The sequence below is a fragment of the Phacochoerus africanus genome, chromosome 3 (assembly GCF_016906955.1).
Source record: "Phacochoerus africanus isolate WHEZ1 chromosome 3, ROS_Pafr_v1, whole genome shotgun sequence".
Classification (NCBI taxonomy): Eukaryota; Metazoa; Chordata; class Mammalia; order Artiodactyla; family Suidae; genus Phacochoerus; species Phacochoerus africanus.
In genome coordinates, this window is record NC_062546.1 from 5,840,984 (window position 1) to 5,912,727 (window position 71,744).

The 71,744-nt window shown below is 49.6% G+C and overlaps 1 long non-coding RNA gene and 1 other non-coding gene across 2 annotated transcripts; one reads left to right on the forward strand and one right to left on the reverse strand.

Moving 5' to 3' along the window:
- The first annotated feature begins 37,888 nt into the window (after positions 1-37,888).
- Positions 37,889-40,478, forward strand: LOC125122029 (uncharacterized). The gene is made up of 4 exons (XR_007133681.1): positions 37,889-37,979; positions 38,363-38,426; positions 38,962-39,129; positions 39,990-40,478. It is a non-coding gene; the product is annotated as an uncharacterized LOC125122029 (long non-coding RNA).
- A 22,065-nt stretch (positions 40,479-62,543) lies between these two features.
- Positions 62,544-62,645, reverse strand: LOC125123781 (U6 spliceosomal RNA). Its single transcript, XR_007134159.1, has one exon. It is a non-coding gene; the product is annotated as a U6 spliceosomal RNA (small nuclear RNA).
- Positions 62,646-71,744: the final 9,099 nt, after the last annotated feature.

A 71,744-nucleotide genomic window follows, 5' to 3' on the forward strand; every position in this document is an offset into this window, starting at 1 on the left:
AAGGGTGAGAAATGCCGATTTTATCCCAGTGAAGGACTGAGGGAACCATTCCTCAGATTTGCTCTCTAAAATCCCAGCACTCCCCCATCTAGAGTCCTTCCTGAGTCTCTGTTTTCAGCTGGAGTTGAAGGCTACTAAAAGCCCTTTCAGTAAATTCTTTTTTTTTGCTAGTGGATGAGTTTCCTATGGCTGCGATGACAAATTATCATCAACTTTGTGACTTACACCCACCCACATGCATTATCTTACAGCTCTGGAGGTCTGAAGTCCAGAATCAGTCACTGGGCTAAAGCTAAATGACGGTAAGTCTGCGTTCCCGAAAGCAGAGGGGAGAACCTATTTCCTTGCCCAGTTCCTGTTTCTGGAAGCCGTCCTCATCCCTGGACTTGTGGGCTCCTCCCTGCACCCCTCCAACCTCTGCTTCCATCTTCACATCTCCTACAACTGACGTGAACCCCCCCACCCTGTGATTGCATCAGGCTCGCCTGGATGCCCCCCGACCCCTCTCCCCATCACAAGATCCTTCATCACATCTGTCAAGTCCCTTTTACCACCTAAGATACCACATTCACAAGTTCTGGAGATTAGGGGCTAACATCTTCAGGGACCATTATTCAGCCCACCGTGAAAGTCAATTTCTATTGCTTGCAACCAAAGAATTCTGGCTAATACAGCAGAAGTCACAAACCCAAGGTTTAAAGGTTTTTTTTGTCTTTTTGCCATTTCTTGGGCCACTCCCATGCATATGGAGGTTCCCAGGCTAGGGGTCGAATCGGAGCTGTAGCCGCCAGCCTATGCCAGAGCCACAGCAACGTGGGATCCGAGCCAGGTCTGCAACCTATACCACTGAGCCACAACGGGAACCCCAGCCAAGGTTTAAAAATATTGCATTTTGTTTTTAATGTGAGTTAGAAGGCTAGAACCCCACAGCTCACGGAAGCCCTGGGACACTCTTGCTTTTAGTTATTTAAATCACCTGCCTAACCCCTGGGGGCACTAGGTTTGCCATCCCTGTAGCAGATTTGTGCCTATGGGTCCCAAAGACCAGCTCCATCTCACTACTTGAATCCTTCGGGACTTGGCAGATGGATTCGGTGGGTGAGTGTCCCTCTTGGCAACTCTAGCCAAGAATGGAAGGATGTATCTAGATAGAAGCATGGCTGGATGGATGAATGGATGGATGGATGGACAGTGGGATGGGTGGATGAAAAAAGAAAGATTAACAGGGATTTACCAAGATGAGGCCCCAGAAATGGGAAAGGTATGGAAGAAAACACAAGTAGCATATGTTTATGTCATATCCAGAAATAAAAAGAGGTGGAAACTTTGCGGTTTGGGTTTGTGTTGGACATAAAATTTCTCTTGAAAATAAACCTCTGGTGGGTTTTATTTCTGCAGAACAAACAACAGGCTGCTGCTTACAACCTCATTACCGGGAGACTCCATGCCACCCACCCTCAGCCTCTCAGCCCATTTGGAAGATCCGGTCCAATGAACCAAGAACCCAGAAGGGAGACCAGGAGTGGGAGGAGACCCCGATGCTGGCAAACAGCTATAAAAAAATGTGAGGTTCCGGGAGAAAAAGTAATCATCCCGTAATTGACTGTTCACTAATGGAATCTATTAATTTATGGCCACAAAAGAATCAGCTAATTTGTGGTTAATGGTGTTTAAAAGATAAACAACATAGATTAACTCTACCCAGCACAATCCCAGTTCTCAGGGAACTGTGCCTTCCAGATGGAGGAGTGTGGGGGATGGTGGTCAGCTGTGGCGGGGGGGGGGGGGGGGGGGGAGGGGGGGGATCTGGGAGGGGAGCAGGAACGGGGGGGGGGGGGGGGCCAGGATCTGGGAGAGAGCAGTGAGTCCCAACCTCTGGGGTTTCCTTTCAAATGGTACGTCCTGCCTCCAGACCCAGCATCACCCCTGATCCCACCTGCTCAGCAGCCCCCAACCTGCCCCGTGCACTCCCACCCCCAGACCTTCACTCTCGCCATGCCTGTTTCCTGGGCAGCTTCTCTTCCCTCCCTGGGAAAGATGGCACCGATTATGAACCGCTGACTGAATGAAACTTCACTTGCATCGGATGCTGCTGTGTTTCACACGCATTATTGATCTCAAGGATTCCTCAAAACTCCCCAGCCGCAACCCCATCTTACAGGTGAGAAAACCAAGGGTGAGAAAGGTGAAGCCATTTGCCCCCAATTTTGTCGTGGCTGCATGGTGGGTTTAACATTTCAATCCAAGTCTCGTCCCAGAATCGAAGCTCCAGATCAGGAGTTCTCCTTGTGGAGCAGCTGGTTAAAAACCTGATACAGTGTCTGTGAGGATGTGGGTTTGGTCCCTGGCCCTGCTCAGTGGGGTAAAGATCCCGAGTTGCCACAAGCCGTGGTGTAGGCCAGCAGCTGCAGCTCTGATTTGACCCCTGGCCCAGGAACTTCCACATGCCGCAGGTGCAGCAGTTTAAAAAGAAAAAAAGAAAAAAAGCCTCTCACCAGCATTTCCCAAACCTGACTTATTCCCATCACAATATCTTTCTGTCATTTTTGCAAACCATTTAGGATCTTTCTTTAAATCAACTCCTCCCCCTCCTTTGTTCTTTTTAATTTTCGCTTCACCCGTGGTCATATTATCCAAGTCTGATACGTTAATAACAATATTCATTTGAAGACAAATTGGAGTAAATCTCTGACTACTAAAATACATATCACCTGGTTCCCACCTTATAATCTTGAAAACCACCAGTGGCACAAGAGCTATATAAATCCTGACCGAGCATCCTGACAAAACGCAATCCAGTGGGTATGTATGCAGTTTCTTTCTTTCTTTTTTCTTTCCTTTTTTTTTTTCTTTTGTCTTTTTAGGGCCGCACCTGTGGCATAAGAAGGTTCTCAGGCTAGGGGTCTAATAGAGCTGGAGCCACCAGCCTACACCATGGCCACAGCAACATGGGATCCGAGCCACATCTGCAACCTACACCACAGCTCACGGCAACGCTGGATCCTGAACCCACTGAACAAGGCCAGGGATCGAACCCACAACCTCACGGTTCCTAGTTGGATTCGTTTCCACTGCACCACAACGGAAGCTCCGATGTGTGCAGTTTCCACAGCCAGGATCCTTTGTGCATCAACGAGTTTCACCCTCTGCCAACCCTCACCCAATCCAACCCGCCCTCGGAAATGCACTCGAAGCCTCCCTCAATCGCTCTGGAGCCTCCAGCCCACAGACATTCTCCCCTTTGTGGACAGAAAATTCATGTCATTAGCAAACCACAAACAGACAGGATGAGAATAAGGATATAGGATTTGCTTCCTCAAGTAGATCATAAGATCCTGGCAGACTGGGGGAAAAAAATAAAAAGGATCTCCTTTATCTTGAAAGCTAAGCTCCGGCTGGGAAGCACACACAGTAGGTGTTGGCAGAGCCTGGGGGGCAGCCGATGGGGCCGCAGCAGGAGAGCAGGGAGACGCCCTGAGGCGGCTGGGCGTGGGCTGGCTGCTCCGAATTCATCCAGAAACACACCCAGCTCCTCCCCTTCTGGCAGGGGGAGCCCGGGACCCAGGCCCAGACGGTTGGTGCCAACAGCACCTAAGCCAGTGCGAGCGTTTCAGAAGTGGGGCTGTGCCCCTAGCTGGACCGAGGGAGTCAGGCCCAGGACTTGTGTTCTAATTGCTGGAGAAGGAGAAGAAAATCTGCCCTGCTGGACTTGACCCTCAGGACGCAGACCTGGAGTTGCCGGAGGCATCTTGCTCCCGCAGAGGGCCTGGGAATTAAAGCCCCTGCGGAAAAGGCAGACACAGGGAGAGAGCAGGGCGTGGTGACACTGAGAACCTGGATCAAGACGTGTGTGTAACATTGGATTTTTTTTTTTTCTTTATTTGGCTGCACCCGAGGCACATGGAAGTTTCTAGGCCAGGAATTGAACCCACACCACAGCAGCGACCCAAGCCACTGCAGTGACAACGCTGGGCCCTTACCAGCTGCACCACAAGGGAACTCCTACGGGTGGATTTTTGAGCCAATCAGTTTCCTTTGGGCATAAGCCTTTTTTGAGTTACGCTTTCTGTCACTTGCAACCAAAACACCCGGGAGGAGCCGTCGACTAAGAGCCAGCAAACCAGACACTGAATGTATCTTTGTGTGACCCTGATGAGTCATTTCATCTTGCATTACCATGACCCCGCCTTAAAGGATGCTCTCCGCCCCTCCTCCCCCGTCACTTCCTGCCCCAGTCCAGCCGCATCGCCCGACATTCACCCTGTGCTCCCGACCTCATCTGCTGGTCATCTGCCTCGCTCACGCTGTACGCCTAGTGCTCAGAACCGTCCTGGCGTGCAGGAGGTCTTTGGTGAGAACTTTCTGTGTGGTCTCCACCTATGAAATGGAAGGGAGGCACTGCGTTCTCCCTCAGGATCCTTCCAGCAGGGCTGTGCTTTGCTCCCACTGCTGCTTTCCGGACCTCTGGGAAAGTGGGGAGAGGGTCTCACTCACAGGCACCGGAGTGTCTCCCAGCAAACCCCCTCCTGGTCCTGCAACTCTCCTCCTTCACTCCTTCCTCTACCTGCACATCCTCATTAACCAGGAAGTCCCTCTTGACGTCTAACCCAAGCTTTCATGCTGCAACTCAAGTCCTTTCTCAGGCCTGGTATTCAGCAGACATTCCAGGCTACATAAAACCAGAAAAGGAGTTCCATTGTGGCTCAGCGGTAACGAACCCAATTAGTGTCCATGAGGATTTGGGTTTGATCCCTGGCTTCACTCAGTGAGTTAAGGATCCAGGGTTGCCGTGAGCTGTGGTGTAGGCTGGCACCTGCAGCTTCCATTCAGCCTCTAGCCTGGGAACTTCCATATGCTGAGGATACAGCCCTAAAAAAAAAAAAAAAAAAAAAAAAAGCAGAAGAGTTTAAAGTGAGAAGGAATGCCGTGAAAAACTAAAAACTCCACCTCAAAGATGCCCTCATGTTCTTCCCACCATGGGTTTCCGACTTTGCAGAAAATTCCTTTCCTGTCTACACCCTCCAACAAAGCTCTGCTGGAGATGTGGGTACAAAAGATGAGAATAAAATAAACAAACTATCTGTTTAATCATTCCTACTGTCAAAAAGGTGGCTGGGCCAAGACACCTATGCCCTGATTCATGCCAGCTGACATCCCTTCAGGAAGGAGGTGGGAGGTGAGGGAGCAAACCTCTCCAAACCCATTTTCCAGAGGAGCTCAGAGGAGGACGGAGGCTCTGCCTGAACGCCGCAGGACACAGCAGAGGCGACAGCACTGTCTTCTTCTCCGTTTCGAGGAAGGCACACACGCTGCCCAGGAGGCAGGTTTCATCCTCGACTCCTTCGTCCCTTGGGGGGAACCCTAGGCCTGCACTGAGCCTGGCCCATGGGCCCAGCTTGGTGCCGTCCCTGGCGGCTCCCTTCACCCCCCCACTCCCCCTACCACAGCCTCTGAGGGAGGATGTGCAGAAATTACCTGTCCCTTGGCTGGATCAGGGAGGTTTAATGATTCTGTGGCTGAAAATATTTTTCCTAGTTTGTTCTTTGCCTTTTCCTTGCGTTTGTGGTCTTTCTTGACATGCAGGAATTTGTCATGTTTATATGCTGGAATTTTTCCTCCTTCTTTTGTGGGGTCTGGCTTTCTAGGCCTAGAAAGGGGTTTGCTGGCATGGGGGAGGGGGTGATTTTTAGGGCCCTGTTTAAGGTCTTCCTGTGACCAGTTAGGGATGAAAGGAAAAATCCTGATCATTCCCTCTTTCTACAAACGAGAGACTGAGGCTCACAGTAAGTGAGCAGCACAGCCCGAGGTCAGCGGCCCTGACTCTCTGCCCAGCCCTCTTCCTACTCGTCAGTTAGGGATGGATTCCTAATAAAAGTGAAGAAAAGACAGAGGGGCTCTGGACGGCCCCGGCTGCCCTGCCAAGTGGTGGTCACGGCTCCTCCCAAGTCAAAGGCTGTTTCCTTCACCACCCCCACACCCACACCCACAATGCCACAAGTTCACCCGCACATCTGCCCAAATGGCCACTGCAGCCATAAGCCCTACACACCCTTCCCTCGGAAGGCCTTTCGAGGCTTCTGAGGGCAGACAACACAAAGGAAAAGACAAAATGATTCAGCATAAACATTCAAAATTCCAGGCCATCAAAGACCACCACTAATGAAATTTTAAAAACACGTAACAGCTAGGAAGAAGAGCTCCAACATACATGACAAAGCAGGAAGACTCTCAGGATACACAAAGCTCTCATGATGAATAAAAGGACTAAAGTGAAAGGAGAGACAAATCGCAAACGTAGAAATGCACAGGGGCCATACACTTCTGTGAAATGTTTAAATTCATTCGCCATCAAAGCAACTGAAGTGAAAACTATAATGAGATAACGCTTCTGTTCAGGGTAGCAGTACTAAAAAGGAATAGAGGAGTTCCCCTAGTGGCTCCACAGCAACGAACCTGACTAGTATCCACGAGGGTTCGGGTTCAATCCCTGGCCCCCCTCAGTGGGTTAAGGATCCGACATTGCCACTGGGCTGCAGTGTAGGTCGCAGACTCAGTTTGGACAGCAGCTGCAGCTCCAATTCAAGGCCTAGCCTGGGAACTTCCATCAGCTGCAGGCGTGACCCTAAAAAAATTAAAAAAAATAAAAAATAAAAGGGCAAGAAAAGAACAGCGACATAGAGTGACAGCGGAATGGCAGAAATGACAGGCTGAGACAAGTGGAGGGAAGGTGGCCCTGGCCATTTTGAGTTTTGTAATATACATTAAAATCTGTACGATGTGCATTCTTTTTTATTGTGGCATGATCTGGTTATAAGGGATTATTTAGAAACTATGGATAAGGAAGGAAATTTATCCCCATGCCATTTATGCGGGAACAATTTGGAAGCAGTCTACATATGTTCAGCATTACGGCACTGGTGAAATGTGCTCCGGTACAGATTTCCAGTGCAACATGATGGAGTCGTGGAGAAGAAGGCTGCGTCATAAAGGATGAGGACAGTGCGCTCAAGTCCGGATCAGGGTGCACAACACTCTGCCATCATTCCACGTCTGCAACACACACACACACACACACACACACGCTCATGAACACACGTGCACGGAAAACAGGCTGGAAAAAATACTCACGAACTTGTTAACAGTGGTTCTCTCTGAGAGGTATAGAATTATTTCTACTTCTTCCTTTCTTCCTTCCTTCCTTCCTTTTCTTTTTGCCCGTACCCATGGCATATTGGAAGTTTCTAGGCCAGGGATCCAACCAGAGCCATTGCAGAGGAAACGCCATGTAGTTATGCTGAAGCCACAAGGGAAGCCCAATATTTTTTTCTGTGTTTCGGTTGATATCTACCAGGACTGGCAAGGGTGGGGAAGGAGTGGGAGAGAAAAGACTCTAGTGCTCTTGGAAATGTTATTTATCAAAAATTTTCCAGGCTAGGACAACAGGACTGATCCAAAGTCTTACTATGAATAGAAGGCAGGGGAAAAAGTCTTATGAGGTGCGAACCATTTCACCACTAATTTTACTTCTAGGAATTTACCCCGAGGAAATAATCAGAGATGTGTGCAGAGATTTATGTACAAGGATGTCCACTGTAGAGTTACTTACAATAGCAGAAAGTTGGAATCGGCCTAAAAATCCAACAATGGGGAACTGTTTAAATAGGTGTTGGTTTGCTTTCATAGTGAAGGGCTGTGCAATCATTTAAACTGATATTGAGTGAGATGACAAAAGATTCCGATATAAAGCAAAACATAAAAAAGTTTAAAGTAACATAGGCTGTGTGATAGCAATATTATAAAATACTATACACAATAAAATTTGAATATGTATATATAAAAGAAGGCTGAGGAGTTCTCTTATGGCACAGCGGGTTAAGGATCTGGCATTGTCACTGCAGCGTCTGGAGTTGCTGCTGTGGCGCGGGTTCGATCTCTGGCCTGGGAATTTCCACTTGCTGCAGGTACAGCCACAAATAAATAAATAAAATAAACATAACAACTTTCTTTAAAAAAAAAAAAAAGAAGACCAAGGCTGAAAGAAAGCTGAAACATACCATGTTTGCAGTGATAATCACTGGGAGATGGGATTCTGGGTAAGTTGTACTTTGTATTTTCCTAAGCTTTGCCATTCCATGTACATGTTATCTCTCACAATCAGACTTTTTTTTTTTTTTTTTTAAAGAGAAAAAAATCCCAGGAACATCTACATGAAAAGAGACTTGTCATTTTTGTTTTTCAGTTCCAGTATCTAGGCCAGGCTGCTAGGTGCTGACAATCACGTATCTGGTCGGGGAATCAAAAGGCCAGGTTCACGATTAAAATACACCCCCTCTAGACGTTCTCAGCGCCAGCAGGAAGCAGTCCCCCTCTCGGAGCCCTGTCCAGCCCCGACCGCAAATCTTCCGAGGGCCGAGAAGAAAACTGACCTGTTTTTAATGTTCGGGGGGCAGAATCCAGTCAAGTCCGGCCGGCAGCCGCCACGGCTCACTTGCTCAATCATCTCTGTGTTGTGCAACGAGGCAGAATGAGCCGTGTTCTCAGAAAGCCCGTTGTCAGGGCAGGACAAACATCTCCAAATAAGTGTTCTGGGGCACAACCCTTTCTCCTGTGGGGACCATCCGCTCATTTGCTGAAGATAATTAAAGTCAAAGAAAACCTGCGACTGATTCCCTCTGGTCCGGAGGATCCTGGTTTGGGCAGCTAGATTTAAAGACCTAGGTGGGAGCTCCCTGGTGGCTCAGCAGGTTAAGGATCCAGTGTTAGAGTTCCCGCTGTGGCTCAGTAGAAACAAATCTGACTAGTATCCATGAGGACGTGGGTTCGATCTCTGGCCTTGCTCAGTGGATTAAGGATCTGGCGTTGCCATGAGCTGGTGTAGGGCACAGAGGCGGCTCAGATCTGGCGTTGCTGTGTCTGTGGTGTAGGCCAGCAGTTGCCGCTCCAATTCGTCTCCTAGCCTGTGAACCTCCATATGCCCTGTGGGTGCGGCACTTAAAAAAAAAAAAAAAGAAAAGGATCCGGTGTTGTCACTGCTATGGCTCAGGTTCAGTCCCAGCCCCAAGAACTTCTGCATGCTATGGGCACAGCCAAAAAATTTAATTAATTCAAAAAAATCTAAGTGAACCTCATGCTGACAGGGACTAAAAAAGGGGGCAGGCTGCAAATGGAGAAGCTACAAAACAAGGGATTAAGTGACTCACCCAAGATCACCGTCAGCCAGGTAGAGTGGGAGGAGACACGGCCAGAGGACCCAGAGGAGGGCGAGCCAGTGAATCGGGGACAGAGGGCAGCCAGGGAACCTTCTAGAAGGAAGGAGCTCTCCTTGGCACCTGCCTTAAATCCTGAACTTGGAGGGAGAATTCTGGGTCGCCATTGGTCCTTGGGGTCCTGGCTGGAGAGTCCTGGGGCTGCTGACTCTCCCTCCTCTCTGTCCCCCACAGCTGTCTACCAAGCACCCAGCCTGTGTCCACTCCCTGCTCAGTGTCGCATTGACGACAATGCACAAACCCAGCCAGAGGCAGGCAAACCCCTGCTCCAGGGGCATGTACCATCTAGCACAGGGAAGCCCCTTCAAAACATAAAGCAAGCCCTATATGTGATTTAAAATTTCATAGTAGCTACAATTAAAATCATTTTTAAATAGGTAAAATTAACTTTCATCATGTAGTTCGTTTAACCCAATATATCCAAAACATCATCCCATATGTGGTCAACATTTAAAAATTATTAATGGGATATTTTACATTCCTTTTGGCCTACTAAGTCTGAAATCTGGGATCTCCATGTGGTCCAGCCACATCGCATGTGCTCAGCAGCCCCTGTGTCTCCAGCAGGCTCTCTTGACCTCTGGACCAAATACTTCTCTGTTGTGGGGCCGCTGTGTATTATAGGGTCTTTAGCAGCCTCGCGAGATGCCAGTAGCATCCCAGCTTCCAGTCGTGACTACCACAAATGTCTCCAGACACTGTCCAATGTCCCCTGGAGGTGGGACACAAAACTGCCCCTGGTTGGGAACACTGGTCTGGTGGCCACCGACCACACAGGTCCAGTAGGAAAGACAAAGCCATGAGCGACTATGACACAAATGCTCGGACAGGGGACGTATCTCAGTGTGATGGAGGAGGGGGTCACTGACCAAGGATGGTCCAGGGAGGCTTTCCAGAGGGGCCGGGGCCCCACCAAGAACTTTCTCAAGTGCGACAGCCACACATGCCCCAGAACGCTGAGCAGACCCCTCTCTGCCTGAGCCTCCGTTTTCCTGCCTGTGACTAGGGACGCCAACATCCGACCCAACTACACACAGGGGCCCACACACGATTTTCGATGTGAATACAAATGCTGAAGAATAAAAGCATACCGTAGGAGTTCCCATCGTGGCTCCGTGGTTAAAGAACCTGACTAGCATCACCAAGGATACAGGTACGATCCCTGGCCTTGCTCGGTGGACTAAGGATCTGGGGGTGCCGTGAGCTGTGGTGTAGGTCGAGACTTGGCTCGTCGTATCCTGAGTTGCTGTGGCTGTGGCGTAGGCTGGTAGTTGCAGCTCAGATTCGACCTCTAGCCTGGGAACTCCCACATACTGCAGGTGCGGCCTAAAAAGAAAAAAACCCAAAAAAACAAAAAACACAACGAAAGAGATAAGTGCATGGAACGGTTTCAAGAGTGGGTAAAATGTACAAAGAAAAGAAAACAGGGAAGCACGAGAGGAAGTGTCAAAGGGTGGGCTGAGTCCTCCTGGAAGAGGTGACCCCTGACCTGCGAGAGGAGAAGGTGGGGGGCCCGCCTGGCACAGATCTGGGGAATGCTCCCCAGGAGGAAGCAGTGATGGGGAAAGCCCTGAGCTCCGCACAAGCCCGTATGTGTCAGCAGGGGAGTGGAAGGCCAGTGCGGCCACAGCAGGGGGCACAGGGTCGGCGAGGAGGACAGGCCATTGGATGACAGGCAGCCCAGCTCCAGTGACCGGACTCTTGTTTAAAATAACAGGGCAAGAGGAAGGCCCTGGCAGGTCCTTCTGCCCTCAGTGTCTCCCCTAGAGCAGGCAGAGCCTTTGGTTTCCAGACATGTGCGAGCCGGTGGGAGACAAGGCTGGCATTCCTGACCCTCCCTCCACGCCTCCCAGAACCTGAGTTGGCCGCCAGGCCGAGGTCACGCCCAGGTGACTGCACAGTGCCACACCCTCAAGGCCGACGGAATGAAGACCCAAAGAAAGAATCTGTGTCTCTGCAATCGGGCTCGAGAGCCCAGGATCCTCGGCCTCCCTGTTCAAAAGGGCAAATGCGTTGGAGTCAAAGCTGGCTTCAAACCCAGAGGCTCCTGCCCCCGGACCAGAAAATCAGGGCCCGGAAAAACCAGTGAGAGTTCTGACCTGGCATTTGGAAGCCCGAGTCCTAGACCCAGACCTGGCGGCCTCCAGGGCCTCCGGCAGAAAAGATAACAGCGGCTTTGGTTGACCCGAGGCAGCACTTGGCAGAGGGACAAGGGCGGCAGAGGCCCAGCATACACTGCTGTTCTGCTTCAGACAACGGCAAAGCTGAAGATAGGGGGCGGTGGGGGGTACCAGAAACAAAGACCTCACACCCGTCGGTGCTGACCGGGCCTCTGGGCGGGGCTGGCTGGATGCAGGCGCCTTGGTCTTGAAAGGAAGGGCCGAGGTGCAACTTTCCAGGGAAAGTGGGAAAGCGCAGGCTGATTGAGGCTGCAGGGCTGCAGGTGGGGTGCGGGGCTGGCTGCACCCCCGGAGCATAGCTCTCCAGGGCTCAGGGCCATCGTCTCCCTATCTGCAGCAGTGCGGGTGACGACACAGTGGCTTAACACATGCCAGGGGCGTCACGCTATCGTTCCCTTTAACCCCGATGGCGGCGCTACAAGGCAAGTCTTTGATTCCTTTTGCAGATGAGCAAATTCAAAAATTTAAGGCGAGTCCTTACACCTGGTTCCTGTGACGCCAGGCCTGTGCTCTTCAATTTCCTGACACTTACGAAACGCTCCTAAAACGTCAGCAACCACAACCATAAGAACCAACATAGCCATGGTGCTTCTGCCTTGCCAGGCACTCTTCTAAATGCCTTTAGATACCGCAACGACTTTCTGAACTGGCCATTTGTACTACCCCAGTTTCACAGCTGAGGAAACCCCAGATGGAAAATAAAACAATGCCTCTCAAGTTTTTCCCATTATCATCCCACTGAGGGGCCGTTCTGGACAGTCCCTCCTACTCGCAGCTCTCCCGTGATATGTTTCTTTCTTTTTTCTTTTTTTCTTTTTTGGTCTTTTGAAGGCCACACACCACGGCATGTGGAAATTCCCAGGCTAGGGATCAAATCAGAGCTACAGCTACACCACAGCCACAGCCATGCCAGATCCAAGCTGCATCTGCCACCTATGCCGCAGCTCAGGGTAACCCTGGATCCTTACCCCACTGAGAGAGGCCAGAGATTGAACCCACATCCCCATGGAACCTAGTCAGGTTTGTCCACTGCTGAGCCACAAGGAGAACTCCATCCCATGAAATCTTCTTACCACAGATACATCAGCTGATCTACCACCTGAACATCTGTACTTTACACATAAAAAGTAGAATTTTTTCTCCCCCATGAACCAATTTTTGCCACTTTAGGGGAGCTAGCACTTTCATTCCAGAATGCATGGAAATAAAAAATTTCCAAGGAAAGCTAAAGTTTGCAAAATTCTCTTTTACACTCTTAGAGATTCACCATTCACTCATTCATCAAATTAATCACCCACCATAGGGAGGCACTGAGCCCTGTACTGACACATGGGGGACACATGGGGGCAGACAGGACATTGGTCTCCCTGCCCTCCAGGAGCTCCCAGACCAGTGGAGGCCAGAGAGATGACCAGGAGTAAATTATTCCAGGTTTGTGTGATTCACAGGTTTGTGTGAGCAAGAATGAGTTTTCCTTTCTCCAGTCCACTTTGCGAAAGGGAAGGACTTTGATTGGCCCAGCTTCTGTCCAGTGTCCACCCCACCACCAATCACTGTGGCCAGGGGGCAGGGCTGGGGGCCAGCAAGGCCTGAGCCCAGACTGGGTGAATCCCATGGTGTGAGGCCCAGGTCCTGTTTGCAGGGACCCGCACCCCAGGAAGGAAGAGGGCCTGGAGGGGAGAGAGACACAACAGCCACTGCGGGGGGCCTTTGCCTTCTGGGAAGAACACAGCCATGTTGCTCAGGAATCGTTAACAACCCAGATTCCAAGAGCTTTCCAGCTGCTAGGCATGGTGTTAAGCGCTTCATGCACGTTATCTCACGTGACCCTCCAAATGCAACCCTGTAAGGCAGAGACAGGCGCCGCCTCTACTTTTCACCTGCAGGAACCGAGCCCAGAGTGGCGACATAGCTGTGACCAGCCTCAGCACCTGGTCGCTGGGCCTTCTACACCCGAACTCCTGGTCTCTACTCTCCACTGCCGCCGCACAGAGCTTTGCAAGGGACCAGATGTGTCCAGATGCTCTCATCAAGGCTTCTGCCCCCCACTTCCCTAACTCCTTCCCCAAGAAAAAGTGTCCTTGACAAATAAGCCAAAGAAGAGGGTGAGGGAGGCGTTCCTGATGGCTCAGCAGGTTAAGGATCCGGCTTTATCATGGCTATGGCTCTGGTTACTGCTGTGGCGCAAGTTTGATCCCTGGCCTGGGAACTTCTGCATGCCGTCCGTGTGGAAAAGAAGGAGGGGGGAGGAAGGAGGGACCACCTAACCCACAGCTACCAGGACGCACAGAAAATCCCAGAACTGGCCAGACCTGCCCGGGAGATACGCAGGGCAGGGGTTGCAAGGTGCAGGTGCGATGCTCAGCCCTGGGTGGAGAAACTGCTGTTCCTTCTTTCACCCTTTCCCTCGGGGAATCTGATGGAGCAGACGACGTGGACATTGAAGGCCTGGGCCATGGGAGGCACGGTCAGACCCTGCCTTTCCTAGGGCAGTGGCACGTGACTGGGGCTAAAGCTCTCCAACAGGCTTGCCCTTCCTGCCCCTACACCTCCCTGTTGGTCCGGGGAGGGTCCCAAGGCAGTTGTGGGGAGGAAGGGAGCCTGCCCGACTGAGCCACATGTGCATGAGCATGTTTGTCAGCGGTGAGGGGAGAGTGTGGTGTGGTGCGTGCACGGGCTCTGGAGGCAAAATGCCTGGACCCCCCACCTCAGCCGTGCTGCTTTCTAGCTGCGTGATCTAGTGGCCAGGTTTAATAAAATGGAGGTGATCTTCACACATCCCCCCCCAGGGTTGTGGTAGGACTGACAAAGCCAGGGGAACCTGGCTGTAGCACGTGCTCAGTAAAACCTTCCGCTATTGGAGTTCCTGTTGTGGCTCAGCAGGTTCGAACCCAACTAGTATCCATGAGGGTGCAGGTTCGATCCCTGGCCTCACTCAGTAGGTTAAGGATCTAGCATTGCCATGAGCTGTGGTGTAGGTTGTAGATGCAGCTCGGATCTGGCATTGCTGTGGCTGTGCTGTAGGCCGGCAGCTACAGCTCCAATTGGACCCCTAGCCTGGGAACCTCCATGTGCCACAGGTTTGGCCCTAAAAAGCAAAAAAACAGGTCTTACTACGATCAGTCCATGCCAGTCCACGTTTCAGCACTAAGCCTTGGGGCCCCAGCAGGGTCATCACTTAGAGAAAAAATGAATGAACCGGCTAATTAATCGTTTTCCGAATGAAAGTGCTTGTTCATCTGCTCAAAAGCACATCCGACTCCAAAGCTCCGTCTGACAGATGGGATCTTCTTTTCCAAGTCTGAATCCTTGAGAACAGCTTAAATTGCCACAGTTTTCCCCCAAACCAAAACACGGGATGCCGGGAGGGTCTTGGGATACGAACTGTGGCGGGTGGAACTCTAAGCTGCCCCAAGATTCTCCCCACTTGCGGAGGTCCTGGGTAAACACCTTGCATGGAGTGGGGGCAGGACCTGGGACTATGAGGGGATGTCACCCCCTGACTATGTCCTGTTCTAGGGCAAAGGGGAGGGGATTTTGCAGATGTAATTAAGGTCCTGGAACAGCTGTCTCTTGAGTTCATCAAGAGGAGATTCTCCCCAGTGGGCCTGGCCTAAGTAGGTGAGCCTTTCAAAAGAAGGTCTAGGGAGTTCCCCAGTGGCCTAATGGTTAGGATTTGGCACTTTCACAGCTGTGGCTCGGGCTCAATCCCTGGTCTGGCAACCGAGATCCCACATCAAGCCCCTGCATGCCACAGACAAAAAAAAAAAAAAAAAAGAAGCCCCACATTCCTCCTGCCCTGGAGGAAGCCAGCCACAAGTTCTACAGCTTCAAAGAAAGGAATCTGTCAACAACCACATGAGCTCAGAAGGGGACCCTAAATACCCTGTGAGAACCCACCAACACCTTGATTGCAGCCTCTTGAGACTCTGGGCAGAGGACTCAGCTACCCTGCGCCTGGAATCCTGATCCACAAAACCAGTGAGACGATAAATGTGAGACGATAAACCAGGGTTGTTTTAAGCCACTGGGTTTGAGTAATCTGTTAGGCATCAATTGGAAAGGAGCACGGTAACCATTATGCCATCTGTCAGGGCTCACTCTGCCAAGCCTGGGGTCCTAAGAGCTCTGTGTACTCGAGTTTGTGTACTTTATGTCTGTGATGTTCTCGACAACTGGAGTAAGTCCCAACGACCTCCCCATTTTATAGATGGGGAAACTGAGGGCTAGGGAAGCCCCATGAGTTGCCCACAGCTAGCTGCCAGTGGAGGCAAAATTTAAAACCGGTGGTCTACCCCCAGCACCTCCTCTCAGCTACTAAGGCTCGCAATACATTAACATATGTTTGAAAATAGACGCATTTAAATTCTGAAAGAGTGGGCATTCACACATTGGTATTCTGGATGTTGAGATGAGAGGGGATGTTTTACTGTTGAGCTTTTCCTAAAATTTCTAATTTCTCTTACAGTGAATATTACTTTTTAACAGAAAGAAGACAAATCTACTTCTTAACCGAAAAAGAAAGATAAAAGCACATGGCATCCATCATGGCAACCTCTGCATGGTGGGCTTACCGGCCACTTCTTGGTTTTTATTTATTTTATTTTACGTATTTTATTTTTTGTCTTTTTAGGGCCACATGTGGAAGTTCCCAGGCTAGGGGTCGAATTGGAGCTGCAGCTGCCGGCCTAGGCCATGGCCACATCCAAGCCTAAAACAGCAGATCCGAGCCGAATCTGTGACCTACACCACAGCTCACAGCAACACTGGATCCTTAACCCACGATCGAGGCCAGGGATCAAACCCTCTAGTCAGGTTCATTAACCGCTGAGCCATGACAGGAGCTTCTATTTTATTTTTACGACTGCACCCGCAGCATATGGAAGTTCCCAGGGCGGCGAGTGGACCTGAGCTGCAGCTGCGACCGACACTGCAGCTATGCTAACACCAGATCCTCTAACCCACTGCATGGGGCCAGGAATCAAACACGCACCTCTGCAGCAACCCAAGCTGCTGCAGTCGGATTCTTAACCCACTGTGCCACAGCAGGAACTCCTCCACCGGCCACTTTTTAAATGTCCTTCTTTTCTATTATGTCAATTCTGTACAGCAATCCTCATCGTCCACAAGGGATGTGTGGCTGATGTAGTCTGAAAACGCCCCATCCACAGAGAACGCGTGCACCATGAGCAGAATGTGAGAGCAAAGGCAGAAAAGGGGACGCCGCTGCGGCCTGGCCCCGGTCACTCAGCGAGGAGAGGACAGAGGGCTGGAGCTTGAGCAAAATACGAACGGTCTTGTTCTAACAAAAGCAGATTCGCTGGCCAGGTGGAAACGTGGCTCCAGGTCTTCCGGAGGAAGCAGCTGTCTCCTTCTCCCAGCAACGGGGGTTTTATTAAACATTTGCAGCTTTTTCTGCAAATGTTGTCACCTGAAACTTTGTTATTTTAATTGGTAGCTATTCCTGTGGGCTCCTGCTGGGAGAACAAAAGCTGCGAAGAAATCAGGGCTCCAGGCAACTTTTCTTCGATATAAGGAAGATAGGGAAAGATGTGTTTACCAGCCCCCAGCAAGCGGGCTCCGAACAGAGCTGACACTTTGGGTTCAGGCTAACCGTTAATTCCTAGCCACGGGCTAGGCCTTCTCCGTGGAGTCTGTCACTTGACCCTCCCACATCCTTGCCAGGTGAGCCCTAGCACTGTTCCCATTTTACAGATGGGGAAGTAGAGGCCTAAGGAGATCAAGCCATAGCACTAATATCTTATTAACCAAAGACACTCTATAATCTTATGTGCCAGTAAGAAAAAAACACACCGGGCTATCACTGAAAGATGATCTTGATTATAAGGTCAACCTCGATTCTAGAGACGTTAAAATGTGCCTCTAGGAAATCCCCTGGCTAAATGCAATGTGGTGTCCTGGGTTGGGTCCCGGAACAGGGAGAAAGAAAACATCAAAGGAAAAACTGGTGAGAGGCAAGTGGTTTAGTTAATAGTATTTTACCAATGTTAATGTGTTTGTTTTGACAGATGTACTCAGGGTGTGTAAGATGTTAATATTAGCAGAATATTAGGTGAAAGGGTTAGGGGAATTCGCTCTATTTTTGCAAACCATTTTGTAAATCTAAAATTATTCTGAAATCAAGTTTCCTTTTTAGAAATTAATAAAATATGGTCAGAGCTAACCCTGAGAAAGTACTCATGCCTGGGCACTAGTGTGGTACTGATAAAAGGTCTGCACATAGACCAGTGGAACAGAATACAGACTCCAGGACGAGAGCCACGTAAATAATGTCAACCGATGTTCAACCACACTGTCAAGGCAATTCAAGGAAGAGGGAAAGTCCTTCAACAAATGGGTGCTCAAACCATCGGACATCCATATACCAAAAAAAAAAAAAAAAGAACCCCAACTCTTACCTCACAGCATATACAGAAAATAAGTTAAAATGGAGCATAGGTCTAAATGTAAAAAAACCATAACTATAAATCTTCTAGAAGAAAACACTGGAGAAAATCTTTGTGACTTTGGGTTATGCACATTATGTTTTAGATAGAACATAAAAAACAAGACCCATGATTTAAAAATTGATAAATTGAAATTGATCAAAATTTCAGGAGTTCCTGTTGTAGGTCAGTAGGTTAAGAACCTAACAGTCTCTGGAAGGATGTGGGTTCAATCCCTGGCCTCACTCAGTGGGTTAAGGATCTGGCACTGCCGCAAGCTGCAGTGTAGGTTGCAGATATGGCTCAGATCTGGCTTTGCTATGGCTGTGGTGTAGGCCAGCAACTGCAGTTCCAATTCAACCCCTAGCCTGGGAACTTCCATATGCTGCAAGCGCAACACTAGAAAGGAAAAAAAGAAAACCAAAAAAATTTCTGCTCTTTAAAAGGAACTGTTACAAAAACTGAAAAGACAAGCCAAGCCACAAACTGGGACTTGCAAAAGATACAGCTTATAAAAGACTAGTATCCAAAACATATAAATAACTCTCACAATGGAAGAATAAGGAAACAAGTGGCTACTAAAAATAAGCAAAATAGGAGTTCCTATGGCGGCTGAGCAGTTAACGAAACCAACTAGGAACCATGAGGATGCGGGTTCGATCCTTGGCCTTGCTCAGTGGGTTAAGGATCTGGCCATTGCCATGAGCTGTGGTGTAGGTTGCAGACGCGGCTCAGATCTCACATTACTGTGGCTATGGCGTAGGCCAGTGGCTACAGCCCCAATTCAACCCCCTAGCCTGGGAACCTCCATATGCCACAAGAGTGGCCCAAGCAATCGCAAAAAGACCAAAAAAAAAAAAAAAAAAAAAAGCTAGGTTCTGTGTGATTTCTATGACATGCTGGAGAAGGCAAAACTAGAGCAATGGGAAAAGATTATTTGCTGCCACAGGTGGAGGGTAGCGGTTGACTAAAAAGTGGCAAAAAGAAACTTTTAAGGGTTACTTTTAAGTGTTATAATAGCTTGGTTGTGATGATGGTTACACAACAGGATATGTTACAAAATTCACAGAACTCTACACCTAAAAAAGGTGGATTTTATTGTTTGGAAATTATATCTCAATAAAACTGACTTTAAAGAAAAAAAAAAGTAAATCCAACTCATGATTGTGTGTTTTTTGACCCTTGTAGTTTTGGGGGGGACAGAAGGCAGGTAAATTCAAACTCATTATCATCATTGAAAAATGAGCAGATTTCATCTAAAACTGTATTATGTCTACTCTTTTTTTGGATAAATCCGAGGCTAGAGTAACACTGAGCTCCTCTCTCTCACGTGACCAGGGTCAGCTAGCTCTTACGTGCAGCCAGTGGGAAACAGAGCATGAACATGAGTTGTCCAGCTTGCCCCAATCTCCACCACTCTTGATTACCTCTCTGCCTCTGAAGCCCAGCTCCTGCTTTTTTTTTTTTGGTCTTTTTAGGGCTGCATCCGAAGCATACGGAGGTTCCCAGGCTAGGAGTCCAATCAGAGCTGTTGCTGTCAGCCTACACCAAAGGCACAGCAACACCGGATCCTTAACCCACTAAGCAAGGCTAGGGAACGAAACTTGTGTCCTCATGGATACCAGTCAGATTTGTTTCTGCTGAGCCACAATGGGAACTCTACCTCCTGCATTTAAGGCTATCTGTCTGAGGGCGTGTAAGTGTGTGACTCTTGCTTTAAACCCTGTATGCATGTTAGCTTCAAAAAAAGAAAAACAAAAAAAAAAAAAACCTCCATAGCACGGACCGCTGGATGCCTTCCCATTATCCAGTGTCCCTCCTCCTCTCTAACAGAAATCCTGAATCATCAAAGCCCAAGGGGAGTTTGGCTGAAGGACCACATTTTAATGCCTCCTTTGCAAAGTGTGTGGCCATTGTTATATAAGCAGAAGTCATGGGGGTGGCACCCATGAGAGTCTTTTAAGGGGTGACTCAGCTGGATGGTAGCCCTTTGGCCACTCCCCATTCCTCATTCTTCCTGACTGGGATATGGATGAGATGGTTGGAGCACTAGCAGCAATCTTGGGACTAAAGGAAAAGGCCAAAGGAAGCACAGCCACTTCAGCTCTGGGACCAGTGAGCCTGTAACTAAACGCCAGCAACTGTGCATCCCTGGACTTTAAGTGGGAAAATAAACCCCAGCCACAGCTGACTCTAATTTCTACCCGATCAATAGTAAACAGGATTGGGTTTGCTGTGTTCCAAGGATGATTCTAAGACTTTGCAGATAATAACTCACTACCTCTTCCACAATCTCAAGTGCCACTGCTTACTCACTTTACAGACAAGGCAACCAGGGTGCAGAGCCCAAGGTCACACAACTGATAAGTGGCTTGAGGTAGTGGTTTTTCTGTAGCCCTCTGGGTCCATAACTCATGTGCGCAGGATACTTGAGTCCAGGCGTGGTGAAACAGGAGAAGCTAGTACAGCTGGGTCAGACTAGCTTGCCATTTGGATCTCCCAATAACCTGCCCTGCCACCATGTCACATACCCTCTTAGTTTCTGCCTCTGGCAATGCGGCTGATCATCCAGGCTCTGGTACCCAGACTGTTATGAGGCTCCTCCGAGGTACCAAATTTCAAAGCACTTTTTTAAAACCACTGTGTGCTATGCAAATAGGAAGCAGTATTCTCCCTCAACCTCACTAATCACAACAGAAATGCAAGGCTCCCTCCCTGCCAACACCCCAGCCAACGTTCTCTGACGGGTGGTCCACACTCTCTTCCAAACACATTTGAGGGAGTTCCCGTCGTGGCTCGGTGGAAACGAACCCGACTAGGATCCATGAGGTTGTGGGTTCGGTCCCTGGCCTCACTCAGTGGGTTAAGGATCCCGTGTTGCCGTGAGCTGTGGTGTAGGCCGGCAGCTGTAGCTCCAATTAGACCCCTAAACTGGGAACCTCCATATGCCTCGGGTGAGGCCCTAAAAAGCAAAACAAAACCAAAACACAAAACAAAACAAAAAAACAAAAAACGCATTTGCTCCTGGACGTCCCAGTTCCACCACAAGAAGACGGGCCTCATAGAATTTCCCGCAGAGGACTCCTACCAGATACTTGAAAAGTCACTGTGGTGGACAGTGTAAGGGTCCTGGCTCCCAATCTGCAGCTCCACGGACCCCAGCGGCCAGGCACAGCGTGCCTGGCTCCTAAAGGAAAGGAGTCGGGGCCCGGCCAGTGTGTGCTTTCCCTAGCTGGGGGACGTCTACGGTTTTAGCTGGCCCATGACCCCCTCTTCTGGGAACAGTGCCTCCAGATGCCACAGCACAACCATCCAGGTGAGACTCACCGCCCCCGGCTCCGGGGGCAGACCACTGCAATGAGCTCAAGGATGGGCACGTGACCCAAGTCAGTCCCTCGAATTTTTGTGCTATTCTGGAAAAGATGTTTCTTTCTACAGAGGTTGCTAAACTGTTCACTGTAAACCTGGAGTTGCTCAGGAACACCATGAAAAGAGCCTGCCTGAGAGAGAAACCAACCAATGGAAAGCGGAGAGGAGAAATGGGGCAGAGGGGTGGGGGTGGGGGCCAAGTCCTGCTGACATTGTTTGAATCCCTAGACCCAGCCATTCCTGAACCCCCTAATCAGAACATGAGTCCACACAGACACAGAGAACAGACTTGTCATTGCCAACAGGGAGGGGCGAGAGAGCGGGAGGACGGGGAGTTTGGGTTAATAGATGCCAACTATTCCATTTAGAATGGATGAGCGATGAGGTCCTACCCTACGGCAGAGGGAACTACATTTGGTCTCTTGGGATAGACCATGATGGAAGATAATATAAGAAAGGGATTGTATATATATATATGTATGACTGGATCACTTTGCTGTACAGCACAAATCGGGACAACATTGTAAATCGACTACACTTTTTTATTATTATTATTTTTAGGGCCACATCTGCAGCATATGGAGGTTCCCAGGCTAGGGGTTGAAATGGAGCTCAGCTGCTGGCCTGCACCACAGCCACAGCAACACAGGATCCGAGTTGCATCTGCGACCGACACCACAGCTCAGAGCAAAGCTGGATCCTTAACCCACTGAGCAAGGCCAGGGATTGAACCGGCATCCTCATGGATACTAATCAGGTTCTTAACCCACTGAGCCACAAAGGGAACTCTGTAAATCAACTATAGTTTAATAAAAATTTAAAAATAAAACATGAATCCAGAGTTATTCAGACCGAGGCTCAAAGCCAGCACCTGATACTTATCAGCTGTGTTATGTGGTGTGATGGCCTTTCGCTGTTTCCTGTCCAACAGCCATCCCCCTTCTTCTAATAATAGTGTCTACTTCCTTTGGAGAAACCATTCCACTCTTACTTTTGGTCCATGTGGCGTGTGGGGCTTAACCTTACTTCCTGGAACCAGGGCAGATCAGTGAAGCACAATGATTGGGTCACAAATGGGCACAAGATTGGCTGGACCAATAGGTGTCAGTCCCCGGAGTCTGGTTGGGTACACGGTCTGCTGAGTTTGCCAGGCTACAAACTGCAGGAGCTGCTGGTGGCTGAGAAGGGAGCAGCGTGGAAATCGTGAAGGGACAGAGAGAGATTCATGTCCCTGAACTACCTATGAGCTGACTTTCCAGGGTCATAAGCCCATCTATTATTCCCTGGGTTTTTTCCTTCCAGTTTCATTGAGATATAACTGACATTCAACCCTGTGCTAAGTGTAAGGTATACAACATAATGACTTGACATTTGTATACAGTGCAAAATGATGACCACAGTAAGTTTAGTTAATATCCATCAGTAACTCATGCAGTTACAAAAAGATTTTTTTCCTCGTGATGAGAACTTTTAGGATCTACTCTCTCAGCTACTTGCAAATACACCACCCGGCAGCACTAACCACTGCCATCCTGTTGTACACGACGGGCCCTGGAGAAGTTTGTACTTTTGACCAGTGGAGCTGGAGCTGAGGAGTAGCTGCCAACCTTCATCCGTCCCTCCACCCCTGACCCCCACCTCTGGCCACCACCAAAGGCTGCTGTTCTCTGTTCTCTGCTCCTATGAGTTTGGTTTTCTTGATTCCACTTACAGGTGAAATCAGACAGGATTTGTCTTTCTCTGTCTGGCTTCTGTCACTTGGCGCAATGCCCTCCGGGTCCACCCATGCTGTTGTCTTCTTTTGTCTGCTGGACCCAGTGTGGGTTCACTTTCCGTCCTTTGCAACCAAGAGTCTAGACTTGGATGGCTTTCCACCACCCAGCTAGACACCAAGCCCCTTGTCGGCAGAATGAGTCACGTGCTCACATGCACACCGGCTGCAGACTCTCTTCCGGAGCTAAGCTTCGGCCCTCCCCGCTGGAGGCAGGGAGGAGGCAGCTGTGCCCAGGGGCCCAGAGGACAGTTAAGGACGTCTTCCTGCCGCATCAAAGCAGAGACTGCAACTAAATGTGTCGGATTTTGCTTGAGGGGATTCTTCCACGGGCAGAAGCGGCAAACGTTCAAGCAGCAAACCTCCCTGTGTAAGAGGTCACTGTGCACGCAGACCTGCCTGGACAGGCTGCCACTCATTAAACACTGGTCTTTTCAGGTGCTGAATAGGATTCCTTTATTTGTGGCTTTTTAAGGGGGACACACCCTTTTCCTTCTGGCTGTGCCCTTCCTTGGATTAAGTCCTTTGGCCAGCTTCAGATAGCGAAGCAGGGGATTGTGACCTGGCCCGGCTCAGCTGGGGATGGACTGAGCGCTCACAGATGCTGTGGTCCAGAATAGCCCATGATGACCATGTCCCAGCATTGCCAACTCGTGGCCCTGGAGGGCAATCCCAGCCCAGAGCTCCTGTTCTTCTGCAAATTCTCTCTTAAGCCTTTAAATCTGAAGCCAGCATCATTCACACAAGAATCCTTATTTCTGCTCTCTCTCTCTCATAAAGCAGAGACCTGGCAACATCAAGCACACATGCCCAGGAGTGGAGCTGGAGCTGAGGAGTAGCTGCCAACCTTCAGGGGGCAAATGTACCCCAGCTGGCCACGTGCCCCCCTCAGCCTGCCACTGGGAATTTGGATCTGTTGTCTAGATCCAGCCCATTCCAAACTCATCTCATCCCATTCAGCCGCACACCCATCAGGCTCAGCCATGTTTCTCCAGGCTGTTCCTTAAACAGCCCCAGGGCCTTTGCACATGCTCCCTATCTGGATTACTCACCCCCCTGGTGCCTCCTGTCGTCAAAACAGGTTGCTGCTTAAATGCTATCTCCTTAGAGAGACTCTCTGACGCTCCGTTCTCTTCTTTTTCATTCCTTATCTTTTAGTTAGAGTCTAGTCACAATGTTGCACCAATTTCTACTGTACAACAAAGTGACTCGGTTTATATGCATATTCTTTCTCCCACCTCCCCCTTCTTTTTCTTTTTTGGCAGCTCCACGGTAGATGGAGTTCTTAGGCCAAGGATCAGATCCCAGCTGTAGTTGCAACCTATGCCACAGCTGAAGGAACACCAAATCCTTTAACCTACTGTGCTAGGCTCAAACCTGTGTCCTGGCCCCGCAGAGATGCTGCCGATGCTGTTGCACCACTGCAGGAACTCCTATATATTCTTTCCTTTTTTTTTTTTAATATTCTTTTCCGTCATGGTCTATCCCAAGAGATTGGATATGGCTCCCTACATTCTTTATATTATTGTTTGTGTGTGTGTCTCTTTTTGCCTTTTTTGGGCTGCACCTGCGGCATATGGAGGTTCCCAGGCTAGGGGTTGAATCGGAGCTGAGGCTGCCGGCCTACGCCAGAGCCACAGCAACGTGGGATCCGAGCCACGTCTGCGACCTACACCATAGCTCACAGCAATGCCGATCCTTAACCCACTGAGCAAGGGCAGGGATCGAACCCACAACCTCATGGTTCCTAGGTGGGATTTGTTTCTGCTGTGCCATGACAGGAGCTCCTCCCTGCCTTCTTTACTTGTGGCTTCTATACCTCTTCTGTCCTTCTTTCCTTCCTCCTTTCTCTCTCTTCCTTCCTTCTTGCCCTTCCTCCGATTTTTCCTCCTTATCATTATCAGAAGCACTAAAATATACGTTTCCATTCATGTCAGCCCACTAAGGAAACACTCAGTCGTCCCCTTCTGCCCACCCACACTTATCTAATAAAAGCAATAAATTCCACTCTTACAAGGAAAGTTGCCTTTGCAAAAAAATCTCCAGCTTTTCTCTAAATCGCCGCTAGCTTCCATAGGTGCCCAGAGCCTCTGCACTCCCCAGATTGAGTCGGGACCTCTATGGCAGGGAGATCTCCTGAAGACTTCCAGCCCCAGAAACAAGGCAAGGGACATTAGCATCCACAGGCACTTTCATGCCACACCCCTTTCACCAGAGAGCCAGCCCCTTTTCCCAACCAAGCACGTCCAAGGAAAAATGGCCTCCAACACCCCGACCCCTGGCCCTCTGCATTGTCTTCTCTCTGAAAACAACAGGTGAGGCTCCCAGCTGTTCTCCCGCCACCTCAGGAGACGGAAGACCCCCAGGGTTGGCATGGGTGGGGGTAGCAGGAGGAGACTCAAATGGTGAAGCGTGAGGGCCCCCTTCTCAACAGAGCTCTGTCTATGTCACTCTTATGAAAGGTGAGCGGTGACCTCACCATCTAACCTCACCCTCTTTCTCTCTCAGCCACACTCTCCTGTCCTGACGCAATTCAGAGGCTGTGTCCACATCGGGGAGGGCTTGCCAGTCCACAGGGATGCCAACATGCCCTTCTGAGCCTCCCACTGCTGCCAGGAAGCCAATACAATGGCCTTAGCTCCCTCCACGTGTCACAGCCTGCCCACAATGATGGCAAACTCCAATTTTCTTTCCCAACTTTTTATTCCAAAGAAGGAAAGAGAATGGTGACTGCAGCCAGAGCCCCGGCATCCCCCACCCCCCCACCTCAGACTCTGAGGCTCACTCCCTCCTGGAGAGGGGGTTGGGGGCCTGAGCTGGGTGCTCCCTCTCCTCAGAGGCCACCCTGGTCCTCTGGGGTGGGGTCCACCCGCCAGCTCCCGGGCCCAGCACACGCCAGAATGACTCCTGCGTGAATCACCGTCCTGGAAAGTTCAAAGAGGTGGCTGGGACAAGTCCACCAGAACTTGCACAGCCGACAAGAGCTGCTGTGACAGCTGCCCAGTGAACACAGGGAGCAGAACATGCCCGTGAGCAGTGCCTGGGGGCCAGCAGAGGGGCAGGAGCAACACATGCTCACCTGGGTTCCCTGGACACCCACCGACCTACCTCAGTGAATGGGTTAAGCGGCAACCCCACCAACGCTTATGTCCACCCAAAACTCAGAATGTGACCTTATCTGGAAATAAGGTCTTTGCAGATTTAATTCTGGTAAAGACAGAAATAAGATCATCCTGGAGCTCCTATTGCGGCTTAGCAGGTTAAGAACCCAAGTAGTGTCGTGAGGATGCAGGTTTGATCCCTGGCTTCACTCAGTGAGTTAAGGATCCAGCGTTGCCACAGCTGCAGCATAGGTTGCAGATGTGGCTCAGATCCTGCATTACTAGGGCTGTGGCGCAGGCTGGTAGCTGTACCTCCCATTTGACCCCTGGCCTGGGAGCTTCCATATGCTGCAGGTGCAGCCATAAAAAAGAAAAAAAATTTTTTTAAAAAGAAAGAAAAAGTAAGATCATCCTGGGTTAGGATGGGCCTTAAATCAAACGAGAGTGTCTTTCCAAGAGATAGAAGTGGACACCCAGAGACACACAGAGGGAACGGCCTTGTGAAGATGGACACTAGACTGGAGAGATGTGGCCACAAGCCATGGAGCTCCAGGGACTGCCAGCAGCCCCCTCAAGCCAGGGGAGAGGCATGGGTGCTTTTTCCCTCATGGTCTCCAGGAAGAGTCAACATTGCCAATACCTTAATTTCAGGCTTTTGACCTCCAGAACTATGAGAAAATAAGTTTCTGTTGCATTATGCCACCCCAGTTAGCGGTAACTTGCGGGGAGTGAAAGAATATTACTCTGTATTTTTCTGTGGTATAAAATTCCCTTTTAGTGGGGTGGGTAAGGGTCAGCAAAGTTAGAGCCAGAACCAGCCCAAAGTTTGGCATCACCAATATCCTTATCATCCCCATCATCATCACCACCACTGTCGCCGCCACCACCACCTTCACCACCACCATCACCACCATCACCACCACCATCACTTTCCATCACCACCACCATCACCACCACCATCACCACCATCACCTTCCATCATCACCGTCACCACCATCACTTTCCACCATCACCGTCACCACCGTCACTTTCCATCACCACCTTCACCACCACCACCTTCACCATCACTATTACCACCACCACCATCACCATCACTTTCCACCATCACCACCTTCACCGTCACTTTCCATCACCACCTTCACCATCACCACCTTCACCATCACTATTACTACCACCACCATCACCGACACTTTCCACCATCACCATCACCGTCATCACCACCTTCACCATCACTATTACCACCACCACCATCACTGTCACTTTCCATCATCACCGTCATCACCATCACCTTCCATCATCACCACCTTCACCACCATCACCTTCACCATCACTATTACTACCACCACCATCACCGACACTTTCCACCATCACCATCATCACCGTCATCACCATCACTTTCCATCGTTACCACCACCGTCATCATCACCACCATCACCTTCCATCATCACCATCACCACATCACTTTCCACCATCACCGTCACCACCGTCACTTTCCATCACCACCACCATCACCGTCACTTTCCATTACCACCTTCACCACCACCACCTTCACCATCACTATTACTACCACCACCATCACCGACACTTTCCACCATCACCATCATCACCGTCATCACCACCTTCACCATCACTACCACCACCACCACCACCACCGTCACTTTCCATCATCAGCACCACCAGCAGCAGCATCACAGGTTATCACCAGTGAGCACGTACTACATGCTACATGCCAGGCACTATATACCTTCTCCAATCTTCCCAGTGATGCTACAAGTTAGCTTGAATTGCTTCCATTTGCCAGGCTAGGAAACTGAAACATTAAATGACCTAATCTCTGGAGTTCTGAGCTCAGCCAGCCAAATCCCCCTTCTACCTGGGTACCAGTTATGTCACTTCTGGCAAATTCCTAACCTGGCTGATCCTCACAGCCCACACAAGGGTGCCCATTTCCCAGAGTTCTCATGGGGGTGAATGAGATGATGAATATAAAGCATGTGGCCTGCACAAATGATGCAGTTGTCGTCATGGTCTTGCCCCATCAGCTGCCAGAGGAGGAAGGGGGGTTCTTTTTGTCAGCAACCCCACATCGAATCCCTTCCCACCCTCAGAAATTTGAATCTAAGCAAATCCCCTACCCCAAGGTCAGGACTTGCTACATAATTTCCAGGACCCAGTGCAAAATGCAAGTGTTAAAAATTATTAAGAATTTCGGGGGAGTTCCTGTCGTGGCTCAGTGGTTAATGAACCTGACGAGGAACCATGAAGTTGCGGGTTCAATCCCTGGCCCTGCACAGTGGGTTAAAGGATCTGGCATTGCTGTGAGCTGTGGTGGAGGCTGCATATGTGGCTCGCATCTGGCATTGCTGTTGCTGTGGCTGTGGTGCAGGCCATCGGCTACAGCTACAATTCAACCCCTAGCCTGGGAACTTCCATATGCCATGGGGTGTGGCCCTAAAAAGACAATAAATAAATAAATATTATTATTAAGAATTTCCAAAAAAAGGAGTTCCCATTGTGACGCAGTGGAAACAAATCCGACTAGGAATCATGAGGTTGAGGGTTCGATCCCTGGCCTGGCTCAGTGGGTTAAGGATCTGGCGTTGCTGTGAGCTGTGGTGTAGGTCGCAGATGCGGCTCAGATCCCGCATTGCTGTGGCTCTGGTGTAGGCCGGCAGCAACAGCTCTGATTCGACCCCTAGCCTGGGAACCTCCATATGCCGTGGGTGCAGCCCTAAAAAGGACAAAAGACCAAAAAAAAAAAAAAAAAGAATTTCAAAAAAACCCCTACTATATGGCACAGGAAAATCTACTCAACAGCTTGTAATAATCTATATGGGAAAAAGAGAATTGGTATATTTATATGTATGACTGATTCACTTTGCTGTACACCTGAAACTAATACAACCCTGTAAGTCAACTATACTCCAATAAAACTAAACTAAAAAAAATAAAAAGAATTTCAGTACACTGGCAACAGAGCATTAACCGAGCAGGGGGACCTGAACAACTGCCCAGGCCACACACCCACGAAGGTGGCCCTGCCCAAGGACTCTGCTGACCTTCGCAGTTGCACACAAGACTCTCTGCCATTGCTCCGTGTGCATGGGGGACGTCCACTTTTTCTCTGTGACCTGCACCCAGGACGAAGGCCTGGGCTGACGCTGCTGGGGTGAAAAGGAATCTGCCTGAGTGGCTGAGAGCAGAAACATCTGGCTCGCCGTCAGGCTGTGGAAGCTGGCGCGAGGGTAGAACCACTGATGAGACCATAAGACCTCAGCAAGCCTGCCACACACCCCACTGAAAAATGTAAGTCAACACTGATCCGGCCTTTTCTACATGGGGCTTCAAGCCATGGCCTGCCTAATCCTGTATTTGATTTGGTCTGATTAATCGGATCTGACACACAGCAAGGGACAGTGGGTGAACCCCAACCCTGCCCCTTTTGAGGGCCACATTAAACTTGCTATGAAATCCATGTGAAGAAGTAGCCAATACGGGTTCTGCAGTTTTTACCCAAACAAGGAGCACAGCTGCTAAGCAAGAAAAAGGAAAGGCAGTTGGGGAGGGAGGCATCGTGAGCAAATACAGGCTCCCAGCCTTGGGAGGTCAGCAAGAGAGTCAGGCAGGCAGACCGTCACTAATAAGAAACTGCCCCTTATTGAGTTCCTTCTACTTATCCAGGCTTTGGGCTGAGGCAGGAGCTAGCAAATGTTTTCGGTAAAGGGCCGGATAATGAACGCTGCAGGCGTTGTGGGTCCCACGGTCTCTGTTAGAACCATTCAGTTCTGCTGTGATTGCAGATAGCTGGAGTGCTACACACCACACCTACACGATGAGGGGAGGTGTGGACCACTAACACTTCATTTACCAAAGCAGATCACAGGTAGGTTTCTTCCACGGGCCGTAATTTGCTGACCCCTGGACTCAGGGATTTAGATACAGTTTGTCATTTTGTCACCTCCCCAACGTATGCTTCCCACCTCCCTGCCACACTAACACCTCCCCCTGTCCACACCCACCAGGTCTGTTGGTCCACTGCTACAAGCCCAGCACCTAGAAAAATACATGGTTAGCAAGGATTGATTAAATGAAGTAAATATCTCATCCCTGACTTGCAGATCAAACAACTGAGGCCTAGAGAAAGCAAGTACTGTATGCAGATCAAAAAGCTAGAAAAAGAAAAAAAAAAAAAAAAGCTAGAAAAAGGAGTTCCCGTCGTAGCTCAGTGGTTAATGAACCGACTAGGAACCACGAGGTTTCGGGTTGGACCCCTGGACTTGCTCAGTGGGTTAAGGATCCGGCGTTGCCATGAGCTGTGGCATAGGTCGCAGACGCGGCTTGGACCCCGCGTTGCTGCGGCTCTGGCGTAGGCCTGTGGCTGCAGCTCCGACGGGACCCCTAGCCTGGGAACCTCCACATGCCGCAGGAGCAGTCCTAGAAAAGACCAAAAAAAAAAAAAAAAGCTGGAAAAAGAACAACCTAGTTCTTCAGAGATTTTGCTCGGGGAATTTGACATTGTAAAACATAGGACATGCACATGCAAATGCTTACGGAGGCCAAGCAAGTAATGGGAATGAATGAATGAAGTGCGCCCGGGGAAGGGGGATAGGGAGTGGTGGGGACCATGGCAAACTAGAGGCTTACATTCTGTTTAAAGGGGCCGCTGCTCCTCAGCTCCTGCCAGTCAGGACCACATGCAACTCTGAGGCCAGCAGGGTGAGAGCACATGGTTTTCCTGGAGAAGCGGGAAATCCATGCTTTCATGTGAAGTATCCCAATTCTTAAATGTTGGCAAACATTTGGTTTTCTTTTTTCCTAAACTCTGTGCTGGCCAAAGAAAGCATGCCATTGCTTTGTGGCCTCTGGCTGAAAACCATTAAATACTTGAAAAGTTTTTTCCATGAACCTTTCTTCTTCAGGCACCCATCGAGCTACAAAGCCGGCCTTTGGTTTACTGGATGCACAGAATTAGAAACTGGCACCAAGACCGAGACATTTGCTCCAGAACATTCTCCCACCCTCTTAAGATGTAGAGAAACCAGAACCAAAGTCACATTCTGGTCATGAAAACAAGTTCCCCGTTCTAGTTTTTTTTTTTTTTTTTTTGGCCACATCCACAGCATGCAGAAGTTCCCAGGCCACGGAACAAACGAGGCTACAGTAGCCACCAGAGCCACAGCACTGACAACACCAGGTCCTTAACCCACTGAGCCACCAGGGAACTTCTCCTTCTCTAAGTTTTAACTTTCTCCTGAGAAGGCAGATAGGGACCCTGAAAATGTGGAAACCCCTGAAATTCCCTCTTAATGAAGCCCACACCTACCTGGGGCTAACTTCACAAGAAACTGGATGCCATCCCATTTTTCCAAGTGAGAACATCTGTGCTTTATTTCTGCCCAATGCTCCTCCCCAACTCTGGTAAGTAACTCCCTCCGACCTTTGGGCAGCTTGCCCCTCCTTCCATGTGGTTCTGCTTGGGCTGCCAGTTATACACTCCCCCACCATGCCATTTAAAGACAGACAGTAATCCAGGCCTGGCCAACAACAATGCACTATCTCCTTGGCTATTCTGATTGGCCTAGGCATATGCACATGATCCATGCCGGACCAATCAGAGCCCTGCCCTGGGATTTTATAAGCAGACTCTGAGAAAGCCAAGCTCTCTAGTGCCTCTATGCTGGCCGTAGGCAAAGTTGTCTTGTGTGTGAGTCTGGCTTACTCCATGTCTATGACCTTCCCCATCTTTGCCCAGTTGCATTAAGGAAGGCATTCTGTAGAAAAATGTCAAGAGGCCAGAGAAAGAGAGAAAAGAGCTTAAAGAGAGAGAGATGACAACGTATGAATCCACGAATCTATCTTTGTGTTTCCAAATGCTATGAGCCAAACTGTGTCCTTTTTTTGCCTTTAATTAGTTTCAATTGGGTTTTGTCCCAGAAACCAAAAAACCTTCCTTCTAAATGGCCCATCAGTGCTAATAATAGACTAACTCTAGCCTGTTCCTCTGAGGGAGTTCAAGATCAAAGATGTCAATTCCTTCCAGAAATCAATCTCACAGAAAAAATTAAAGAGAGATGGCCAACTCGCGGGGTCTCACGTCAGGGTTTTTAGAATAGTGGGACTCCCTAAATACATCCACCAGAATATTCCTAACTGCAGAGAGAAAAGCAAATACATTTTCTTAGGGTCTGGATGATCTGACTGGAGCAGCCTTGATGTTTTTTTGAAGTCTTGTGTTTTAACTTAAAAATCTATGAAAAAGTCTCTCATTCTATTCCATGATATACTGATACCTGCATCAAATTGTCTTAAAAGGCTTTCTAACTAGCTTTGAAAGACATGCCATGTTTCAACGATGGCTGTACCCCCTGGCACATCACTACCTGCCCCAGACATGACAGCTTTGGGAAGGAGGCAAAAAACTCTCCTGGCTTTCAAGCCAAGGAGCAATGCCAGACAGGACCCCAGGGTTATTCTCTAGAGCCACTCAGATCTGGCCTACACTGGCATGCCCTACTCAGCATGCCCACGGTTAACTGGCACACCCTCTTATGGAGGCAGTCTGATGACACCCTATTATCATAAAAGGGAAGGTCTCATCATGCCAACTTAAGCTAGTGCCCTGGGAATGCGAGCAGCCTCCACTCCAGCCCTGCTCCCCAATAGCCTGTGTGCCCCAAGTTGAAAAATATGCACCTTCAATCAGATGTGTAAACACAAAATATCAAAATGGCATTACTCGTTGCCATCTATGTGCATCAAAACTATGTCTCCAACCCTCCCTGAGTGCCCACTATGTAGAAAGCTCTAGAGATGCAAGTGAACGGAACACAGGGAGTCTCCAAGGAGATTCCAGGCTCCTGAGCCAGCAGTGAGCATGCTTGGAGACGCATGGTGGAGACAAAGTTGTTGTTTAGCGCTGAGGAGTCCTTGCATTCCACCTGCCGAGCACTATCTATATTTAGGGTACAAGATTTGAACACGAAAGGCACCCACTTGGAGGCAGGGGAGAGGGCTTCCATTCTGAACTCAACAGGATGCTCAGCATGGGTGGGGGGCTCAGGAGCTTCCCCTCTGCAGAGAAACACAGGAATGATCCCTGACCTTCCATCTCATTTATTCAACAAAGTTGATGAAAATGTATTAAGCACCACTGTGTGCTCGGCACGGTTTTATTTTTTTTTGTCTTTTTTTTGTCTTTTGTCTTTTTTGTTGTTGTTGTTGCTATTTCTTGGGCCGCTCCCGCGGCATATGGAGGTTCCCAGGCTAGGGGTTGAATTGGAGCTGTAGCCACCGGCCTACGCCAGAGCCACAGCAACGCGGGATCCGAGCCGCGTCTGCAACCTACACCACATCTCACAGCAACGCCGGATCCTTAACCCACTGAGCAAGGGCAGGGACCGAACCCGCCACCTCATGGTTCCTAGTCGGATTCGTTAACCACTGCGCCACGACGGGAACTCCTCGGCACGGTTTTAGACACTAGGGATAGAGAGGAAAATAGGACCAAGTCCCCGCTCCCAGGGCGAATGCACTCCAGCACTAGAACACTACACTAAATACTCACAAATAACACGACAGTACTCCTGTAGTGCCCACCCTGCACCCAGCTCAGTTCTAAGCTCTTATTCATTCAGTCTTCCTAATAACCGTGTTTTACTATCATCCCCATTTTTGTAGTCAAGAAAACTGAGGCTCCGAGAAGTCAAGTAACTTGGCTTGGGTTACAAAGCTGGTAAAGTAGCAGAGCCACGTAACCAAACGTAGAAAGTCTGGCTCTGGGGTCTCCCGCTCAGCACCACCGCTGCTCCTCTGCTCACTACGGTGATGCTAACGGTTTGGATCTCTTGAACTGCCCTTATGCCCCAGCACTATCCTAAGCACCTCACAAATGTATCCAGAAGGCATCAAGCACCTATTATTTCCCAGGTACAACAATTCTATGAGAAAGGCTTATTATTTCCATTTTGAATGCAAGTAAACGGAGAGTTATAAAGGATCAGGAACTTGCCCAGACTCTCAGGGCTGGTAAGAGGCGAAAGGAAGACGAAAACCCCAGTGCTCATGACCCGTGCACTTGACCGTTTAAATATGCACCCTGCAGCCTCCCCAGGATATAATTTTGGTTATCTGGAATGTTTAAACAGACCCAATGAATATTTAAACAAATCATCCATATTAAATTTTGGGTTGTTGCCCCTTAATTATGGCATCTCTGTGCTCTCCCACTCCGGAAACTGGTATTTTCTTATTTGCTTGCCTGGAGGGCCACTAAAATGAAGATCAACACAGCTCAGAGAGCAAATATCAATTTTCACTTTTTGAAAACAACCTGGTGTTGCCTCTGGGATAAGGCGGTGCCTTTTGCTCTGAGCTGGAAGAGGAAAAGAAAGAAAAAAGAAAGCATTTCTTCAGTGACTACTCATGCTTTCTCTGCAAAGCGTTCCTCTTCCCTCCCGGCACTCGGAGCCTGGCAGCTGCGCAGGCTGCATCCTTCTGGGCTGTTGGCCTCACAGGCTGAGAAGCCTGAGGGTGAAGGCAGTGGGTAAGCAGGTCCTAGAGTCCCCGAGGAGGGGGACACCTTCCTTATCCGCACATTCCTTTCCACACAGCCCCACCCTCTGCATGCTCAAACGAGTTCCTTGGCCACTGTCACCAGGTTGGGGAGACTACTGGGGCATAGACATCATCATCACAGCTGACAGTGGCAGGGAATTCCACGAGCAAGACATCCCAGGTCGTGGAGTTCCTTCTGCCAGACATGCTTTCCTCCCATGTCCCTGACCCCTCTTGTCTGGCTAGCTTGTGCTCATCCTCCAAATCTTAACACCCTGCCTTCAACACTCTTTCCCCAGATTTTCCCATGAGGATCCTACCCCCCATTCAGGGCTCTGCTTAAGAGGACCCTCCCCAGAGAGGGGCGCCTCCCTGGAGGGGTCCTGCCTGGTCCCACCCGAAGTAGTCCCCCCACCACCACTTACTCTGCTTTATGTCTTTGAGCACTGACCCCTGTGTGACATTATCTTGACTCTTTCCACTCTGCCTCTCCTCACAAGTCACAACGAGGAGCACTCGCTCCTCCCCAAGCCCAGGGATCTTGCCCATTTAGCGGTTAACGGTACACCTTGCTTCCCTCTCATCTAAAACACCCCAAGAGGTAGTTGACCCCAGGCTTGCTGGAGCTTTCTCACTTTGTGGAGGAATCCAGGGAGCAGCAAGTAAGAGAGAATAGGTTCCCTTCTTGCTTGAAGTAGTCCTGCATGGAGCAAACCAAAACCCAATAGACTATGGAGACCAGAGGAGGAGGCTCTATCTGCCTCAGGCCAACTCACCCCAGAAACCACACTCTCCAAATTTTCTCAAATCCCAAGGCAGTGGAGGGCAGTGGAGGGCAGTGGTTAGGGAGCTCTGGAAAAAGAACACAGGCTTGGGTGCCAGCCCCAGCACTGCAAACAGCATACCCTGGGGAAGCCATATGGTGGCTTCTTCTCTACAAGAAGGCCTTAGGGAGGATGAAGATAATCAGTAACAGTGCCTAGCACATAGTAAGCCTCAATACACCACGGGCATCGACAACAACCATGAAAATCCCTGTCTCAGAGGACTGGAGGTCTTTTCCCTTGAGAAGTTCCCTGCTTTCTTCCATTCCCCCTTTGGCTCTGCCTTTATGAGAAACTTAAATCCGATGCATTTGGTTGGCTCTCCTAGAACTGTTTCAAGTCTAGTTTGTTAAGAGCTATTTGAAATAAAATTTGCTACTGGAATTGGGATTTGTATCCCAATTTCGTTTTTGTATCTTTTTCCCCCTCTCTTTTCCCTTCTTTCTCATATATATAACTTTCTTAAAAGAGAGAATTCACGTATGGCCAAGGAGAAAAGAGTAAAAACCGTCCAGCCTCCAAACTGCAGCAGTCAGAACTGTCCCCAAGTTCAGGAGAAAGGGGTGGGCTGAAAACGTGGTGGAGCACTGGCTTGAGGGTGCGTGTGGCGAGTAAAGGGATGCGGTGCTAGCGAGTTGCGGCAGAGAACACAGGTTCAGGCCCAGAAAAGCAGAGCTCCACATGGCGGGGAGGAGCCAAGATGGCCCTACAGATACTCCCTCCACTCCTGTGGGCCGGCTGCACTCTTCCACATGGGGAGGTGGCACCTGCAGTCGGGTTGGGGACCTTATATGCCTGCAGACATTGGCAGCTCCCTGACGGCAACCACTTCCACCTGCCTAAGCCAATCAGAATGTTCCCTCCCGGCCTTCCACCCCAATTGGTTCAAGTAGCCCAGACCTAAGCCAATCAGCATGTGGCATTCCCCTGGCCAGGGCATTGGTCAAAGGTGGTCCAATCAGCATTTAGCTCTGGGCTTTCCCTCCAAAGCGGAAGCGAACTCTCCCTCTTCCCCTACCTCATACTTGAGCTCATATACTCTATAGGAATATAAAACGTAGGATTCATACCCAAGTCCGTCTGTCTCCAAACCCCATATAAACTATGCTGCCCACCACGCCACTGCCACAATTACACTTGGTACAGAAATGCTTTGGGACCTAGTCAAAAACATAAGATACACCCCAAATGATAGCGGGGATAGTGGTAATTTGGTTAGATAATGGATGGTTGGTGTGGGCCTGTTTTTGTTTTGTTTTCTTTTTTTTCTAAATAGTTTCAAAGAAACAGTCCAATAACAAAACAAAAAGGTGAAAGCAGTCAGAAACTTTACAAAAGTCTCTTGAAAATGCCCAAGGGAAGGATACTGTTAGAGTGATGAGCAAAGTTCTTTCACGTTCCTTAGTATCTCTGTGCCTCTCGGAATTTTTCTTTCTTGGGTTTTTGTGGATCTATCTGGAAGAAGTCATCTTTCTCTTGAGGTTGCAAAAAACCTCTATGAGCCCCTGAAGGCCACCTTATAGTCAAGAAAACAGAAAGGAGAGAATACTTGAGGAAGTGAGAGAGAAAGACTATTCCAAAGACAGAGGAGAGGGAGAGAGAAGGCTGGTGACATCACTTAAACCCATGCCTGAAGGCAGATTTACCTCCTGGATATTCTCATTTACGGGAGCCAAAAAACTGTCATTTTCGTTTAAGCCAGTGTGAATAGGGCTTCAGTTAAAAAAAAAAAAATCAAGAAAAAGGAGAACAACTCAGTAATAATACCAAAGGTTTCCTTAGCTGGTTGTAATATAAGGAGGTCATGAATTTCATGTGTATTTGTTGCTTTTTTCCAATGCTATGTAAAATGCGCTTTAATCAGTTTTGTAACCAAAAAAAAAAAAAAAAGCTTTTTTTTTTTTTAAAGGTAGAAACTCTTCCTCTTCTTCGGAGCAGCTGTTGAGCTCTTTGCTGAAAGCCTGAGGCTTGAAATGTTTGAAACCCACCTCTCAGTCGCAGGACTTGTCCCCAAGTTCCCCTTCCCAGCGTCTCTCTGGCCTCAGTTGCTCCACCTGTAACACAGCAGGTATGATCTCTAAGGGAGATGGTGCAACTGGAGGCTTGGGAAGCCTCCTGAGTCCAAATTAATTAAAGCATGGAGCAAGCTGCAGATGAAAGAAGCTTGTAGAACTCTTCAACAATCCTAATAAAGAATTTCCCCTTCAATTACAGGATAATTTTCTTCTCACGGCATTTGCAGCCATCACCAAGCAGTTTTCTGGGCTGCTTTCCATGTGGCTGGACCAGTCTTTCTGGAATTCCTGCTTTTTTTTTTCTCTCTCTCTCTCTCTATAAGAGACTCTGAGGAAGGCAGTGGGGATGAAAAGAAAGGAAGGCAGCGGGTACAATTTAGAAACAGTCATTCCATGGGATGTGAGAGGCTGCTGGAAACAGAAACAAATGGAGACGACGTTCATCACGCAGCTGGTAGGTTCCTGTACATCCTGGTAGAGACGGATTTCCTTCAGTTCTCTGCTGCCCCTCCAGCCTCTCCCTTCATCCTTACACAATACCCCACATGGGCGGTCGTCACTTCCAGACGAAGAAATCACAATCTTTCCCCTCTGGTGGTCTCTGTCCTTGCTCCCCTGTGCCTGAAGTGCACCCACCTCAGCACACATCCATCCCTGGGCTAACCAGGTTAATGAAATCCTTCGACTTCAGATTTCAGCTCCTCAGTCCTTCTTCGTTCTTTCCCTGGCCTGCCCCAAAGAGATTCATGGCACCCCAAAGGGCTTCAGAGCACAAAGCACGCTTGTAATCAATTAATGACACTTCACTGTTTGTTTCTTATCTCCGACCCCTACTAGCCCTGGGCCCTGTGAGGGCAGCTTGCTACTGCATCTTCAGGGCTTGGCACATGGCAAGTGACTGGTAAGTACTTGAAAAGGTAAATCTTTAAAAGAATTTACTGGGCATCTAGTCAAGAGGTCAGCAAGTTTTCCTAAAAGGCCAGACAGTACACATCTTAGGATTTACTGGCTAAGAAACTGGCTAAGTTCTGTAGGTTCTCATGTAATCACTGAAAATGCAACCATTGAAAAAAGTCTAAGAGTTTTCCTAGTTCATGGAGCTGGCCCATGGGATGTAGTTTGCTGACTTTTGATTAAGTATATGCCATGCCCTCTGCTGGTTTGGGGGCGTGGCAGAGACCTCTGTCTGCCTCTTAGGGTGACCATTCTCCTCTTCAGCAGGAGCAGAACATCTGCACTTCAAGTGGGCACATGGTCTCTTGGAATAAAGACTACATTGCTCAGGCTTCCTTGCGGCTAGGCATGGCAGGCAACTAAATTTACCCAATGAGATGCAAATAGCAGTGTCATGTGAAAGCCTCTGGAAACCTTTCCCAAAAGGCACCTAGCACATAGATTCTTCTCAATTTTTTTCCTTGTCCTTTTCTCTTTCCTAGTGGTTAGAATGTGGACGTGATGGCTGGAGCTCCAGAAGTCATCTTGGTCCATGAGTTACCCTCAGGAATGAAAGTCTTGTGTAGTGGTGCAAAAATACAAAAGGGTTCACTCCAGTGAGTGCTGGCCACACCAAACCTGGATCCGCTCCCTGCTGACCTTTTAAGCAGGTGAGAGACAGAAACACTTCTCTTGTCCAAATCTCTGTGATTTGGGGACTTTAAACTCCTAGCAGCTCATTCTAGTCTTAATAATACAGGGGAGAGGGGAGAAGGATACCAAAGTGAGTAGAAAATATCGCCTTCTCCATTAATAGCTTAATTAAGAAGACAAATGGGCACCTATCTCTAACTAGTGGCCCCAAATACTGTAAGTGGCCAGTACAAGTTACGGGGTTAGCTCTCAGGGGTCAGGGAGGCTTCACAGAGGTAGTTCAGGAAGTCCCCCATGTGTCAGTTGTCATAAATCAGGGGGCTTATGAGACAGACACGTGTGTGTCTCCTAAGGATATTCTCTTACATAACCACACTGCAGTTCTCACACTATTTAGGGTGAAATAGTCTATATAATGTACATATTAGCACATGATAGCACATGACTATTCCATTATCAAACCACATAGTAGTACACATACTATTACCTAACATACAGTCCATGTCCCCATCCCCCCAGTTGTCCCAGTAAGGTCCTTTGTAGTCCCTTGCCTGGCACCTAGCTGTCATATCTTCTCAGTCTCCTTTCATCTAGGACTCTTCTGCTGTCATTTTTGATTTCTGTCATTTGCAACATGGGCATTTTTGAAGAGTCCAGGTTAGTTTTTTATAGAAAGTCTCTTAATTTGTATTTGCATTTTTTTTAAAGCATGAACTGCTGTCAATCTTTAAAAGTCTTACATTTATCTTAAAACCTGAAGGTTTGCTGTTGGTAAGGAGTCAGGAGAGTGTGGCTGGATATGAGGGCCAATGGCTCCTTGAGACAGAGTTTGGGCTTTCCTGGAAACACCAGTCACCCCCACGTCTGGTACTTACAGACCCTGCTTTAAACGAAGGACCAAATCCCATGAACACATGGGCAGGAACCCTGGAGGTCTGAGAGGAGGAAGTCAAAACCTATGGTGGCTGGAGATTCAGCTGAGGACGGAGGAGCTGGCACCAGATATGGCCACAGACTCTGCAGGGCACAGTGCAAAACAAGAATGTGGGGTCCCTTGTTCAAGAGCTGCTAAGAATCACCACCACTCCAACCCTTAGAAGACTCGGAATGGGTTCCTTCATTATATGGCTACCAGAAAGCCCTAACTCCTCCTCTGCTGCCAAACAGGTATCCTAAATGACTTAGTTGAATTTGACTTTTGAGTATTCTACCTTTCGCTTAAGTTCATTGACAATACATGTGGATACACATTAGAACTCTTCATTGACTATGTCATGATGTGTTATTTTCAAATCCAGTGGTTTTCAAAATTTTACTGCAGGTGTGGAGATATATGTAATGTGACCTAGCCAAAAAAAGAGCTAATAAAAATATATAAGGCAGGGGCGGGGCAGAGGGGTAAATAAATTAAGAGTTTGGGGTTGGAGCTCCCTTCGTGGCTCAGCGGAAACAAATCTGACTAGGAACCATGAGGTTGCGGGTTCGACCCCTGGCCTCACTCCGTGGGTTAAGGATCCGGCGTTGCCATAAGCTGTAGTGTAGGCTGCAGATCCCGCATTGCTGTGGCTGTGGTGTAGGCCAGCGGCTATAGCTCCAATTAGACCCTTAGCCTGGGAATCTCCATGTGCCGCGGGTGCAGCCCTAAAAAGACAAACAGACCGAAAAAAAAAAAAAGAGTTTGGTGTTAATAGATACACACTACTATATATAAAATAGATAAACAACAAGGACCTACTCTACAGCACAGGGAATTATAGTCGATATCTTAAAATAACCTATAATGGGAAAGAATCTGAAAAGAATAACTAAATCACTTTGCTGTACCCTTGAAACTAACACAACACTGTAAATTAACTACATTTCAGTTTAAAGAAAGACAATAAAGCTGAAAAGGCAAGTATATGTACATTATTGCTGGAATGATATAAGGAAGGAAGAAGGAAGGAAGGAAGGAAAGAAAGGAAGGAAGGAAGAAGGAAGGAAGGAAGGAAGGAAGGAAGAAAAGAAAGAAAGAAAGAAAGAAAGAAAGAAAGAAAGAAAGAAAGAAAGAAAGAAAGAAAGAAAGAAAAAGGAAAGAAAGAAAGAAAGAAAAAATTTCCAGATGGCAACAGCAGAGCCTTCAACCCAGCACCGGGCCCTTCTGAGACGTGAGCGCTGTGTGAATGTCTGTCCATGAAGCCGGCCCAGGTAACAGATCACAAATGGCCTTAAAAACCAGGCTAAGAAGCCTAGTGAAGAATTCTAAGCAGGAGAGCTCCAAGCTCAGGAGGGCACTGCAGGAGTTGATGATGACGAAAGCTTCATCCTCGAACACCAGAGCTGAGCGTCCCCCTGGGGGAGAGCCAGGAAATGAGCTCAGGAAACAGGCCAGCTGCTGATGGGCACGTCCAAAGGACCCCAAGAAGGCAGCTCCCACTTGGTGCTTAAGACAAGAATCAGAAGGAAGGTGCCCGGCCGTGTGTCCCATATTTGGAGCCTGCCGCCGGCCCCTCACAGCAAGCATCCAGACCGTCCAAGTGCACCAGCCCTCAGAGAAGACGTAGCGACGGGCAGACTGGGCCCCCGAGATAGGAGAGGACTTGCCGGGGTCGCTGCTGTCAGCGGACTGGAGGACGGGAGGTGCCTGTGGTGAGCACACCCGTGGTCCCCCAGGTTCTGCTCATCCCAGTCCTCTTCATGGCATCTCCCCTGCGCCTTGCCACCTACAGTTGATTCACTTATTTTTCTTTTAAAATGACTTACTTTAGGGACTTGAATATATATATATATATTTTTTTTGTCTTTTGTCTTTTTTGTTGTTGTTGTTGTTGTTGCTATTTCTTGGGCCGCTCCCGCGGCATGTGGAGGTTCCCAGGCTAGGGGTCTAATCGGAGCTGTAGCCACCGGCCTACGCCAGAGCCACAGCAACGCGGGATCCGAGCCTCGTCTGCAACCTACACCACAGCTCAAGGCAACGCCGGATCGTTAACCCACTGAGCAAGGGCAGGGACCGAACCCGCAATCTCATGGTTCCTAGTCGGATTTGTTAACCACTGCGCCACGACGGGAACTCCTGAATATATTTTGAAAGGGAAGTTCCTACCACTGCTGCTAACCAGCATCCCTTGGCTTTCTGGTGACTGTTAACAAAACGAATACAACAAAATCAAACAATACTGTTAAATCCTAGCCAGACAAGCAGTGTCAGCTCAAGGGTCTAAGTTTCAGGCCCTTTTGCTTTTTGTTAAAATTAAAAATAAATAAACAAGGAGAAAGATGAGCAAGTGATAGACATGAGAACAGACTAACCCCAAGCTGAAATTGTCTCCTTGATACAATGGGAAGAATTGGAAAAGATTTGAAAATAAGAATAACTCTCTAGGAGGTCCCACTGTGGCTCAGGCGTAACGAATCTGACTGGTATCCATGAGGATGTGGGTTCACTCTCCGGCCTCACTCAGTGAGTTAAGGATCTGGCATTGCTGTGAGCTGTGGTGTAGACCGGCAGCTACAGCTCCGATTTGACCCCTACCGTGGGAACTTCCATAAGCCACAGGTATGGCCCTAAAAAGAATAAAGAATAACTCCCTGTTTTGACGGAATGCAATGTCACTTTTTTTTTTTTTTTTGGCCATACCCATGGCGTGTGGAAATTCCTGGGCCAGGGATCAAACCTGCACCGCAGTTGCAGCAACGCCAGATCCTTAACCTGCTGCGTGGCGCGACAAGGGACCTTCCTGCAGTGCAATGTCACTTCTTACCATGCCTGTAAACCACCTAAAATGACCTCTGATGGACTCAGTCGTGTCTGACGCACGTGCTTTGAGAAACATGGGTCAAGGTAGTGGTTCTCAATGCGTGTTCTGCAGGATCACCGGGGAACTTACTAGACGGCCAGACTTCCAGGCACTGCCTGAGACTTTGGAGTCAGAAACCGGGGTGGGCCTGGCAATCTGTGTTTTAACAAGCCCTCCAGGTGATTCTAAGGCACCTCAAGGTGGAGACCCGCTGCTCTAAGCCCTGAAGGACAGCAGTGACATAGCCTGTGCCCCATCTAGGACCAGCTCTCGTCAGGAAAGAGGGGAGCCCTCTCTGTGAAAGCTGTCTCTGCCCACAACCCAGAGGACAAGGCAGTGCACTCAGCTCAGAGGGCTACACTGCAGCCTGGGTGAGCCAGGTCTTGGGGGCTCAGCACCTGCCCAGCAGCACCAAGAAAGCTTTGCACCAATAGATCTGCCATTATTCGCGACAACAGTAACAGAACGAGCAACAGTCTGGGGAGGAGAGGATCCCTTCTCTGCAGGCGTCTGTGTTGTCTGACCTGTTACAGTAAGAGCATGTACCCCTTCGGAATTTTTTTAGAAAAAAATGAGTAAAAATAAAAATGTGATTTAAAAGAAAAACATACATTGGAGTTCCCGTCGTGGCGCAGTGGTTGACAAATCCGACTAGGAACCATGAGGTTGCGGGTTCGGTCCCTGCCCTTGCTCAGTGGGTTAACGATCCGGCGTTGCCGTGAGCTGTGGTGTAGATTGCAGACGCGGCTCGGATCCTGCGTTGCTGTGGCTCTGGCGTGTGCCGGTGGCTATAGCTCCAATTAGACCCCTAGCCTGGGAACCTCCATATGCCGCGGAAGCGGCCCAAGAAATGGCAAAAAAGACAAAAAAATTAAAAAATAAAAATAAATAAAAGAAAACATACAAAAGAGTATACACGCGATCATTTGTAAAATTAAATTCATACGTGTTGTTTTGTGTAGAAGTGTGTGGATGTCTATGTGTTTGCATAGAAAAACCTCTGTAAATAGACACCTTTAAATGCAAACACAGCTATGGTGGCATTTCTTTACATTCTTCTATTGTGCGATCCTTTGGGCTTTGGGTTTTGTTTACCAGAGGCATGCATTTTAGTTATAATTTGGCTATATGAGGAGTGGGTTTTTTTTTCCCCAGGGGACACTCGGCAATGACTGGAGACGTTTTTGGTTGTCCCCACTGGGGGACAGGGGATGCTGCCACTGGCATCCAGGAGGCGGAAGCCAGGGATGATGCTAAACACGCGACAGCGCACAGGACACCGCACAGCAGGGGAGGATCTGGACCACGCTGTCACCAGGGCCAAGGCCGAGAACCCCGGTTCTAATCAGACGGCGGCAAGAAGGCACGTTCCATTCTGAGGCCCCACAGCTGCTCCTCACCAGCAGTTCACCCCCCGGCCGCTCGGTTCACCTTCGCGACAGCGTCCTGAACTGGAAGTCACCCTCCCGTTTCAGATGAGAAACCGAGGCCCAGAGAATTCTGTGCTTTGTCCCCGTCCCGCCGTCATGCCCCACCCCCATCCTGACCCTGAGGAACTCTGCCCCGCAAAGGGACCCCCGAGCATCCGTGGGCGCAAGCCCCCCCTCTGAGCCGAGCCCTGGGGGTGGAATCCTGCAGACCCACTTCCCGGGGCTCCCCAGCTCCTCCCAGGGACTCCCAGTGTCCTTGCCCTCTGTAAAGAACAAGCCTTTGATGTCAGCTTCCGGGTCAGCACTAACCCCATGCCATCCCGGATTGGTACATGTGCCCCATCGCTGTGGACGTGCTCCCCGGTCAGCAGCTGATAGGCCTGGGGTGCTGTCAGCCACCACCTCTGACTTGTTTGGGGCTTAGGTTTCTTAAGGTTCACAAGTATCTCAAAAAAAAAAAAAAAAGTTTTAAAAGGAGTGGCTCAGTGGTTAACAAATCCAACCGGGAACCATGAGGTTGTAAGTTCCATATCTGGCCTTGCTAAGAAGATTAAGAATCCGGTGTTGCTGTGAGCTGTGGTGCAGGTCGCAGACGCAGCTCGGATCCCGAGTTGCTGTGGCTGTGGTGTAGGCCGGCAGCTGTAGCTCCGATTAGACCCCTAGCCTGGGAACCGCCATATGCCGTGGGTACAGTCCTAGAAAAGACGAAAAGACAAAAAGACAAAAAAAAAAAAAAGATCACAAGTATCTCTTGCTTCAACTCTTATTAAATTTACGTTTTTTTTCTTCTTCACGCCATTGTTCTTCAAAACCAGCAAGCTCCTGGCATCAGAAATGAAACACTGACACGCTGTTGCACAGCAGAAATTATCCCAACATTATACATCGACTGCACGTCAGTAAACGTTTTTAAACAATGAAAAGCAAAATCAGACACTGAAAAGACCCCCCCAAGAAATCTAGTTCCACGCTGCCCCCCGCCCCCCGGCTCTCCCTCAAAACCTGCCCTGTAAATCACCAATGCGGCTTTCAGCAAGCAGTGCTCTGCAGCTTGGACTTCTTCTAAACGACCCCTCACCTGGCTGACCCAGGACACGCCGCAGAGAGTTTCCCTAACGCCAGACAGCTTTCCCAACTGACAGGGGGACCCAAGTCTCTCTAGTGTCGCTTCTTCCGGGCCGTTACTGGTTCCACGAGCATGGCCTGTGCACAGCCCACCTGACTGGCAGCGGTGAACAGCCGCAGCCCAGGGAGTTTTAGGAACAATAAAAGGAGGAAAGACAGGATGAGACGGGGCTGTCTCTGGGCTCAATGTGGAAATAATCATTTCTAAGAAAAACAACAAATTAAACATTTAAGGGAGCTTCCTGCTGCATGTTTTAAGATCTGGTTTGACTGGAATTACATCAAAAGGCATAGAATATAAACATTTCACAGAGTGTCTTTCCTGGCTCTGTCCCACCCACCCTCCCTCTCCATAAACACACACATATGCACAGAGCCACCAGCAACCAAAGGTCAAAGCTGAAAGCGGACTTTCAAGTCCTATGGGCCAGACCCCTCACTGGAGTGACAGGGAACCGGGCCAGGGTGGAGTGTCATGAGTGGGCAAGGGACTTGCCTCCAAAAAGACACCTGATTATGCCCAAGGACAAGGACAAGTGCAGGCTGGCCAGACACGGAATGCCACCTTGGTGCCAGGCGTGTGGCCGGCACCTGGCAATTCTCAGTCCCTTTACTCCTTCATCAGCCCCACAAGACAGACGTCATCCTCACCCCCAATACGCAAAGGAGGAAACCAAGGCACAGCGAGGCCCCAGATCCAAGCTAAGATGCCACCAGGACCCATGCTCTTTCTTGCTCTACGCACTGTGGGCGGCAGAACAAGGACTCCCCAAGACATCCATTCCTCACGCCTCAAACTGGTGACTGTGTCACCTGATGTGGCAAGAGGGAGTGTGCAGGTGTGATGAAGTCACAGATCTTGAGATAGGAGGTAATCTGGGATTATCCAGGCAGACACACAGGGATTCTTGTACCAGGGAGGCAGGAGGGTCAGAGAAGATGAGAGCTTTGAAGATGGAACAAGGGCCCACAAGGCAAGGATGCGGCAAAAGCTGGAAAAGGCCAGAAATAAGATTCTCCCTATAGACACCAGGGGACACACGTGTCGACACCTTGATCTTAGTCCAGTGAGACCCATTTTAGTCTTCTGACCTCCAGAACTGTCAGATACTACATTTGTGTTGTTCTGAGCCGCTAAGTTTGTGATAATTTGTTACAGCAGCAAGAAGAAACGAATACACACAACTTGGCTCAGGCTCTGAAGGACACAGCCTTCCGTCCTGCCTCTGGCACTTTCTCTTGTGGGATCTTGGACGAATTACCAGTTTCCTTGTCCATAAAATGAGCACAGGGAAAGAGTCTGGGCTGGCTCATGCCTGGCCTGGAGGAAGACAGTGGCCTCTGAGCGACACCACGTCTCTTTGCCTCGGCAGCCTGGTTAGCATGGGGACCAGAACTTTTCCTGCTCGCCACTGTCTCCCCAGGACTAAGAGGGCCGTGTGCACCCGGTGCATTCGCCAGGAATCAACTTCAGTGAATAGAGAGTCAAGAGGCCAAGCATCCTGCTGTTGAAGGAAACCGCTATAAATCTGCAGATACCTGAAATACGCCATAGCTGTTGAGCTGAGCTCCACTGTAATTCGAAGTCAGGTGGGGTGTCTCTTCAGGGGCAGGACAAGCGAGGCGGCATCTCCGGCCACAGCCTCCTGAGAGGAACAATCGCTGGGTGGGAAGCCGAGGCCTCCGCGGCTCAAGCCTGCTCTGCTCTCTGGCCTCTGGCCCTTTGCACTTGCTGCTGTCCCTGCCTGCAGCCCTTCCCCACCCTCAACCCCTTTCCATGCAGCACAAATCCGCTGCCTGCTTCCCAGGGAGGGACTGAAAATTTTCCCACAGGTGTGGACATCTCCACAGAATTTCTGACCAGTTCCTCTGTGCCCCCCCCCACCCCCGGTCTTGTGTCCCCCAGACACTGTTGTACAGGGATCTAGAAAATGCAAGGATTCTGGAGTTCTGTTGCGGCGCAGCAGGTTAAGGATCCAGCCTTGTCACGGCTCAGGTCACTGCTGTGGTACAGCTTCCATCCCTGGCCTGGGAACGTCCACATGCTGCAGGTGTTGGAAGGAAGGAAGGGAGGGAGAGAGGGGGGAGAGAGAAAGAAAAGGAAAGCAAGCAAGCAAAAGAAGGAGAGAAAGAAAGGGAAACTGAGGTTCAGAGTCACTGAAGATGTGCCCCCACACACACCCCAGCAGGGGGCGGGGACACAGCCCGAAAGTGCCTCGACCGCTCTCGGAAGAGAGCCATCCTGAGCCCCATGCTGGGCACCGCCAGGCCCTGCAGCCTCCCACGCCGGCTTATGCTGCACCGGGGCCTGTGCGTGGGGCTGGGATCCAGGCTGCGCCCGCCCAGGACTCACACCTTCGAGGGGCCAACCGTCAAGGAGGGGCAGCGAGGCCGTTAGGAGTCGTGATTCCCCAGAGCGGTGGACAGCTCCGGTGAGGTTCCAAACAGAGCCGAGTGTATTTCCCCTCATTCTACACAGTAGTTACATGCGTGGAAAAGCCAGTGCATAGTAAAACTATGCAAAAAAAAAGTCTTTCCCGCTGTTGCGCAACAAAATGGGCAGCGTCTCTGGAGCACTGGTACCCAGGTTCAATCCCCGGGGTAACACGGGCGGTTAAGAATCCTGGGTTGCCGATCCCTGACCTAGGAACTCCACATGCCACAGGGTGGCCAAAAAAACTAAAATAAAACAAATAAAAATAAAATAAAATAAAGTCTATGCAAAAAATACTCTGTGTTTCACTGTCAGGTGGAATCGAGTTCCAGACCTGAATGGTGAGAAGTGGTTCTTTGCCGACAGGAGCGGCTGGAGGTGGGGGCTCAAAAGCCACGTGGGCAGCAGGCCAGCTCTTCTCACAGGACATGTGGCATTCCTGGCCCCTGCCCACAAGTGCCAGCCGCCCCTCAGCCATTGTGACAAGCAAAGAGTGCCCCAGACATCTCCAACGTCCCCTGAGGTGAGGCATCATGGCTCTAGAACAAAGCTGTCAAGAGTGCCCGTGGAACGGAAGACGGGGGACAATCAGGCCACATGGAGACAGACACGGCCAGACAGACGCCCGCAGGTCAGGCCACATGACATGGATGCCGACGACACCGTCTAACCGTCCTTCCTCGACACGGACCCTCCTAAACCCCAAGGTCAATTTCGTTCTTGCTCTGAGGTGTAGGCTTCACGTCCCACCCTGGCTGAAACGCCAGTGAGCTCGGTGGTGACGGAAACGCTGGCAACCCACTCCCACCCCGAAACTTCAACTACTTCAGCACGTTACTCTGGTTCACAGAATCCCAAAGCAGGGCCCCAGGGCATCACGGAAAGCACAGAGGCGTGCTTGTCAGGAGAAGCTGCGCAGCGCTGCTCTCCCACGAGCCAGGAAAGCAGCCTTGAACTGGCCTCAGTTTTTTTGCAGCCCAGTTTCCTACTCTGCTCACTAAACAACGCAGCGTCCAAAGCTCACCAAGGACTCACAGTTGGGTGGGAGGTGCTGTGCGCCTTGGGGTCCAGGTCTTCCCTCCTTACCATCCCCCCAGCCATCTAGGGTAGGACTTATTATCCCCACGACACAAATGAGAAGACTGAGGCACAACGAAGCGACACCAAACGAGTAACCGAGTACTGGAGGCCAGCGGCCGCACCAGCCCCTGAGCCTGGGCCTCAACCCCGGAGAACAGGTGGCCTTTGAAGGGAGCACACCTGAGAAGAAGCCAGGATAACAGATATTAAGATGTTTTTGCAAAGCCCGAGGGCTTCTGGTTCCCTGCAGGAATCTTATGCAGAGCTTACTTGCAGGACAAAGAGAGGTAGGAAACCTTTTTCCAATCCAGCTGGGAGGCTCACACATGCAAATGAGGGGTGGAGACGAAGGCACAATAGAGCCCCCGGAGGTGACTGTGGCCCTGTGACGTCACCTCGACCCACAGTCAACAAATGTTTGGGGGCACCTGTTCGGTGCCAGGCTGAGCAGTCGGGCGTCTGAGGAAGCCCTGTACCGCTTTAGAAAGGACAGACCCAGGAGCAGAAAGTGAACAGGCTTCAGGGAGAGAGAAGCATTGTGAAGGGAAGTTAAACTAGGCAGTCAGAGAGTAAGAGAGGCTCTTCTGAGATGATAGTTAACCTTGGAATTGAATGTCAAGAAAGAGCCAGGCAGACTAGGGGCGAGCGTGTTCCAGGCAGAGGGAACAGCATGGCCAAGGCTCCGAAGCTGTTTGGGGGCTCAGTGTGTCGGGAGAGAGAGGAGAGCCAGTGCTCCGGTACTGGGTGCTGAGAAGCAGGGTGCTGTGTGCAGATCTGGCTGCCTCCGAGGGAAGCCTTTGCTGAATACCCCAGCACCCCCAAATCTAAACAAAAGCCTTCTCATCACACTTTCCTCGAGAGACAGACTGTTGTGACTTTACAATCACTGGAGCCAGGATCTGAGGAGGAACGCTTTTACTGGCATTGTTTTATTATCTCGCAGGAGCCCCGAGCTAAGTCCCAATTTTGCATAAGAAAACTGAGGACAGGGAGGCGCCTTAGCGGACTCCGCCCTCCCTACACCTGCATCTTGCTCGCTTTCTACCTGTTTCACCCTCAAATCTCCAAAAGTGGGCATTCAGACCCAGGGTCCCAGCCCAGGCACAGACGCAGAACCTCAAACCAGTTTAAGGAAGAGCTTGTGTGTCTTCCCAAAACTGAGCTTCTGTTTGCAAACATGTGAAAAAAATCCACGATTTGGATTTCATTTCTCTGAGAAAAACCTTGAAAACTAGACCTTTCCGGTGAGCTAAAAATAGACGAGGAAGCTAAAAGGGAAAGACACGGGTTGCTGGTGGTACGGCTCTTTGTAGCCTTCAAACTGGAATAGTCTTCAAGGGCGGGTAGGTTGGGACATATTAAAATCACAAAAGAAGGGCATCTTTAAAACTGTCTGCCAGGAGGGTTTTGTAAACTGAGGTTATCCGAGCTTCCATCAGCATGCATAATCAGCCTTTTTATCTGGTTTTACTGCTACACCTGGGCCGGCAGAATCCCCGCCCCAGCTCCACACCCCAAATCTCCAGTCAAGACTTTCTTTTGTGGAAAGAGAAGCTTCAGGGTGGGGCCAGAATAAAATGCTGCCTTGGCCAGGGATTTACCCTAAAAAACAGTCCAGGGTCTGCACAAAGCTAAACCTACAAGGATGTGAAAGAATCATACCACCAAAACAGGCATCGACAGGGATTCAGTTTAAAAATTGTTAAAAATTCATATGCTGGAGCGTGAGGTGCATGACACCGAGGATTATACACTGATGTCGCCCTGGCTGTTAGGTTAATAAGCAGCAAGGCAATATGGCTTCACTTCTGTAGAACAAGTGTATAAACATAAATAGAATTTAGGATGTTGAATAATGGCTTAACTTTGATTACACCCTGATTATGATAAGTAATTCATTATTCACCATGATACGTATTTTCTTTAAATCTCACTACATTACTATGAAGTCGGGGCCAAAATGAACTCTACAGATGAGAAATGGGGCTTTGCCATTATGAATGTTTTGCCCGAGGTCACCAAAAAGTACTAGAGCTTCTATTTACACATGTTATCTAAAAGTAAAAAGGTAAATTGGCACTTCTTAATTCTCTAATTTTTAAAATTACTGGGGAGTTAAACCACAGGAAACTGTAGCTATGTGGCTGTTAGGACCTACAAAAATAACAATTTCATGTTTCAACCTACTACATGTATGTAATTTATGAATGATTTGAAATCATAATAAGTAATACAATTATAAATGAAAATATCATGTATTGCTAAATTGTGCACATATATTGAGGTACAGAGTCAAAAATAATGTCCCAGGGTTCCCTGGTGGTGCAGTGGGTTAAGGATCTGGCATTGTCACTGCTGTGGCTCAAGTCGCTGCTATGGCACGGGTTCAATCCGTGGCCTAGGAACTTCTGTGTGCGAGTACACAGTATAGCAACTTCAGACACATCATTCAGGCTCTGAAAGGTGGGATTTGAAGCATGTCCCAGACTGGGGAGGAAGTTCCTCTTACTAACTCTATTTCTGAGCCTTAATCAGAATACTAGGTACAGAGTTGGAAGGGTGCAAGGGGTTTACACCGGCAAGGGGAGACTTCAGCTTTGTACCCAGTTTTCTGCAGGTGTCCTGGAGGGATGATCACAACGATGACGCCTGCCATCTTTGGTGGGCCGACTGGGACCCAGGAACTGTCCCGAAGACGTGTATTCTTCCCAATGACCCTCTGGTAGTGCTCTCTCCTTACACCCACAGTCTCTACACGAGAACCCCGGGGCCCAGGTCACCAAGCAGTAAATGGTGGCGCCAAGACTGGGACTACCTTTGAGCTTGATGATCGCACGAGTCACCCGCACGGTCTCCCCTTGGACTGTCCCCTCCTTCCAGGCGACTGGATCAACAGGGCAGGTCGTTGTCCTGGACCATGTGCTCCAGCCCCAGACCCTCTGAAGCTAGTGCCGTGGGACGTGCACACGGCTTGGGCACCCGCCATTTTGAGTGGCCATTTTTAGGCCGCTAAGAAGCAAACAGCGGTAACAAACTGGACTAGTATCCATGAGGATGTGGGTTTGATCCCTGGCCTGGCTCAGTGGGTTAAGGATCCCACATTGCTGTGAGCTGTGGTGTACGTCGCAGGTGTAGTTCGGATCCCGTGTTGCTGTGGCTGTGGTGTAGGCTGGCAGCTACAGCTCCGATTTGATCCCTAGCCTGGGAACTTCCATATGCTGCGCGTACGGCCCTGAGAAGCAAAAAATAAAAGAAAGTGACCTATATTATAGACAAAAAAAAGAAAATCCCTTCCTCCATTGATGAGCTGAGTCCCCAGATAAAGCTTAGCTGAAGCCAGGTCCCAAAAAGTTATGCAGCAAAGCTTTGCTTTATGGCACAGGTAGGAAGTGACCCTACCGACATCCATTCCTAGACACCTGAGGATCTCTCTGTAGGAATGTTCATCACAAAACCCTCAGCAGTACCAGATAGAGAAAAACAGCCAAAACACTTTAAATAAGTTATGATTCGTCCATGCGACTTTTAAAAGACGAGGTAGAAGTTCCTGCTCTCATTTGGCTCCTTGGGCAGGATAGGCTACAACGTGTGTAGGGTGGGGAGGAGGGCCTGAGGATGGGGAGTCCAGAACTGCAGAGTCTAGATTGAGACTGGGAGTCAGAATGTCTGAGTTTGAACTCCAGGTTGACTGCTTACTGTGTGACCTTGGGCAAGTTATATAACCTCTCTGTGCCTCAATTCCCTTCTCAGCAAAATGTTGTGAGGGTTCTATAAATTATTATATACAAAGGGCTTAGACTGTCTAAATAGGGCATTTCATATGGGCTACCGAGGAGTTAGGCAGTACTTAGCCTCCCCGTGGATCTGAGCAGCCGATGAGTGATCATTTTGCTTAAGTCATTTGGTTCTAGGTTGCAGTCACTTGTCATCCCTGTCTTTCACGGGAAAAGTGCTGACATGTTGACAACGTGTAGAAGATTATCCTGTAAAGCTTTGACATGGGCACTTGCACTATGTGCTAAGCTACCCAGGAGCTTCCTAAATGCCCAGAATGGCAACTGCCTCATCAGTAGGGCACCAAACTCCAACGAGCAAAATCCATTTCTCCAGGCTTATTCAACCATCCAGCGAGGCACAATAGTCTCCTTTCATAAATGCATCCTTCAAAACACTCTTATCCTTCATCTAATTCTCCCCTTCCTTATGCCTCAAAGTGCCTTTTTAAAGCAAGTAATATTTGGCAGCTTTAGCAAAGCAAAGAAAAAAGGCTGGCTGCCATAGTGAAGAATGTAATTTTTTTTTGGGGGGGGGGGCCCGAACCTAAGGCTCATGGAAGTTCTCAAGGCTAGGGGTCAAATCGGAGCTGCAGCTGCCAGCCTACACCACAGCCACAGCAACACGGGATCCAAGCCATGTCTGCCACCTACACCACACTCCCGGCAACTCCGGATCCTTAACCCACTGATCGTGACCAGTTATCGAACCCGCAACCTCATGAACACTAGTCAAGTTCATTACCGTTGAGCCACAGTGGGAACTCTGAATTCGTAGTACTTAGAAACTGGAAACTTGAGAGAAACTACTTCTTTTGATAAGCCATTCCATCACGAGCAATGTCACCATGGAAGAGAAACTAAACCTCATTCCACATTTTATTTTTGAGGTAACAGTGTTTTGGACAGACTGTTTTCTTCCACTAGGAAAGTCACATATTTTGGGGTTTTTGTTTTATTTGGTTTTTTTCTTTTTGGTCATGCCCACAGCAGGTGGATGTTCCCCCAGCAAGGGATCAAACACAAGCCACGGCAGTGACCCAAGCCTTTGTTCTTTTAAACCAAAAAACTCTGCTCCAAAGGTATTTAAATTGATATGACATTCTCTTTACTTTCTTCCATTAAATGCAAGATTACGTTACAGGTATTCCAAAGACCACTGACAGCAACAGGTTAAGAAGAAACTCAACCAGAAGAAGAAAGGTAACTTGGCCGAGAAGAAACTTGGCAAACGTGGGCTCAGCTGGGTGATGAAGTTTAACGTCCGAAGTGCTAAGTCACGTGGAGAGCATGGACCCTGGGCATGATACGCTGAGAAGGGTGCTTTGCCTCGGGCCCCCCACCCCACCCCAAGGCCTATCCTCTCGCATCTATAACATAAGGTAAATCTACAAAATCCATGACCAGTGCGCCTTAAAACTGTCAAGGTCTTGAAAACGAAGGAAAGTCTGAGAACCTGTCGTCGCCAAGAGGAGAGAGGGTGACTGAAGGTCATAGAGTGCCTGGGTGGGGTCTGGGACCAGAAAAAAGGACATGAGGAAAAACTAAGCAAACCTGTACCAAGTACAGACTTCACTTAATAATGTTAGCTAACATGTTACCGAAAGGGGAAACTGAGTGTGTGATGTTGGAAACTCTCTGGACTCCCTTCTCAGTGTTTCTGTAAAATCTAAAATGCCTCTAAAACAAAAAGTTCATTTTAAAAATAAGTAAAGGAGGAGTTCCCGTTGTGGTGCAGCAGAAACAAATCTGACTAGGAACCAAGAGCTTATGGGTTCGATCCCTGGCCTCACTCAATGGGTTAAGGATGCAATGTTGCTGTGAGCTGTGGTGAGGGTCGGAGACGCAGCTCGGATCTGGCGTTGCTATGGCTGTGGGGTAGGCTGGCAGCTGCAGCTCCTTTTAGACCCCCAGCCTGGGAACGTCCATACGCCGCAGGTGTGGACCAAAAAAAAAAAAGACAGAAAGAAAGAAAGAGAGAAATACAAATAAGTAAAGGAGTTCCTGTTGTGGCAGAAATGAATCTAACTAGCAACCATAAGGTCGCGGGTTCAATCTCTGGCCTCGCTCAGTGGGTTAAGGATCCAGCATTGCCGTGAGCTGAGGTGTAGGTTGCAGACATGGCTTGGATCCCACATTGCTGTGGCTGTGCTGCAGGCCAGCAGCTGCAGCTCCGATTAGACCCTTAGCCTGGGAACCTCCATATGCTGTGGGTGCAGCCCTAAAAAGCAAATAAATAAATAAATAAATAAATAAAAATAAGTAAATATTATAATCCTGTCTGATAACACTTTTTATTTGTTTGAAAACAAAAAAGGGTTTTTTAAATTGATTTAGGGAGTTCCCTGGTGGTCTAGTGGTTAGGATTCAGCACTTGCACCACTTCGGCCTGGGTTCGATCCTTCATCTGGGCCTGAGATCCCACATCAAGCCACTGCGTGCTATGGCCAAAAAAAAAAAAGATTGATTTAAAAAGCCAAATGTGGGGGTTCCTTTTGTGGCTCAGGGGTTAACAAACCTGTATAGGATCCATGAGGATGTGGGCTCAATCATCCCTGACCTCACTCAGTAGGTTAAGGATCCAGCTTGCCATGAGCTGTTGTGTAGGTCAAAGATGCAGCTTAGATCTTGCATGGCTGTGGCTGCGGCTGTGGTGTAGGCCTGCAGCTGTAGCTTCGATTTGACCCCTAGCCTGGGACTTCCATATGCTGTGGGTACAGCCCTAAAAATGAAAAATAAATAAATAAATAATAAAAAGCAAAATGTTCTATGTTGAATTTAAGACTTAATTTAGATCGTATTTCTAAATTTTCAAAGTCAAGTATATTTTGCTTTTTCATTAATAATTATCATTTATCTAGGTTTTAAGTTAAACCATTAGTAAGCCTAAATGTATGATGTTTAATTTTTCCTATTTAAAAAATTACACTTGCTGTTTTGGTTATTAATCCATTGTCTTCTTAGCCCAAGGGAAGAAGTAAAAGGAAAATAAATAGACTCAGGAGTTCCCGTTGTGGCACAGCTGAAACGAACCCAACTAGTATCCATGAGGATGCGGGTTCGATCCCTGGCCTCGCTCAGTGCGTTAAGGATCCAGCATTGCCAAGAGCTACAGCATAGGTTGAAGACAGGGCTTGGATCTGGCATTGCTGTGACTGCGGTGTAGGCCGGCAGCTGCAGCTCAGATTGACCCCTAGTCTGGAAACTTCCATATGCTGCAGGTGCAGCCCTAAAAAGAAAATAAAAAGAAAGAAAGAAAGTGCCCCAGTGAGAGAGGTAAGTGTGGTGCAGGGTGGTGGCCCCTTTAAAGGGGGAGATGGAGGCGTGCTTACAGGTCTATGCAGAGGTTCTCAACTAGGCGCTGGTTCTGCTCCTCAGAGAACATTTGGAAAAGTCTGGAAACATTTTTGGTTGTCACACTTGAGTGGGGAGCACTACTGGCATCTGGCAGGTAGAGGTCAGGTCCTGTTAACACCCTACTATGCGCAGGACAGTCCCCCCAAGAGAATTAACCCGCATGTCAGTGGTACAGAAGCTGAGAAACCAGGGTCTATAGGGTGACACAGAGTGGGTGTGGAGGTGCAGGGGAGCAAACAGATGACACAAGAGTCACAGGCAGAAGTTACAGGAGTGACGTCCTCCAAATGGTGAGAGGTGATGCAAACCAGGACACCAGTAGGGGAACAGGACACCGCTTCCACTGTGGAAGGAAGGAAGGAAGGTGTCCGTGACCTCCTTCCCAGAGAACCGGCCTCCATTATTCCTACGTGGTGGACCCAAGCCATGTGTCCTGTCTCCCGGGCACAGGTGATTGCCCTAAGGGTGGACCCTCACCCATGCCAGCTCAATCAGATTCTCTCTCTGGTGCCCTCTGAGAGGCTGTGAGAGCTGCCAGCACTGGCCATGTCCTGCAACAAGCATAGAAAAGCAAAGCACCAGATTCAGAGAGGGGGGAGACTGACGGCAAGGCCCAAGGAGAACTAGAGATCATGGAGAGAGAAGGAGCCACATTGTTTCGTAGTGGATTTTTGATTTCCTCCTCTCATCTTCACAAAGTCGGCCTCACTGTGATCCTTAAATTCTTTACAATGACGACTTCGGCGCTTAAGCTAGTTTGAGCGGATGTTTATTGTCTACAACCAAATTATCCATATGTAGACCTAGGTTCATTGTTTAAAGTTTGGGAAAGGCTAGGAAACATAAAGAAAAAAAAAATTTTTAAGTACAAGCCATTGCATGGACTGCTATCAGCTAAGTAGCAACCAACAGCAGTGCCATTTTTGTCTGTCCAATATCCATTTTTCTTGGAGTATCTAGAGTGACAAATGTAAACCTCAGGTTGATGGTGGATTTAATCTGCCTTAGAATGAAGTCAAGAGAAGGAAGCAAAATTGACAGATAAAGAATGATCGCTGATGGTATCTTTTAGCTCCTAGATCCAGCTATACCTGAAACCACCCGCATTTTCAAGAGTATGCGCCAATAAATTCCCTCCTTTATCTGAGTCAGCTCGCATAGGATTTCCGTTCATCTGCAATTAAATAAGCTTCAAGAAGTTTCTTGGGTCAGGAACTTGTGCTAAAAGATCATAAAACAGTGCTCCTTTTCAACCCTAAGCCAGGAAGAAAGAATATGGAGTGCTGGCTGGAAACCTCTGGCACCTGCCCCCTTTTTTTCAATTTATCTGAGGAAAAAACACATTCAGAGTTTTGCACTCCAAGGATTAAGGAGGGGGCCAAGAGGAGAGACGAGGGGAGAGATGGAACCTTCTCTGAACAAGGACATTGTTGACACCAGAAAGGCCAGGCCAAAAAGGAGGGCCGCGTTGACAGGGGCTTAACCACTCGCCAGTGTCAAGAGCTGGAGCGAACACTGGGCAGGCTGACTTCGGAGCCCACAGGTGGGCGTGGGGGTGGAGTCCGGACTTGAACCCAGCCAGCTCGGAACTCATTTTCTTTTGGCTGGCTGTCCCTTCCTGTTTTCCAAGGGAAGGAGGCGTTGTTCAAGACAAGCCTCTCCCGGCTTAGCGGACAGAAGGATTTCTCACAAAACACTATTTTTGCTGCATTCAGCATAGATGAATCAGACGCCAACGGATCCAATTTATTTTATACAAAACAGTCTGTGATGATGGGAAGGTTCTCACAAGGCCGGGGAGTTTTTATTGAGACCAGAAGAATAAATGAATCATTCCAAGCTGTTAGACAAAACCCAAACACACCCAGTTTTCCTCGTTGAGACTGAGCCGGTGCTGGGCCGGCTGTGGGCTCCCACCTCTCCTCCAGGAACGTTTCCTTGCAATGAGATCTTGGGAATGCTTTCTCTCTTTATCCTCAAGGTCCGTTTGGACGCTGGAAATGCCAGGCCACCACAAGCTCAGCTTCCCATCCACCACCTAACCCACCTCAAGTCCAGGAGGGACGGCACTCTCAGAAGGAACCTTGTGGTATTCCCACGTTTCCCGTCTGCATGCGCACGCTCTTCTATGTCTATATATGCCACATATAACTGCAGTATGTACAAATTCCTGGGCTACCAGCTGAATTGGAGCTGCAGCTGCCAGCCCACGCCACAACCACAGCAACAATGGATCCGAGCCACATCTGCAACCTACAACGCAGTTTGCAGCAATCCCGGATCCTTCACCCACTGAATGAGGCCAGGGATCAAACCTGCATCCCCACGAATACTAGTTGGGCTCTTAACCCGCTAAGCCACAACGGGAACTCCCAACCTGCTCTTTAAGGCTGATCTGGGGCCAGGTCTGTGGAGATCACCGACCTTCAAGCTATGGCCCCATTTCAGTCTGATTATGAGAACAAGCAGGAGAAACCACCTGAATGCTTTTGCGGGGTCCCAACTTGGTCCAGGGGGATCCAGAATTCTGTCAAGTGTTTCCAGGGAACTGGTGAGGCCCTCTGATGAGGGGCCCAGGTTTGCAGAGAAGTCCCCTGAGAGTGCATCCTGCTGTGAATGAGACCTGAGGCACGACCACCCAGGTAAAGAAACACCTGTGACAGGAGAGGGGTGCTTGGAACGCTTGTAGACAGCAGGAAATCTGTCTCCAAATTAACCCTCTAACCCAGGGGTTCTCAACAGGGGGCACTTCTGTTCCCCCCACCGCCCCTGACCCCAGACATCTTTGGGTTGTAATAAACTGGGGACGGGCTGCTCTTGATACCCAGCATGTAGAGGCCAGGGCTGCTGCCAAACATCCTACGTGCACAGGACAGCCCCCAGTACAAGGAATTCTCTTGCCCTGAATGGCAATAGCTCCATGATGAGAAACCCTACTCCAGCCTCATGCCTGGGTCTTAGAGAGAAGAGGGCTCTGGAATGAAACCTAAAGAGCTGTTTCTCTAAACCCTGCAGAGTAACAAGCACTGAGAAGCACCAAGAAAGCATAGCACAGGGAATGGAATTCTCCCTGACTGGCTCATAGCCTCACACAATCAAAGACTTGGGGAAGACTGTTAGGGAAGCTGGTGTATTAATTAGGAGGGCTTCCGGCTGCAATTAAGAGAGTTCCCCTTGTGGCACAGCAGAAACAAGCCCAATTAGTATCCATGAGGACAAGGGTTCAATCCCTGGCCTCACTCTATGCCGTGAGCTGTGGAGAAGGTTGCAGACACAGCTCAGATGTGGCGTTGCTGTGGCTGTGGTGCAGGCTGGCAGCTGTAGCTTTTATTTGACCTCTAGCCTGGGAACCTCCATTTGCCACAGGTGCCGCCCTAAAAACAAAAGAAAAGAAAAGAAAAGAACACATGCCATCATTGACCATAATGATAAGGCTTCTTCTCCTTCCACAATGGGAATTCCAGGGACAGGCGGCAGTCTCACGGATGCACATGGTCAGGCCTCCTCTGATTCTCTGGGCTTTCCTCTCCTGAGCACAGATGGCTGTCTCATTCATTTGGGCCTCTCTCAACAAGTGGCGCCAGCAGTAAGGGTGTGCCCACTTCAAGCTTCATCTCAGGAGACTTTGTGCCCCTCTACCCCCTTCTTGAACCTTCCATGAGGGCGAGCCCAGGCTAGACTGCTGGAGGCTGGGAGCCTCCAGGAAGCAGAGCAGGACCGCTCAGCCTGGAGCCAGCCAATCCCGAGACCACCCTGCAGAACAGGAGGGCGCCCAGCTGAGACCAGAAAATTTACTCAGCTGAGTCCAGCCTAAATTGCCAACTCACGGAATCAGGAACTATATACATCGTTATTGTTTTAAGTCATTAAGTTTTGTTTTGTTTGTCTTCTTTTGGGCCACGCCCGAAACATGTGGAAGTTCCTGAGCCAGGGATCAAACCTGCACCACAGCGTTGACCAGAGCCACAGCAGTGACAACGCAGGATCCTTAAGGCACTGCATCACCAGGGAACTCCAAGCCATTAAGTTTTAGGTGGTCTGTAGTGAGGCAGCAGTTACCGGATACACAGAATAACTCCTCCCATCTCTTGGCCCATATGGTACAGGTGGGGCCAACCGTCAGGCCCCAGCGCATCATCGTGTTGGCCCATCGCAGTGAAAGACAGGACTTTGGCAGCAACTATCAAGAAAAAGGTGCTGGAAAGAAGGTATCTATGTGTGTGTGACTGCGTTACCTTGCTGTACAGTAGGAAATTGACAGAACACTGTAAACCACCTATAATGGAAGAAAATAAGAATCATTAAAATACAAAAAAAGAAAAAGGTGCTGGAGTTCCTAAAGGTTGGGAGACCACGAGCCCAGGTTGCCTAGGGTTATGGTACCACACAGAAGAGCCTATGTGAAAAGAAGCCACCACAGGAGAGCAGCGCTAGGAAACGAAGCTTCCTGGCTTTCTCTGAGCTCCTTAATCCAGCAGTGCCTGAGGCCCGTCGACCCGGGTCGTGTCACTTACACACACGAACACCTTCTGTCGGGTCTCTGTCACCTGCAACCAAACCATTCCTGACTCACACACTTGAGCCAGTGATTTCGACCCCCTGAATCTCAGTCAAGTGGGAATAATAATAGAATCTATACGTCACAGGATTGCCATAGGAGTTAAATGAGATGCAACACGGGAAATGCCTAAAGAGTGCTCAAAAGACAGCCACTATCATTATGAAAGTGATTTTGATTTCTTTCTCTTTAATTTGGCTGCTATTACTGAACTGTTACTATAGTTACTCTTACCGAAGTGTGATAGAACTTTTAACTGCTAAGATAGCGTTAAAGAATATAGACTATACTCATACTATATTCATAAGAATGTTGCATAATTCTTATGAATACACTATTTCCACCGCATTCAACGCCACTGAACGAGGTAGCATCAGTACTGCATTTTGATTGAAAGAGAGATCTGCTGTTACTAAAACCATCACTGAAGGGTGATGGAACCACATGGGGACTTTTATTTTTATTTTTATTTATTTATTTTTTTTTTGTCTTTTGTTGTTGTTGTTGTTGCTATTTCTTGGGCATATGGAGGTTCCCAGGCTAGGGGTGGAATCGGAGCTGCAGCCCCCGGCCTACGCCAGAGCCACAGCAACGCGGGATCCGAGCCGCGTCTGCGACCTACACCACAGCTCACGGCAACGCCGGATCCTTAACCCACTGAGCAAGGGCAGGGACCGAACCCGCAACCTCATGGTTCCTAGTCAGATTCGTTAACCACTGCGCCACAACGGGAACTCCCACATGGGGACTTTTAAAACGATGCAGACCATTCCCATATGTCAGGAGCTGTTACTAGAAATCTGTCGAAGTAATATAGTATTTACTTCAATAAAACTTGATTGGTGTTTAAAATACACACACACACACACACACACCCCTAAACAATAGTAACAATATCCTAAGCTAAACTCAGCAAAGGTTTGTGAGATTAGCTCTAATTTCGTGGATTACTTTAGGGGAGTTGACCTTTTTTTCAACCACTTGTTCTTTTACCTTGTAATCTCTTTTTCACCTTGGTTTCTTGTTTACGACATTCTTTGTCATTTAAACACTTCTAAGTTTTACAGAGTCAAGTAAAAATTTTCCCCTTACATACATTAAAAAAAAAAAAAAGTCGCTGTCATAACACTCTGTCATTACAGCTGACTCTAACCTGAAGGCAGAGCCATCAGGACTGAAAAGCATCACTTAGAGTTCAATGGAAGGACTTCACTCTGGGCTTCTGCCTGAGCCCATCATTCACAAAATCGATTCTACCCTCTGAGCAGAGGTAGGCTGAAGCCATTTAACACTGATCTTGACTTTCTGATAGCTGAACATTTTAGGTTGAAATGATTGGTGCAGGCGTTCCCATTGTGGCTCAGTGGGTTATGAGCCCGACGAGTATCCATGAGGATGTGGGTTCAATCCCTGGCCTTGCTCAGAGGGTTAAGGTCTGGTGTTGCCACGAGCTGTGTGGTGTAGGTTGGAGATGCAGCTTGGATCTGGTATTGCTGTGGCTGTGGTATAGACTAGCAGCTACAGTTCTGATTCAGCCCCTAGCCTGGGAACTTCCATATGCTGCAGGTGTGGCCCTCAAAAGCGAAATAAATAAATAAACAAATCGAAACAAAATGAAATGAAATAATAAAATAAAACAAAATATTGGCGCAGAGGAGGTACAGGACCCATGAGTGGAAAAGGGTATTTTCTCCAGCAGCACAATCTCCCAACACCACTCTGATCTGGTGGCTCTCAAATGTTTACATCCTCAGCAAAATTTTGATCTGGGGCACATAAACGAAAATAAAGGTTTAACTAACATTTCCTTTACTGTGAGAGATGTACTCTGACACAGATATTTTCTATTCTATTCCTTTTTAAATTTTATTTTACTAGCTATTTCTCACATTTATTTGTAAAACTTGGAAAGCTTTACGAATTGAGTGTCATCCTTGCACAGGGCCATGCCAATCTTCTCCGTACCCTTCCTACTCTGGTACCCCGTGCTGCCAAAGCCAGTCCTCCATTCCTTTTATTTATTTCTTTTCCTTTCTCTTCCTCTTTTCAGAATTGCTTGTCACAACCAACTAAAGAGATTCCATGAGCCATGATGAGTTATGACCCTCAGTTTGGGAGCACAGCTCTCATCCAGAGATTTCATCCACGATGGGCTAGTTTGGAACCCACAGGAAGGGCTGTCTTGGACTCTACATGGAGAGGTGGCATCCTCTGGTTACGGAATGTTCTTCTAGTGGGAAGGGGTGCAACGTCTGGGGTAGAGGATGGCACATAAATATCAGCAGAAAAGACTTTTTTCCTGTTAGCCCAAAGTACCGCCTCCAATATGGACAAGAGACATCAGCCTTTAGAGCATGGGTAACTGGCTGGGGCAAAGGACAATGTCTGCTCTGTGCCAAAGAGCCTTTCTAGTACCCCATCTTTGCCAGGCAGACAGTGAAACCAGCACAGAACAATGATGAGACAGAGGAACCGTGGGGCTGAGCTCCTTCATGCCTGGTGCTACCTGTGTGAAGTGGGGCTGGTTTCTTAACCCACAGCTGCCTGAAATGAGGCTAATAATCATGCCTACATCTGGGCTGCAGGAGGCCTGGGCAAGGTAACAAAGAGCTTAAGCTCAAGGCTGGAGTACAACAGGCTTCAGGAATTTAAAGTGCACACACGCGGCGCCCTCCCTGTAACTGCCCTGCTCAGAGGCCCTGTCATTCTGGAACAAGGCCAGGCGTGAATAACGAAACAAAAGTGTTTCTTTCTGGAGATCCCGTCTGTGAGCTGAGATGATGGGGAAGCGGAAGAAGGTAAGGGCCGCGTCACGCGGGCCTCTTTCGGGACTGGCCACCTCTGTGTCCGACGCGCTAACGCAGAGGGTCTGTTTCTCTCACCGAGGCCCCGAAGGCAGGGCCTGCTGCTGTCAGAGTGGAAGAAACACCGTTGGCTGGGAAGAGCCAGTTGCAGGTGAAGCATCTCTCTCCCTGCACACTGACCCCAACGGCTGAGCCCAGCCTCCTCCCCCATCGCCGCCCCCGAGGCCCCTGACACCCCTCGGCAACCTCTGGGAGCCCACTTTTGTCCTCCAATTGTCCGGGTCAACACAGCAGGCAGAGGGGTCAATAAAAGCCAATTTCATCCTGTGGCCTGTCAGGTCCCACGAGTGGGGCCTGGTTCCCGAGGTCCTCTCCTTCTTAAACCAGCCTTCCTTCTGCTCCCGCCCCAGGGCCTCTGGCAGCTGGAAAGCTCAGCGCAAGATCATTCCCTGACTACTTCCGACCACAAGGGCCTGAGCTCCGATGTCACCTCCTCCGACCACACGGGCCTGAGCTCCGATGTCCCCTCCTCCTAGAAGCTGTCTCTGGCCACCCCTTCTAATGCCGCCCTCCTCGCCCTCATGCCTCCGACACGCTGTCCATTTTATTGTCCCGGGGCACTGATTCGGGTCTGAAACTGCCTTGTTTATTCGTGTTTTCAGTGTCTGTCTCTTCTCTAGGAATGGAGATCCACAGAGCAGGGACCAGAAAAGCAGTGGCTCTGCTGAATGAATGACTAAGTAAAAGGTCTGAACTTGGACCTGCCTCTTCCTAAATCCTAAACCAGAGTGGGCAGCAGTTACAATGGGTATCCCAGGATTTCGCAAACCTGCATGTGGCATTTGGAAACATGCAACAGAGATGAAATGTAATCCCTTCTAGAAGTTTAAGCCGTGCCCTAGAATTTTTTTTTTTTTAACTCAATTTAGGTGTTTGGGCTAAAAAAGCTTGATGGCATAAGAACCTACTGTATGTCCTCCCAAAGGGATGCTTTTACTTGCCTTTCCTTCAAAGTTGAGTAGTCACTGAACTAAGATATCAAGGGTCAGAGAGGAACCCAAAAGAGAGAGAGAGAGAGGGAGGGAGAGGATGAACAGCCCGATTGCTTCCTGCAACTGCTCAGCCTAGAAGCAGGCCTCAGAGGAGTTCCTATGGTGGCGCAGCAGAAACGAATCCACCTAGGATCCATGAGGTTGTGGGTTCGATCCCTGGCCTCACTCGGCGGGTTAAGGATCCGGTGTTGCTGTGTGCTGTAGTGTCAGTCACAGACGCAGCTCGGATCTGGCACTGCTATGGCTGTGGCGTAGGCTGGCAGCCGTAGCTCCAATTGGACCCCTAGCCTGGGAACCTCCATATGCCACGGGTGCAGCCCTAAAAAGCAAAAACAAAACGAAAACAAACAAAAAAAAGAAGCAGGCCTTGGAGCATTCATGGCTGCCTGCCCCATGCCAGCAGGTGCTGTGTATCCAGATGGGTTTCCAAAAGTGCCCTCCCCACAAGGCTCATGGGCCCCCGATATGGAATCTCTGATTTAAGCATTGGTGGCGCCTAACTGAGCCCTTGTGGGCCGTGGCACACAAATGACAGAAGATTAAACCCCCACAGGCAAGTAGCCACAGCTGCCAGCCTAGTTCTTATCCAAACCCAACAACTTACAAACCCACTTCCCCTAGTAGAAGTGAAAAAAACAAAAATTCCAATGCCAAATACAGGCTAAAATCTGTTCCAGCAATCACCAGGCTTTTACATTCAAATATGAAAGAGAAAAAAAGACCCTTTCTGTCTTTCAACTGAGCTGCCTCCTACGGCTCTCTCTGTGTGTAATGCACACAGACACACCCCTGGGGGGCGCTCTGCCCAGCCTGGCTTCCGCAGCGGAAGAGGGAATTTGCACAAGTGTGGGAGCATCCAACCCTCTCCCCAGCCAGTACCTGCTCGCAATGAGGTCTTGCTAGATGCGACTCCCCCGTCCACGCCCAGGCTGCTCACCATTTCCCTTGGCTGTCTGGAGCACACGGTCCACCACTGCACAGCTTTCGAAGGCCCTGCTGTGTGCAGAGGGCCGAGGGACCGCAGCCGGTGAAGAGCTGGCTCGGGCACTGACGGAGGAAGGGGTCTGGGCAGGAGACCTAGGGTCACCAGGCTGTGGGTAGAGTGTCCATCAGGTTCTCTTGAGGGGAGCAGAGCAGCACTAACCACCCAGACCCCGCTTCTTAACAGCCACGTGACCTTGGGCAGAGCACTTGACGTCGGCCAGCCTCCAACGTCCACCTCTGCATCTGGGTTTCCCTCTGTCCCCTGGGGTGATCGTAAGGATGAAATGACGAAACGAGATGATCTGGACAACGCAGCCCCTGGCACAGAAAAATGGCTTCTAATAACGGACCACTTACTGATACCCTTTAAACCAGCCCTTCTGAAACTACGAGGTACTGTACTGGCAGGTTACTTGTAAAAAGGCAGCTTCTGACCAGTTGGCTGGGGGTGGGGTCTGAGATTCTGCATTTCTATCCAAGACACAGAAGCTGCTGACCTGAGGTCGTACTGTGAATGCTGGACAGGCAGAGCTGGTTGAGCAGACGTGGGCCCTGCCCTCTGTTCTCCCAAACAATAGATGCTGTCCTAAAAGAATGCCCAGGTGGGGTCTCTGTGTGCTTCCACGACCTCCTACCAGGCCCACAGCATGGGCCCTCAGCCAGGCCTCTGGCAGACTGTGGTCACAAGCAACACGGGGTGAGGGAACCTGCCCAGCTCAGTTCAGAACCATCCAAATGGCAAAATAAGGAAAGGCTTTACAGCTTCTAAGCTACATCATCCAGCATGAAGGACAACGCATTGTCCCAAAAAGCGCTCTCCCGATTTGTCCACGGTCTTCCTTCCCACCCCCACCCCTATAAGCCCACCCCAGCCCTCGGCTTTCAAAGGAGGTACCGCAGGAAGGACGGTGAGTGGATGAACGGATGGTCCACTGGGCCTGCGGACACGCTGTCCTGCTGGGTGCGCAGGCAGCAGTCTGCAAGCCTGCGGTCGGTCGCCGGCAGGCCCAAGCACTGCCTCCCACACCGCCTTTCTATCTCAGGCTGAGCTTCCCCCATGCTGCTCCCTCCTGCAGATGGGTAGCTGCCACGACTGTTCCAGGCGTAGGACCAGTCCAAACCACAGAGCTTGGCACCACCTTCAAACCTCCCATGTGCCAATGTCTGTTTATCAGACCCAAGGCGTGCTCTTTGGGGCTGATCACCTGACAGGAGCCCTATTTTCCAGCTGGGAGGGACGGCAAATGTTATATAAGGCCGCACCGAGCCGCATTCATTCCTCCAGCGGTGAAGTGCTTTTGGAAACGGTAAGGTAATTGGCAAGATGAAAACCACTGTGCAGTGGGCTGGCTCAAATGCAGTGACAGTCATTTCTGTCGTGGCAAATTCTAGGCTTCATGCTCCCTGGTTCCAGATCAAGGGTCTTAGTGAGCAGAAGAGGCAGGGGAGGGATAAGAGGAAATCTTTTTTTTTTTTTTCTTTTGTCCTTTTAGAGCCACACCCATGGCATATGGAGGTTCCCAGGCTAGGGGTCTAATTGGAGCTGTTGCTGTCGGCCTACACCAGAGCCACAGCAACTCCAGATCCGAGCCGCATCTGCGGCCTACACCACAGCTCACGGCAACGCCAGATCCTTAACCCACTGAGCAAGGCCAGGGATCAAACCCACAACCTCATGGTTTCTAGTCAGGTTCATTTCCGCTGCGCCAGGAGGAAATCCTGAGGTAAACTCTGAGCCAATCACACAGCAACCAGAGTGATCTCTTCAGTAAGTCATGTCAGCTAAAGCCCATCACTGGCTGTACAGCCTCCAAGACTCCAAGGATAAAATCCTCCAATGGCCACAGGCAGCGTCCCCCAGCTTTGTCCCCTACAAGCTCATCTCCCAGCACTCGGCCTTACTCCCTACGTCCCCTCTCACCCTGCGTGGCTTCTCCAGCTCACATACCCCTACGCTCATGCTTTTGCACACGCCAGGCCCTCTGCCCGGAACACCGGTCCCTCCCTTTGCATCTGGTCAAAACCTCCCCGGGCTTTGGAGCTGCATGCAGCAGAGCTGCCCCAGCCTCCCGGACGGGGTCAAAATCCCCTTTAAAACCAGCCACAGCGCCTCTCACCTCCCCTTCCCTACACGTATTACGGCTGTGTCGGCACACTGCTTCCTTGGATCATCTGATCAATGTCTCCCCAGTTAGACCAGGAACTGCAGGAGAGAGACCACGCTTTTTTGGCCTCAGCAGTGTGTCTCAGCATCTGGTACAGGAGACCCACTCGGTAAACATTTCTGCGCTCCTTTAAAAGTCTCCTGCACGTTAGAAGAATTCCCTACAAGAATCCGTTTTTGAGAATCCTAAATGCGGATTTTTGTTTCTTTCTAGGCCTACGTCCCCATAGCTTCCCCACTGCTCCTTGGGCCTCCCTTGAAAGCACTCGTCACGCCGTGCTGGCTTCCCCATTTGTCTTCTACACGTCACGCAGGGGCACGGGGTGGGCTTGTAGAAGACGGGCGAGGCAAGGGTCTGAATGCAATGCAAGGAAATGGGTTAGGAGGCGCATCTACAGGACACCTGCTGGGGGTGAGAGAAGCCAGCACAGGGAGTGTCACCTGCCAGCACAAGGAGGAGGGTCACCAGCTCCCAGCTGAGTGTCTGAGTGACCAGAGCACAAGGCTCCTGGGGGGACTAGGAGTCATCCCACTAGAAAGACTCAGGTGGAGTTCCCACGGGCCGTTGGCTGAGGACCGCTCTGGGGGGCAGCAGCTCCCAGCACTTCCACTGGCCCCAAGAAAGGCAAACCTCCTACTGGTCCCAAGGAAAGCCCTTGGGCAGAGACGTAGGCCCTGGCGGCTGGTGTGCACGGACACAGGGAGGGCAAAGGCAGGCACCCCCACAGACCTTCAGCCCCTTCCCTGGCCGGGCAGGAGGGGTCGGTGTCCCTAACTTGTGGCTGATGGTAACGTCCTCACTAGGCTGCTCCCAGGACATCCCTTTGGTCCCCATCCTGCACTTCCTGGGGACACCCCACCTTCCAGCCTGGAGCAGTGGAAGCCGACAGAATGCTTTTATCCTGGCTGGCCAGAAGGTGAAGGCTGGGGGTCCTTTCCTGCATAGTTGTGTGCTAACGGCGCCATCAAACACTGCCTGGTGGTAGCATGGCTCTGTTTGTCTGTGTTCTTTCTTACCACCTCATGGCCCTGCTGCACCATGTGGAAAGGCAAGCAGATTTAGCTGATCAAAACTGAGTGGTAGACGTCCATCGACAGAGGAATAGACAAAGAAGACATGGTACATATATACGATGGAATATTGCTCAGCCATAAAAAAGAATGAAATAATGCCATTTGCAAACAACATGAATGGACCTAGAAATTTTCATACTGAATGAAGTTAGACAGCAAAAGACAAATGTCATGTGATATCACTTATTAAAAAAAAAAAGGACACAAATGAAGTTATTTGCAAAACAGAAAAACTTACCAAAGGGAATAGTTGGGGTGGAGGGGCGGACTGGAGGTTTTGGGACTGGCAAATGCACACTGTCACACGGAATGATTGGCCAATGGGGACCTGCTGTGTAGCCCAGAGAACTCTACCCGATATTCTGCGATCATCTATGTGGGGAAAGAATCGGAGCGAGAATGGGTGTGTGCACATGTGCGACTGGTTCACTTTGTTGTACGGCAGAGGTGATCACAACCGTTAAATAAACAACACTTCGATAAAATTTTTAATGTTTTAAATAAAGACACTGAGTGGTAGAACCACGAGGGATTCCTGTGTTTTCAGGCACAAGAAAACAAAGACCCTGTCTGGTCTTTCCACTTATTCTACAATAGACATCATGAATGAACGAAGGGGAGGGTGGGTGAGGGGAAGACGCCCATCGTCACTGGTCTGGCCCATCCTTGGAGAAATGTGCACGTGGAGTTCGCTCTTTGGTGGGTGGGGAACTCATACGCCTCCTGGAGACACTATCCTCACTGTAAGTGCATCAACAGCTATACACCGGCAAGTCTTGCTCTGAGCTTGCACTTTCATTGCCTTAATTTTTTTTAACTCACAATCATTTTGCAAAAAAAGAGTCAGTTGTGATCTGTGTTTACTGATGACCTTGGGACTAACTTGCTCACAGTGGGGGAAAGCGGCAAGGCCAGGGCTCACAGCAGCAGACAGGGCCCTGGTAACAGGGCCAGTTGCAGCAAAGAAGTGAATGCACACCCATGTATGAGTGTGTGTGTGTGCGTGTGTGTGATGGCCCAGACACACACACCACCGCCACCCACCAAGGCCCTTGCACACCAGGTTCTGAGAGTACACGAAAGGTAACACAAGCGTTCCCATCTCCCACGCCCCATTGATCTCCCACAAGTCCAGATGTCACAGCCGGTGCTTCTCCCGGAGCTGCTGGGATGTCATGAGATCTGCTGAGCTCTGCCTCCAGGACAACCCAGAGCTCACACTGACGGGGGCATCCTGACACCATTCAGGGGCCTGAACACCCTGATGCCCTGATGTTGACTCAGAGGATACAGGGAAGAAGCAAAGCAAGGGGCCCGATTCATGACAACAGCAACAAGAGAAGCAGCGGCCCAACGATGAAAAACCAAGCCAGGGGCCTGAGCAAAGGTGTGTCCAGGCTCCGTCCCTCCCTCTCCTCCTTTCGGCCTCTTGGCCTCATGCAACTTCACAGAGTCACTCACTCTCTCCCTCGGTCATCCACCCACTCAGAGGACACTTCCATGTGCCAAGAGCTAAGTCCTTGCCAAACATGAATTAAAACAAAACCAGCACAGGCAGCCCAAGCACCTCTCACAAGAGTGGGCACCATCCACCGTGGTGACAGTGCCTGCGTGCATTCATCCATCCCACAGACAGAGACTGAACTTCACCTCCAGGCCAGATGCTGCCGAGCAAGCGGGCACAGTCTCTGCCCGCATTCACCACCAAAGCTACGCAGGACAGCAGTTATGAATGTAGGACCTGGAGCCCTAAGCTCAAAGAACCCTCCTCTTCCTAGCTGTGTGTTTTGGGGCAGCTTACTTAACCTCTCTGTGCCTGAACTGCCTATACTCTACACAGGAAATCAGGATGGTCCCTATAGCACAGGGTGTTGTGAGACTCGAATGAGTAAATACACGTAAGGCAACATACAAAAGCAGTCAAGCAAAGTTAGATGGACCATTTCAAGCTGGCAGAAAAGACGGATATTAACAAGGAAATGCACGACTGCCAATGGCCACAACCGCATGGCAGGATCGGGACCTCCCGGCGACGAGTCCAACCCCTGATCCGCAATCGTTGCTCTTTCCCCTTGCCGCATTAGAAAACCCCAGCCTTCATGGAGAGGGAAGAAAAGCCCTCCCTCCCGCCCCGCAGCCGAGCCTGAAGGGCCGACTCGTCCCCTTACCTGGGCCCGACCAACGCACCGACGTCAGGACCAAGAAGTCGGGTTCCGTGGTGAAGGACGTGGGCTTCGTCGTGTGGACCTCCTGTGGTCTGTGGGGAAAAGAGAGATGGTGTGTTTGTGAGAGGTAGAGACGGCTCAGAAGAACCCAGGTGGAACAAGGCAGGCGGTGGCTGGACTGTGCCGGGGCTCCCACAGCTCCAGCCTCGCACCGCAGGTTCTGACTGCATCTGACCCACCCAATGGAGCCAGGGCCCTGGTGCTTTGCCTCTTGCTCACGGCTGTCTCCACGGCACCCAGAACTGTGGGAGATGTTTAGCACAAAGGTGCTGAGAATTGAATGAGGCAGTAAGTGAACGAATGGCAGGATGAGCTGCTGGCACGTGGGACCTGTGCCCAACCCAAAGGACGGGAGACCTGGGGACACCTGGCGGGGGTAGGGGGGAGCCTCGCACTTCCACTTGGGGGCAGCTTGAACCCCGTCCCAGACCAGCTGCACTGCCCCAGCACAATGTTCCAGGGGGACCCTGCCTGTGCCACAGGCAGGACCACTTTTCAATCCCACCAGGGTCCATCCCACCGCCCTCGGCTTGTTTTACTTGCAGAAGTTTCTCCTCTTCCCACCCGACACCCCCTCGATTGCCCAGAAGCCTTTTACCACCTTTCTGAGGGTGGAACCTCTGTGCATCTGCTTACAGGCAGCACCAGCGCTGACAAGCTCCTGCCATCCGATGCTGGACGATCACACCCAGCAGCGGGAAAGGGCTCGGTCTGGGCCGGCAAGGTGAGGCTGCCCTGTGTGGCCCCGGGGAGACCACCTCCCTGAGACGAGGCTTCCGGCAGAAGTCTGCAATAT